General features: G+C 43.8%; 2 protein-coding genes across 3 annotated transcripts; both read left to right on the forward strand.

Moving 5' to 3' along the window:
• Positions 1 to 19,040: 19,040 nt before the first annotated feature.
• On the forward strand, positions 19,041 to 42,997 carry BCL6 (B-cell CLL/lymphoma 6). 2 transcript variants are annotated; one of them, XM_008058480.1, is made up of 10 exons: positions 19,041 to 19,098; positions 29,368 to 29,406; positions 30,147 to 30,318; positions 31,927 to 32,148; positions 34,130 to 35,044; positions 35,588 to 35,772; positions 37,215 to 37,382; positions 39,099 to 39,229; positions 39,343 to 39,480; positions 41,783 to 42,997. In XM_008058480.1, exons 3-10 carry the CDS (start codon positions 30,158 to 30,160, stop codon positions 41,924 to 41,926), a joined length of 2,064 nt encoding a protein of 687 aa, XP_008056671.1. In that variant the 5' UTR covers positions 19,041 to 19,098; positions 29,368 to 29,406; positions 30,147 to 30,157; the 3' UTR covers positions 41,927 to 42,997. The 2 variants fall into 2 exon arrangements, with proteins under 2 accessions (XP_008056671.1, XP_008056670.1); XM_008058479.1 differs by lacking the exon at positions 19,041 to 19,098 and adding an exon at positions 27,933 to 28,221.
• A 20,010-nt stretch (positions 42,998 to 63,007) lies between these two features.
• Positions 63,008 to 66,923, forward strand: RTP2 (receptor transporter protein 2). The gene is made up of 2 exons (XM_008058481.2): positions 63,008 to 63,271; positions 66,407 to 66,923. The coding sequence occupies exons 1-2, from the start codon at positions 63,108 to 63,110 to the stop codon at positions 66,921 to 66,923; spliced, it is 681 nt and encodes a 226-aa protein (XP_008056672.1). The 5' UTR covers positions 63,008 to 63,107.
• Positions 66,924 to 71,371: the final 4,448 nt, after the last annotated feature.

Genomic DNA, 71,371 nt, shown 5'->3' on the forward strand with positions numbered 1-71,371 from the left:
TCTATCTTCAGTTGCATCTTTCCTTTCACATATTCCCCATCCCTCTTCCTTGCCTTTTTCCCCAGCATTTATTACCATCAAAAATATCATACATGGGCTGGGTATGGCAACTCATGCCTGTAATCCCAGCACTGTGGAAGGCTGAGGTGGGAGGATCACTTTGAGCCCAGGAGTTTGATACCAGCCTGAGCAACATAGCGAGACCATATCTCTACAAAAGCAACAGCAGCAACAAAAACCCAATGGCTGGGTGTTGTGGTGTGTGCCTGTAGTTCCAGCTACTTGGTAGACTGAGGAGAAAGGATCGCCTGAGTTCAAGAGGTCAAGGCTCCAGTGAGCCATAATCATTCACTGCACTCCAGCCTGGGCAACAGAGTGAGACTCTGACTAAAAGAAATTACATATTTACTATTGAGGTTATTGTTTATTTCTTCCTGCTAGAAGGAGACTTCATAAGTACAAGTGGAGCACAGTGCAGGGCGTTCAGTAAATATTAGTTGAAGAAATGGGTGGGGGGAGAGAGCTGGCCAGCAGCTTCCTGGAGGAACCTGAGTTTGAACTATGCTCTGGGACACAGAGAGAATCTGAGCAAACAGAGAAGCTGAGAAAGGAGAGCTCTGGAGAAAGGGACACTGAGCAAAGACCTGAGTGGGACCCCGTGGGGACAGGTAGGGCTGGACTAACTGATTTACTCTTCATCAGCCTTTGTTGTCCTGGTTTTATTTCTTCCAGAATACCTATTGTCTGTCTCTTAGTATGTGACAAAAATCTTATGGCTGCTGGGTATAACAGAAAGCTCATGAATGAAATTCAGAGCCACAGACCTGAATCTAGAAGAGTAATCCCAGACAAGCCATTTAACCTCTCTAACACTCTGCTTGCTCATCTGTCAAAGAAGGGTAACACCACTGGCTTGTGTTTCTTATAGGGCTGTTGTGAAGCTCAGATGAGTTGACACATGGGAAAGTGCTTCACACTCTGAAAGTTGGACGGTGGTAGTAGTGATTAGTAAATTGCTTGAAGTTATGGCTGAAATAATTACTCAGAATCATGTACAGATTATCCACTTGAGTGGAAAGGAAAGGGAGAGGGGGTCACAGATCAGTGACTGACTCAAAAATCCTTCATTATTCACCCGTCTTTCAAATGAAAAGAACATGGGAGGAGAGATCGAAAGATGTACCTTCCTAAGGATGTACTAGTGTCCAAATGAGAGGTTGTTTTTCCCTGTGCACCAGGTTCTGGGGATCATTTCTTCTCTTTTCACCCTCATATACATTGATGAGTTAGATATTAGTATCTCCTTTTTTAGAGGCAGAAAAACCAAGGCTCAGAGAGATTAAGTGGCTTGCTTGTGGTCACATAGATATTTGGTGTCAGAGTCAGAAGAGACCATCTTTGTCTTGAGAGCTGGGCTTTTTCAATAAGCTGCCTTTTCAGACACCTTGATACAAACAATTAAACAGCAAGATTGCTACCTCAGTCACCTGCATTTGGCCAAGTGAATAATATACAAGTCCAACATTGAGGGTCCAGGCAGGTAACAAACTGAACTGTTAAACATAATTCTAAATGTGAAAAGTGCATCTAAAAGTGTCTAGTCCTTTTTTTTTTACCAGAAGGCTGAGATAACTAAGCAGTATATAAAAATCTGCTTTCTACATATTTATCCTTGTCTAAACTACTGCCTTGTGCTATGATGCTTTCTCTCGGCAGTACTTGGGAGCAATTTAGAAGAAACCAGGATTTTGAGTTAAAGTATTAGTAAGAATATAAGAATAATAAAGCTGGGAGCAATAGCCGCTGGTCTTTCTAAGCATTAGGATTTTTTCTAAAGTAGTGGTATGAGAAATAACCTTTTTTTAATGATTAGCAATCCCAGTCTAGATGTTAACTGGTGATCTCTAAGATTCCATTAAATGAGTCTAACTTTCTAGTCCTTTGTTTGTTTGTTTTTTACCAGAAGGCTTAGATAACTAAGCAGTATATAAAAATTTGCTTTCTACACATTTATGCTTAGAAGTCATTACTATGCTTTACTAAATTGAATCCTCAAAAGAATACCTGCAAGGTGGCAATTGCTTTCACCTTTTACAAATGAGGAAACAAAAGTAAGAGGTAGAGAAAGAAATAATCCCCTACCTATGGTTAGCAACCAGCAGGGAAGACTTTTGAAAAGGCTTGGCAGCAGCATTCAAAAATAAGGCCCTTCATTACACCCCCAGCCTTGAAAATCAAGTGTAACCTTTCCAATTTTTACTCTCTCCAGTCTCCCTCCTGTTGCACTAAAAGCTTTAAACATCTTATCTTTCTTTTTCATTGTCTCTTTTAAATGTTGTCATTGCAGGCTGAGGTCATGACTCTCCTAAGAGCCCTAATCAAATCTAGAAGACAACAGAATTGAAAACAGAGTCTTCCGTACCTGGTTCCCAGATTGAACATGCACAAACAAAGCCAGTGTTTGGGAATCCAGCCCTGGATGCCTGAGGCTGAGAGGCTGGCTGTGAATCTTTACCCAGCCTTTACCCAATTGTCCTTCTTTAGCATTTGACATACTTACCACTGGATCGATGAGAGAGCCAGGCTCTCTAGACAATGATTTATACAACCCCTCGAATTGTGCCCTACACGATGGATACTCACTGAGTTGGCAACGGTATTGCTGCCAGTTAAGTCCAAGACTACATTACGTATTTTAGCAACTGCACCAAACTGTAGGCCAGCCTTGAGCCTATGGTCAGCCTTACTCCTAGTCTTTCTCACGTGGACTCACAAAGTCCACTTCAATGAATTCCTAACAATGTAATTAGCTTTTTGGAAACTGAAGCTGGATTTCATATTTAGATGTTGAACTTCACCACGCGGGACAGGTTAGCCATGTGCAGGACTGACTGGAAGATTTTGGCAAAGATATTAATTGGGATTTTCCATTTTTTGAGGAGTGACACGTGTTAGTACACAGGTAGTCCATCCTTGGGGTTCTCAGGGACCAAAGAGTGAGCAAACATGAAACTGAAATTAATATGCCTCACAGGGAATCACTAACATTCTCAAGAAAATATCAAGTAGAGGCAGAATCAAACTGTTTCCCCTTTGAAATATAACAACGTCTACCTCTCAGAGCTCTTGTGGGAATGAAATTAGAATATATACCAAAAGGCTAGCACAGGGCTTTGCTCACAGGAGTGAGCAACGCATGCATTTACTTGCTAGCACTACTCTTGTCTGAAGTTCAACAACCAAGTTTTGAACCTAACTCTGCCCATGTCTTCCCCATCCTGGGGCCCAATTTCCTTATCTTATTAATTGAAATAATAACCACCACATACTTCACGGGGTCATCACGAAAGACAAATTAAAGAATGTCTGAGAAAATTATTTGCAAACTAAATAGCTTTCTAAACAAAATAAAGTATTATTAGGTATATGCCCAATCTCTGTACCAAGGTCTCAGCGCTTCTTTTTGTCTGAAAAGACCTCCATCCCTAGAGTTCTTCTCTTTAACCAGCCTGTTGGAGCTTTACCCTTCATTCATAAGGCAGTAGAGAATAATGGCTAAGAGAAAAGACCTCAGACTGCTGGGGTTCAAATCCCAGCTCCCCTCTGTTAGCTGTTTGACCTTGGGGAAGCTACTGAACCTTTCTATACTTCAGTTTTTTAGTCTATAAAATGGGGATACAGCAACACCCATTTTATAAGTTTGTTGTAAGGATTAAATAAATTAATGAGTGTAAAGCACTTAGAACAGTATATACTAAGTACCATATAAAATGTTAGTGATTATTATTTCAAGGCTAGGTTTATTGTTTTGATGTCTATTATTTCAAAGATATGTTCATTATTTTACATTATTCTATTATTAGGTTCAAACTCCACCCCTCCAAGAAGCTTTCCCAGATCTCTAAAGTATTCGTGTTTTCCTATTCGACCAAAGTATATTGGTTGTAGCTCAGTGATAGCCCTTGTCATTGTTTCTGTGTTTGTTCATACCTCTCTCCACACTAGCTTTGGATCCCTTAGTGACAGTGGCATTCTCTTTTACCTTGGTACATATGGTCAGTGCACATTAAATATTTGTTGGGTTGGTTGGAATCTACGTAAGTGTATGCACATGAATAAACCTAAATATATTGGGCAATAGCTAGTTACGCTCTCTACATAATAACTATATTTTAAAGACTGGACAAAATTACAACCTTTTGTACTCTACTTGACACATAGTATGTGCTCAGTAAATGTGTTAAGGTAGAAAGATGAAAAAATAAATAAAAATGCATAAAGTCCAGTAAAGGTCTCGGTCTACTGGGTCCCTCTCATTCAAAACATGTATTAGATTGGTAAATTGCTCTTGGATGTCAGATCCGGATTAAGATATCAAGGAAAAGAAAAAAAAAATATCTCCTTACCTTCAGGCACTCACATTCAAGAGGAGAGACAATGCAATTGCCAAATAATTACAAAGGAATGTAGGTGCTAAGCAGTGTAGGATGGAGCTGCACAGAATGTGCCTTCAACAGCTTGGTTATCTCTCCAAGATTGAGACTTTCTCAATATCAAATTGCCCATTTGGAATGAGTGCACCTTCTTTTTCAATAAGTGAGAAACTTATTGAATTTAGCCAACTTAAGTTGACTAATGAAAGAGAGGAACAAGTCAGCTCTAAGAGTGTGGTGGTTCACATACAGCAAGTGAAAATAAAATAAGGAGGTGCCATCATAAGCCATATCTATAAGACTACATCTCATGCTGAGGGCTTACCAGTCTCAACCACTTTGTTGTCAAATAAGAAAACATTGTGAAACAATAAAAAACATACTCCCCAGGAAAAGGGAGAATTTGCTTCCCATGAATCCCATTTTCACCAGTGACTTCACTTCTTTACCAATTTTGCCAACAATTGAGAAATGAATTTGAACTCAGGTATGTCTAAGGACCATTCACTTTTATTGTTTTATTTTTGTTGTTGTTCTATTTTTTTTAATAGTCTGGTATGAAAGCCCATTATTTCTCCTAGTTTCAAATACTACCTCAACTTTGATGAATCCCAAATTTATATCTTCAAGCCAGACATCTGTTTTGAATTCAGGTCTTGAATATCCAACTTCCTACTTTGACATCTATCTCAGCAATATCTCAGACACACCCTGTTCAAAACAGAGTTTTTAACAATTTTAAACCCACCACCTCACCCATCCCCGGCAACCCAAAGACTTTCTTTTTCAGTGTTTCCAATTTGGCAACTAGAAACACATTCACTCAGCTGCCCAATCCAGAAACTTGGGTTTCCTTTTTGGTACCTCTCTTTTCTTTACTACATACTTCTGCTCAATCTGATATACTGCTAAGTCCTATTGGTTCTAACTTCCAAGTATGTCTCAAATCTTTTTCTAAGTCACCACTTACACTTAAACATAAAACACACCATGTCACCACCCTGCATAAAAAATCTTACATTTCTTGATGCACTTAGAATTAAACTATAAACTCCTGACCATGGTCTATGAAGGCCTACACGATCTAGCTTCTGATTCTTTCTCCAACTTCATCTTCCTCCATGCTGGCCTCTTTCAGATCTCTGAACATGCCACACTTTTACCCACTTTAGTGTTGTTTGACCTCTGTTGGAACAGTTTTCTCCTCACTCTTGATCTGACTAACCCATTCTCCTTTTTCAAATTTCAGTTTAAAATTTACTTTACTAGAGAGCCCTGTGCATGTAGGCAAATTATAACCTTCCTCCATCTCATAGCACCTTATTTCCTGTATCTCAGGTATCATACTTTATTATAAAATATTCACCTGTAGATTGACTTGTGTAATGTTTGTCTATCAAGCCAGACTATAAGCTACCTTAGAACTGGGCCTGCCTTGGCCAGGCTTGGTGGCTCCTGTAATCCCACGCCTTGGGAAGCTGAGGTGAGTGGATTACCTGAACCCGCGGGTTCGAGACCCGCCTGGGCAGCTTGGTGAGACCTCATCTCTACAATAAATAAATTAAAAATTAGCTGGGCATGGCAGCACGTGCCTGTAATTCTGGCTACCTGCAAGGCTGAGCCGGGAAGGATCGCCAGAGCCCAGCGGCTTGAGACTGCGGTGGCCGGGAGCGGCCACTGTACTCCAGTCTGGGCAACAGAGTGAGAGAGACTCCAACTCAAAAAAAAACAGAAACGGGCCTGCTTTGTTCTTTGTCCAAAGTTCAGCCCAGTGCTTAGCATATAGCAGATGCTTAGTTCTTAATTGGTTGCTGAGTTTATAACTTTTGTGACTGATTATTAGTAAGACCTGATGATATGAAACATGTGTATTCCATGCTAAAAAGGTACAACCAAATGGGTGATTATGTGGGAAAATATACTTGAATATGTCCTGTTTCTCCAACTTTTTCAGTTCCTAACTCCCAGAATCTTATAGCATTCCTCCATTCTTTTACTAATTTTCCCAATTTTCAGGGTTGAATGGGGGAGTTTGGTATGCTTTGCTCCTCCCAGATATATTTAACTTTGTGCAGGAATGTGGCTTCCATAGGTATGGTTGGGTGGGAGGTATCAGGAGCAGGATGGGTGGGAAGGGGAGAAAACAGGAAACACGTGGAGGAGGTGACTGCCCTTGCTTGGTGTGAACTTTGCTAGGATCCCTGATGTTGTCTCAGCTCACCAACTTTTGAGAGTTTATATTTATTTCCTTTTTTTATGTTTAAAACTGCGGTTTTTATGTTATATATGTCGGTGTTCTCTCCATCTCACCTCTAGGAATTGGAAAATAAATGAGCCGTTGATAATGGGCTTGGTGTTGGTAAAACTAGCAAGTATGGACAGACAGCTCTCAATTCTACGGGTTTTTTCATGCCACTACTTACCGGACACACATGGTCCCTTTGGAAGTTGTTGTGCTCCTGTTCCTGTTGAGTCCAATAGGGTTTTTTCCCAGGTAGGGACCTACTATTGTAGACTACAGGATGTAGAATATTTTCTTAGTCGTTTTGCTTTTTCTACTTAACTCTGACAAATATCAGTTCCTGCATGTGCTTGGTTGTTACCTTGTTTGGTTACTAGAGTGAAGCTTTTACTCTTTCTCTCCAGCCCCCATGCTCATATTTTCTTTTCTCCATATCAAGACTAACTTGCTCCTAATCCTTTCTTATATCCACCTTGACATTCGTGGGATTCATTCTGCATTCGTTGCAGAGATAGGAGGAATAGATTTAGGGATTCTCTTAGCAGTACCAAGTTGGACCAGGTTTTTTCCTGTCATTTGGGTCTTGTCAAAAAGTGCTCTTAATTCCTTGTTTTGATAATTCACCCATCAACTCAATTTTTTAAACAATTTATAATTATCACTTTGATGGTCCTAGAAATCAGTCCTGATAAACTTGGATTTTTGTTTATACCTTTTTCTGAGACTGGAGATAGTTCAAAACATTGATTTTTTTTCTTCCATATGGGTCAGAGAGGGGTGGGGAGGAGCTAAGGTAAAAAGAGGAGGAAGAAAGAGGAAGAAGGTACCAAAAAGGAGGATCTAATACTGGATTTCGGTTCCCACTACTGGGAAATGGTTCATTTCCAATTCTGCATTTCAAGAACAAAAAGACTTTCTGATGGTCTTTTTTATTCTCTTTGGATCAGTATGAATCCTTGGCAGCAATATATCTTTGTGTATTTAAAGGGTTAAAATATTTTGGGAAGTGAAATAATCATATTTGAGGATGGTTACGAAGTCAAGACAGGGCACTTTAAATACATTGTTCCCCAGATATAATCTGAGTCTCAGAATCTGTTACTGAATAACCTGATGACTTTACTTAACTGTGATAGTTCACCCATTAGTCGGTCCATTTATTCATTCAACAATCACTTTGAACTGTGCATTATAATTTTGAAGGTATTTTTCCCTCCATTGTACTTGATTCTCATGAAAATCCTAAGATGTACTCCCTTAACCAAAATTATCATTTTAGAGAACAAGAAACTGAGACCCACGGACATTAGTCAGTTGTGGAGATGTAACTGGAACCCAGATCCTCAGATTTCACGCTGAATTCTCTTTCAGTTCTACATACTTTAATTAAATCAGTATTTTCTAAGTGAGCACCAAGTACTGGACACAACTTTAAGAAAACAAAAATGAAGTGCCCTGTCGTTGAGGAGCTTAGAGTTAATCAGGGAAAGGCAGAGGGGAGGCATAGATGTGGAGTGGAGGAAAGCACCTGAATCCTTGGAAAATGCTGAGAAGTCTGGTGTAGAAAGTGGGGTGGAGGGGGTGCAGAGGAAATAAGACCGGGAAGAAGTGAGAGGGTCTGAAGTGCTTCGCAATTTTTTGATTCACTACCTAGCATCAAGTCTTCTTCACATGCCCTCCCAAATTATGGCCCTTATGAACACCATTATTAATCTTTTTCTGTCTCATTTTCTATTGAGCGTTTTGCTGGCATTTTAGTGCCAGTACTAAAGGGCAAGTTTGGTCTTAGCAACTTGATGTTTAGGCAGTGAAAGCTGCTGGACTTCAACTAATTGTGAAATTGCTGAAATCTTATCTGGTGACATTATACATGTGCCATTATATAAACTTGCCCTTGCCTGGCCATAGAAAATAAACAATTATAACTCCTGGCAGACAGACCTAACCCTGAGGCAAGCTGGTCTGTGATTACTAGGGTGCTGGGCTAGGTACAGGTTTGGCACCTGGAGATATCATCTATCAGTATATTAACCAAAGTTCTGGAATGCCCACTAGATTGAGAAGAACCTAGTCTTTGTTGAATAGGCATCAGGATCTACGAGGTGTCCAGTTCCTGCTAGGGAAGGCGTTGGGCTCTGGACTCCAGACTGTGGACATTACTAGAGGCTGTGTACTTTGAAGTAGCATGATGAGAGGTGATCTGTCTGTTCATGGTAGAACCTGGCAAGTACTAAACACAAGACGATATATAACACAGGATCCACGCTTTCCAAGGAGAGAACTGACAAGAGTTAAGCAATAGCCTAAGCCTGGAGTTCAAGGCGGGGTTGTAATCTCACTGGATGAATGGATATTCTTGGAGCAGTGCTCTGACCTGCAGGTTGAAAACATGGTGATGGCGGTGGTGGAGAAAGCTGAGGATCTGTGTGTATTACTGGTTCTTATACCTTCCTCACTGGGTATCAGGTACTATTGGATGGTACGTTGAAGTGACTGGGTTATACTTTATTCCAATCGATACTGAGTGAAACACTCAAAGAGTCTGGACCTGCCCAGGGAGGGAGTAAATGCCTCACAGTGATGGGGGTGAGGGTCCAGAAAATATCCTCTGAGAAAAAGTCATAGGGTTTTACTCTGCACAGATTCAGGACATTTGAGGGGCAGTTCCGGCTCAAGGACTATCTTTGACATAGCCTAAAGTAAGTTTAAGAACTTTTCTGGACCTTTGTTCCCTCAGTGTGTCCCATGAGGTCAGAGTCTTACATTTTATTCACATTTGTTTCACTAGCAACTAGCGCTAGCATCTAGCATAGTGTCTGCCCCACAGAAGACAGTCAATTAAAGATGTGCTGTTAAAATGAGTGAATGTGTGAATGAACAGAATGAGGTGAACATAAGGAATCACATCAGTAGTTGATGGTGAAAGGACTTATCAGAACCATGGTTCTTACCCTCACCCTCTAGACTCTGATGTCCACCCTCATGCCCTTCTTTGACACCAGTGACCCATATAATGGGTCTCCTTTTAACAGTTTTGTGATTCTCTCATGAAAAATCATTGAGATCGTTTATTTAATTTTTTTCCTCAGCATTCACTAGCCAAAAACATTACAGTAATTTTAAAAAATCACCTGCAGCCTCCCCTGCCCCCAAATCCCAAAAAAAATATATCTTTTTGGGGAGCACTTAGGAGTGACCTCACAGAAATAGTATAGTAACCAGGAAATTCTTTGAAGTTTGCAAATGCTTTGAAACACCAACAAACAAGATAATCACAGTAAGATCAGGGGGCTTGACCTACAGAATATATTTCATTTCATTATGGTCAATGTACTCAGAAAGGGTGATATTTTGTTGATGTGGAGACAAATGCCTCCCAGAGTGAAAGAGCTTCTCCAAGAGTGTGTAGACACTTTTCACTTTCACTACAGTCACTAAAGGTGTAGGTGGCTTCAACTTTAAGTCAAATATTCAAGACTGTGAACTAGGGACTAACTGTTTGCATTTAAAAGACTTCACCTAGGGCTTTTTGTGTCTTGAATGTGTGCTTGCGGGATGGATGGGTGGATGAATTGACAGATAGATATTAAACATATTGAAAGATAAAGAAAAGAATAAAGCAGGAAAAAATGCATAATTCTACTACTCTAAGACAGCCACTGCAAATATTTTTGTTAATTGTGTACTCTTGTTTACATCCAGTCTATTTTTATGAAGACTATTTTTAAAATAATTGTGAATATACTATATACATATAATATGCATAGTTGTATATATTACATATTCTACATCTTTCTCTTCCATATTACCATAAGCATTTTTCAATTCTAATTTTTTAGAACCAGTTGTTCTGTAATTTACTTATTCATTCTCCACCCAACACTCTTTCTCCCTCCCAACCTAGTCAAGATAGGGCATATAAGTTTTTCAGGGTTTTTTTTGTTAGATATAAAGCTAAGAAGCATATATTTACTCAAAGATTTTTTTAATTATGACTTGAGGATAGATTCCTAGAAGTATAATTACTGGGACAAAGGGTATGACTACATTTATGATCCTTGTTATATGTGACCAAGTGTATCCTAGTGTCACTGCATTTTACCAAAAGTTATTAAAACATCAGCTTCCATAGTGAATATAAGCGGTGGCTTGAAAATCTTACAACTACCTGGCAGAGATGCCGATAAAGGTGGAAAAAGTTGAAGGGAAGAAGGCAAGAGATACAAAACTCAAGTGCAGCATTAGAACTAGGATCCATTGATAACTGACAATTATTAGAAATAAATGAGTATTTTTGAAGTCATAGCATACATCAACATAATAGCAGTCCTTGGTTTACTAAGGTGGATGCTGCAACAAAATAAATGATTCAGGATGGACTGGCTAATGGAAATCAACTCTACCACTAATTTGCCAAGTGGTCTCTGTAAATTATTTTCCTCTCTAGACATTTCTCAAATGTAGAACTGATAAGTTGAAAGATGAGGACAGAGACTTCTAGAATTCAGAGTGTGGGACTGTACCCAGATAATGGAGACAAGCTCATAGAGTTATGGTGTTTGGTTCATGATTCTTCCCTAGATACCCAGATCTCTGATGAGATCCACAGTTCAATTGGAGTTGTGCAACAAAATAGCAGATGCTCTAGGAATCTCTTGGGGCTCCATGACCTTCAGCTGTAAATTCCCAAGTTCCCTACATCTCATATGAATGAATGGCAAGATTTTCGAGAGTATTGTTTCCATGGGTGGTATCCACGGAGAAATGTTGAATATGTGGATTGATAAAGTGGCTTGAGTCATCTACACCAATAACAATATTTGGCCTTTGGTACCTCCCTAGTGTTCTCCTGACAGTTCTTTTTCCAGATGGTGACACATAGAAATTGACGAAATTAGGAAATGGCCCTATTTCCCTGATTCTATTCTAGGAAAATGAATAGGTTTACCTTACGACTTTTTTTGTTTTTTGATTCCATCCAAGGTTGGAACCTCTCAGATTTCAAGAGAGGCCTAGGTCGCTTTTTAAGAGTTCTAATATTAGGGAGAAAAAAAAAGAGAAGACATGCTATATGTATGTATGTATATGTTCTTCTGCAGGTAATAGACTTTATTTTTAAGAACAATTTTAGATTAACAGAAGAATTGAGAGGATGGTACAGAGAATAATCCTGTAATGAGTTTTCCCTATTATTAACATTGTACATAAATATGGTAATGTGTAACAATGAAATAATATTAATACATTATCATTAACTAATATCCATCATTGATTCAGATTTGTTTAGGTTTACCTTATGTCTTTTCTGTTTTTTGATTCCATCCAAGATTCTGCAGTGCATTAAACTGTCATGTCTCCTTAGGCTACCCTTGGCTGTGGCACTTTCTCAGACTTTCCTTGTTTCTAATGACCTTGATGGTTTTGGGGATTACTGGTTAAATATTTTGTAGGATGCCTCTCTACTGGTATTTGTCTAATGTTTTTCTTATGATTAGATTAGTGTTATGAGAGTAAGAATGCAGAGATAAAGAACCATCTTCATCACATCATATCAAGAATACATGCTATCAACATGATTTATCATTGTTGATGTTGGCCTACATCATCTGGCTGACATAGTGCTTGCCAAGTTTCTCCATGTTAAGTTAGTCTCCCCCACCCCTTTCCAGACTGTACTTTTTGGAAGGAAGTAACTAAATGTAGCCTACAATTAAAGAAAGGGGAATTATGCTTTCCCTCTTTGAGGGCATTGTATGTATATAAAATATTTGGAATTCTTCTGCATGGAATATTTATCCCTCCTCTCCCATTTATTAGTCTATTCAACAGTTCATATCACTATGGGCTTCTAAATATTTATTTTATACTTTGGGTCATAATGCAAAATGCTATTAGATTGTCCTGCTCAAATTGTTGCAGCTCAAGTTGTTCCTATATCCTTTTGAAACATCCTCCATCATGTAGTTTTGTTTTTGTTTTTGAACAATTCTTTAAGTACTACAAGATGTTCTGTTCTCATTTGCATATTTCTTGCTCGTTTCCCAAGGAGTCTTGGTTCTGGTTCCTGGGAAATGGTATTAGAAACTGATTCTGGGCACTAGGTGTGCTTGCTGCTTGTCATTGCTTCTAGGAAAAATACATGCAAAACTTGTACATGATGGTCTCCTTCCAATCTTGTCAGGGTACTGCTGAGATTGATGTCAGGGTACTGCTGAGATTGATCTTAGCGGAGGTCAGGTCAGAAGTATAAATTTGAGGACTTTTCTGAATGTGTAGCCATAGCAAATAGCTCATACGTTTGGCCTTTGGTGCCTCTCTAGTGTTCTCCTGACAGTTCTTTTTCCAGATGGTGGCATACAGAAATGGACTAAATTAGTAAACTAAAAGAATAAATGAAATGCCCCTATTTCCCTGATTCTATTCTAGAAAAATGAGTGAGAAGCAAAGCCTAAACCTCCTTTCCCCTTCCCCTTCCCCTTCTCCCTGCCTTTCCCTTCCCTTCCCTCCCCTCCCCCCCCCTCCCCTCCACTTCCCTTCCCTTCTCTTCCCTTCCCCTGACTTTGCATGTGTGTGTGCATGTGTATGTATGTGTCTGTCTGTCTATAAATGCTATGACATATTTTTCACATTCACATGGAGCCTAGTGGCTTAAAGACTACGCAGTGCGCAAGTGTCATTTCCTTCCTATCACTAACTGGGACAGTTTCCAAAAACAAACAGAAGAGGGGGGGAAAAAGAACTATAAGGCAGAAAAGAAACTTGGGAACTATCACATCTGATTATGAATGCTGAAGATCAAAGGTACAAGGTCTTAGAACCTGCCTCCTCCAACTCTTAACGTTTAAAATCTTCAATTGGCTTTTGGACCTACTCAGCATAATCCCAGACTTTGGTCTACAATTGGTTAAAAATTGATAGAAGTGAGGATTCTGGGATTGCCTTCTTTACTTAGTTTATATTTTAACTCCCTCTCTCACCCCATGTATACATATACACACAGTTCCTTTCTCTCCCTCCCACCTTAAATTTATGCAAATATGTGTTTAGATATAAAGGTATAGAAACTAGAGCAGATAGGCATCCTGCAAATTATTTGGGGTATATCTTCACACAGTTGAGGAAGCGAAGTCCTCACAAGTAGCTTTCCTCAATGTCCCATGAGGAGTTCCAGGCAGAGCTGTAATTAGAAACCAAAGTTTTTTTGGCAACAAATTCAGTTTTTTTTTCCTTCTCCCTACACGGTGCCCCTGAGGAGTTACATTTTTGCATGTATGTCTCTGTATGTACATAGGTTATACAGACACTGACATGTAGAAAACATGCACCAAACGTCTGTAGTCTGACCTCAGGGAACAGTTTAATGACTCGAATTTCAGGCAGCTGAAAGGTTTCTGCGGGTGGAGTTTGAAATAAACAAGAAAAGCCACTGTGGAAATGTGAATGGAAAAGTACCGAGCCCTCCCTTCCTCTGCACATTCTTCCGCTCTCCATCTCTCCCTGCCATCAAGCCAGCTTCAGATAGGCTTCTACATGGTCAGGTGTACAGAAGGCGGTGTGGAGAAGAAGAAGAAGACAAAGAGAAAAAAAACACAGGCACAACACACAAATCAAGTTTTTCCACTGCTAGCCTTAGGTAGTAGAGACAGCTAAATACAGCAACCGCAGTCCGGCAGGAGGGTTGGCCAGCCACTCTGAGTTTACAAACACTCAAGTGCTTTCCTCCCCTCATCCCTCTCACAGTCCAGCTGCTGCTTTCCCTCATGCTAAGGTTTCATAGGAAGTGAAAACCCTGTTATTCAAAACAGTGATCGAATGCAATAAACAAATGATTACACCCCCCCACCACCAATCACTTCTCTATTTTAAGCTCCTTATATTTATTTACATTTTATATAAGTGAGAAAAGTGTGGAAAAATCAGGGTTTTGAGGAAAACTATGAGCTAGGCTGAAAAGTTTCTAAAGGGAAAAAAATCTCAGAATAATAAAGGCTAAAAGCAGGCAGCATACAGGTCAAAATTAAATGTCGATACTTCCTTTTCAGAAGGCAGTGGCTGCAAATCATCTTCCAACTTTTAAAAAATATCTCAAAACTTTCTGTTCAATTTTGTTAAACCTATCAAACTCCTTTCTTTCTCTGAAGATAATATAGGGAGCTTGTTTACAATAGTTATAAATAAAGAATTTTATATAAATACAAATATACAAATAAAATGGGGAGGCACAATTTAACAAGCCAGATAGATAACATCTCCCATACCCATCAAAAGTAGTGCCAAGTACTGCAGCTTAGGTGACAAGCATAAACAAACCCAAATGACCATCAAAACTCCGATACTCATCAGGACTTGGAGCTGGTTCTGAGAACCAGTTTACGATTTACATGGAGCTCCAAAGCACACTTGCTTTCCTCGGTCCTGCAAGAAAACAAGATACTCGCCTCCATAGTTGTCAGGTTACCCTGATCCTTTAAAATGACTGAGGACCAACAAACTATGCAGACCCATTTTCATTTGTGGTCCTGAGGTCACACACACTTCTAGTGAGGGGAGAGCCTGATTCTCTTGAAAGAAGAGTCGGGATGAGTTGAGTGACTGATCTGCAAAATTCCTTCCAGTTCTAAAATCTATAATTCTGAGACGTGCTAGCTTAAAGACCTACCACGATTCCAGAGGTTCCTGACAGGTGAAACCAACTTCCTCTTTTGAGCTCCCTTAGGGAGAAGACAAGGCAGTATTTATTCCAAAGATAGGTTATTTTTCAGCTATGACTGAACTGTGGGGAAGGTTTTGAGAGGGGAACTGGATGTGAAATCTGTTCCTTTCCTCAATAGATGTAATATTAAGACGGGACTATTTCATTTTGTAATAAAGCTTATGTTTACCCAGCAGCTGAGAACAGGGACCTTGTTTTGTGCCCAATCCATGAAGCAAAGATCCTTTATCTTAGTATTAATAGCCAGTAACCATTATGTCATGGACACATAGTACCCCCAAGTCTGCAAGAATTATTCATAAGACCTCAGAAATGGACTCATTCTTTAGAGCTTCTTAAGGCTGATTTAAAATAATCTGAATATATTCAAGCCAGCCCTTTCTTTAATCCTATAACACAGTACTGCAGGAGTGAGGGAGGCCCACATAGTGATGCCAACTGGCTACTGATGGGGGGAGATCAAGAATAAGAAAAGGAAGGACACTCTGGAAGAAATTCAATTGGTATAAAATGCGATAAAGTTACTTTCCTAGGAATTGAAAACAGATTGAGAGGTGGGTGCACAATTTTCCTTGCCATTCATTCAGTTGAGAGAAAAAACAGGCTTACCTAAAAGTATCTATCTTTAGAATATTTTCAAAAATTCTTTTTCTTTTCTCTGTCTCTTTCTAAGGGTCTCCTTCTGTTCTGGTCCATTTCTTTCAATGTAAACACACTAATTTGGCAAAAAGCAGTAGTAGAAATGTGGTATTCTGGCACTTGCTCCCAGAAATAATGTGTGGAGGTTTGAGGTCCCTGGTGATGGAGTTAATTATCTATAAAACTGGCCTGGTGGGTTCTCCCTCTAGGGGCTCTGAGAAGAGAATTAAAGAGGGATAAGGTATAGCAGGGTACATTCCTTCCCAACCCCCACTCTGGCTGGTGGTACAGCCTGAGGGAGATTTCCCTTTGCTCTGCAGCGCCCCCATGGGGCTAAGAGTGGAGTGGCAAAGGGAACACAGGAGGGACATGCTGTGCGGATTTGAGGTGAGGAGGGTGGGGAGAGGAGGCAGGATGGCAGCTTTAACAAAATAAAAAGTGATCAAAAATCATAAAAGTAATCCCATTATAGGTCCACTAATAGGGAAAAGCCATACAATTCACCTTCAAGATCATATAGATACATCTGAGGAATCCTAAAGTGCTAATTGTTCATAAAAGGTAGAAAAAAAAAATCACACATATAAACACAGTCAGTTCAGCAAAATCAGAGTGTTATTTTGAATCCATCGGGATTCACTTAATACTTTTTGAAAATGAGGGGAAAGGGGACTCAAAGAAGGAGATAGTCTGCATTCTGACAGAATAAATCTGAACTTAACAATATCATGTGTCTTTGGGGGTAAAATGTTCATTTCAACAACAGTGACAGGATTAGGCCTATGTATATTTTTCAAAAATCCTTCACAAGACAGGCTTTTCTGCAGAGGCTGCAGTAATCCATCTGTCAATAAGTATTAAAATATTCAGATTTCACAGGGACAGACACGCATATTTCCTAAGCTCCAGCCCTTGTGGAAATAATCAATCCCTTTGCACCTTTCCTGGTTCTAAAAACAAAGCATTTTAAAAGAGTGTGTGTGTGTGTGTGTGTGTGTGTGTGTGTGTGTGGAGAAGGGTGCATCAACAACAGCATTTTCAGCAATGGATGAAACTTTTTATGGGACTGTCAGTGAAAGAGATCCCAAATAGCCCAGCAAACAGCCAGCAATCTTTCATATCTCTGCTCACTTCTCCATTATAAATCCAAATCTGGGGTTGGCTTAGGTAGATTATTTGGGGAAATATCTTTATTAGAAATTAACATGTGAAGAGATTTTGTGGAACCTTTAAGAATTCATCTGTAATTCAATGAGTCACTTGAAGGACTCTCATAGCCAAGGCTCAAAACAGCCTGACCTTTGAAAGCTGCTTCTAGTCCAAACATTTTGGGTTAATTCTTAAGGAATCTGAAATATTATTTTCCCCTCACACCCTTCTTTTAAGAGAGAGACATAAAAGAAACAAGAGTCTCCCTCATTCAGGGATGAGTAGGAGGGAAAAAAACCCCAACCAACATTTAAATAGGGAAATTGGCTGCTCTGAACAAACAAACTAGGGCCCACAATGAAATGATTCTGCACTGTAATTGCCTTTAAAAGGAAAGAAAAAGAAAAAGAGAAAGATTTCCTCTTCTTCTCTTTCCCCCAACTCATCTCAAAGCTAAGAGGACTGTTCTGCGTACGGTGCTTGTAGTTGTAGCACAGTCTGTTCTAAATACACGCAGTATCTGTGATGCTGGCACGGCAGGCCTTTAGAATTCCCTCCGGCTGATCTCTTCACAGACTAAAGAGATTTTTTACAACGACCTTGAAACAAGCCTTGGGGGGGGGTGCGGAATCAAGACCTTAAGAAAAAGCAAAACACAAACATGTATTTGGCTCACAGAATTTTGTAGAACACACACATACGCATACACAAACACACACGCACGTTTTTGTAACAAGAAATTTCCCAAGAGTCAACAATAACAGAAAGAGTAAACCCACCACTTGCTGTCCTGGAAAGAAACAAACCAAAACAAAACCAATCCTTTGAATATTTCTCCCAAGTGCGGGAGAGCCTCACTTCAGTAAAAGTCCAAGAAGAGAAAGAAAATTGCACCAAAGAAAAAAAAAAGTGGGGGTTGGGATTGTTACATATGGCCAAAAATGTAAGCTTCTTTCAAAAGTATCAGTATGAAAATAATACATCTTCTTTAAAGCCCTTGAGAGATTAGCAAGGGAAAGAAAAAGCACGTACAAAAAAAAATCCAACCGATGCCGAATCCCACGATTTACGTAACACCACAAACTTGCAAAAGGCAAAAATCAGCAGCAAAAATTCAAAAATCATCAAAATACAGCAACCCCAAATCCCAAGCCACACCAAAAAGAAAAAGAAAAAAACCCCCAAAACCCAAACGACAACAAAAAACCTTGTCCCAAATAAAAATAATGCAAATGAACCCACCGAAAACAGCTTGGCAAATATTTTTCTCGTGGTGCCTAATATTCTAGCTGGAAAGAGCTGTGGTGTTTATTGTTTGTTTTTTTTTTTTTCCTCTTACTCGCCTCTCTAAACCTACTATATATAACATACTTTTTTCCAACGGTTCAAATCTCTCGCTCCCTTTTGTGTATTTAGCTCGAGGAGCTGAGTTTATGGGCAAGAGAGGAAGAATTAGCCCCAGACCCCGGGAAAGCAAAGCGCACTCCCCCTCTTATGTCACCGAATAGCAAATTAGTTCTCAGAATTCCAGAGGCCGAGCTTTGCTACAGCGAAGACGCCGACGTCACAGAGGAGGTGCCCACGTGACGGTGGCGGAGCGGACCATACCATCCATCCGGGGTCGGGGAGGGAGGGACACCTTCAGGCCCCTCGAGCCTCGAGCCGAAACTTCCAAATTCTAGACGCCTAGTCCGTGAGGACCTTGAAATATACAGGCTAGTGAAAAAATATTGTGACTTTGAGGGTTATCCATGGGCCATCGGAGGTAAAAATCTAGGCGAGCTGACACTAGGTCCTCCCCTGCCACGTAGCAGTGGTAAAGTCCGCAGCTCAAATTCCGAGAATTGAGCTCTGTTGATTCTTAGAACTGGGGTTCTTAGAAGTGGTGATGCAAGAAGTTTCTAGGAAAGGCCGGACACCAGGTGATTATTGCTGTTGCTGCCGCCGCTGCTGCTGCTGCTGCCGCCGCCGCCGCTGTTGCCGCTGGTGCCGCTGCCGCCGCCGCTGCTCATGATCATTATTTTATCTTTTAATTCTTTTTTTTTCCGCTCTTGCCAAATGCTTTGGCTCCAAGTTTTCTATGTGTATCTATTGATATAAATGTATATATTTATTTATTCTAGCTGTCAGGTGTTAAAATAAATGCCGAAGATTAGTCCCACGTCTCTCCCAATCTAGGATATAGATTTTTTATATATTTATTATGATTATTTTTGTTGTCTTTGAGTGAATCGGCCGGTTTGGGGAGGCTTTTGCCACCCTCCCTTGTGTTGTTTTGGTTTTGGAAAAGGAGGTGGAGGAGAGGAAGGAGGGGAATTAGGGGGCGGCCGGAGCAGAGAGGACGAGACAGTGTTTGGGGGATGATTCGGGCAAGTCTGGGGGCTGTCTGGCCCCAGACGGCGGAGAGGACGCGCGCTCGCGCTCTCGCTCTCGCTCTCGCTCTTTCTGCTGCTGCTTGCGTACGGCTTGTGATCTCTCTGGATTCGTGCGGCTGTGTTTTTCCTTCTTTTCTCGCTTGCAAACTGCTTTCCTTGCTCCCTGGCTCCCTTCCCTCCCTTATCTTTATCCTCCCCTCTTCTTCTTTCCGTTCTCCGGTCCTTCTCGGTAACTCTGGGAGGCGAAAAAGGAGGCTGCCTGCCCGCTCGCTCGCCCCGCTGGCTCTCGTCCACGGGCCTCGGTCCTTTAGACTCCCTGCCTTCCAGCCGAGCCGAGATTTGGGAGGAAAAAATGCAAGCGAACTCCTCGGTTTTTTGTTTGTGTGTGTGTGCGTGTGTGTGTGTTTGTATTTTTTTTTTTTTTTTGGTCATAAACCCAGATGAGATGAAGTATCGTGTCTACTATTTCCTTATAGTTCTGTGATTCTCCTAACGAGAGAGGAGTGTTTTGGTGTCCCTTTGCCCTGTGTTTTGGGGAGCATGGGGGCGGGGATGTTGAACACTTTGAAAATTAATCTTTCTTGGCTGTAGTCGAGGGAGTCGGGATCCCCAGAGCGCTCTCTCTGCTCATCCCGAGAGAGGCAGGCTCATGGTGGGACAGCGATTCTTGGGGTGGCTGAGAAAGGGGTGCGCATTTGCACCTGCGGTGCCTTTCAGCGTGCGGGGACTCAGGGAACCTTGACAGGACAGCTCAAGAGAGCGAGGTGGCGGGATTTCTGGCGGCCGTTGTGTTTGTATTTTGGGCGCTGCGTGACTCTGTGTTGGCTCCCAATGGCTGTTCCCTCCCTTTCCTAAATTTTATTTTATTTTTCCCATGGTGCAAGCTCTGTAGAAAGGCAACTGCGGACCAGGCTTCAGGTTCCCGAGGTCCTTGCATTGGGCCAGAGGAAAGACAAACAGCGACCCAGCCCCATGCTCCTTACGGGCGAGACAGATCCAGGAGCAGAGAAGGGCACTTTGTGGCTCTAGCTGGGGGACCCGGCGCGGGAGGAGCGGGCGCGGGCGCGAAAGGGAGACCTTTGTGAGTGATTTTGCAAAAATAGATCGCGAGGTTGGTTGGATTTGCAACCTGTGGCTCTCCTCGAGGGAGTAAGAATGGGGGAAGGCGGCGGCGGCGGCGGCGGCGGCGGCGGCGGCCCGGGGCGGGAGTGGGTAAGGAGTTGGAGCCTCGGAAACTGGCTGCGCTGGGGCAGAGGTAGGGGGCAGCAGGAGCTAGGGGCCACCCCGCTGCCGAATGCAGTAACCGTGGTAAATGTCTTGAGAACTGTGGGTTGCGTTGCCTTTATGATGCGTTATGGGAACCCTGGCGAAAAATGGAACTAGTGTTGCAATAATGAGTTTTAAAGCTCCCCCATGGAAAACAAAAACATAACCCAACCGATTGAAAAAAAGAAGAGGAATGGAAAAAGACCGTTTGTGTTGTGCCCCCTCCCACAATGGTTGAGTTGGTGGCAAAAGTGGTGGAGGTCCTGACAGTTGAGTAGGGGAGATGACCTCAAACCAGGTACTGAAAGTCCAAAGCTGTTACAGGGTCCCCGACCACCTTCGAGAGCCAATCACCGTCCCTCCAGACTGATTTACTCTTTTATGGGTTTTCTTTTTCAATCAGTTTATAGTTTCCAGTAGGAAAATCTTGTAACTTTTTTTTTTTAAGTAAAGTGAGTGTCAGTAGATGCATTTTTTACAGTGGGGGGGGGGCAGTGGGGCAGGAGAGAGGGAACCAGGGAAAGGGCTGTTTAGAAATACTGTTTGTGGCTCTGAGCGATGCCACCGGCTTCCTCTACAGAGACTGCCAGTTTCCCTTTTTTTTTTTGCAAGGTGTGTGTGGTTTTAATAAATAACTTTAAAGGAGGGGGGCGGCAAGATCCATCAGGAGACAGGTATCTATTTTGCTCACTATTTACTACCAAGAGCCTTTGGCACTGGAACAGGACCTCATAAATCTGCAGCCCAAGTTGAAGTTCGTCTGGCCGTAGTCCACACGCTATTCCTGGAGGTAGCAAACATGAGCTCAAAGGAGAGAGGTGAAATCACATTCTCGCTTTAAAATATATACTTTTTTTTTTTTTTAAAGAGAAGAACAGATATGTGTCTTTGAGGGAGGAGGAAATGGAGAAAAAATACCAGGGGATGGGCATTCCCTTACTATAATGATAGCAGTTGAGGTTTCAGGCCAAAACAGAAACCTGTAGATGGGAAATATCTCCCTCCGCCCCCCACCAAGTTTATAAATAGAAGTTTCCAGTATCCTATTTGAAAGACTTTCCAATACTGCAGACTCAACCATTGGTTGAGTTTTAAGGGTCTATTGATAGTGACAATACGGCTAGATGCTGTTCATATAAACTGGGCATCTTGAAGGAGACAGCGGGGAAAGTGGGAATTCTCCCATTTTCTTTTTTGTCTTCTGTTCAGATTCGAAGGGTTTTTACCCCGATGCTTTCTTGAAAAGACTGTCTAATTATTCTGGGTTTGGTATTCAGGGATGGGACTCTAAATTATTACGTTGTCATTTGCTGAGCCCTTTGAGAGTTCCAGTTATTGGTTGAGTAAATGGTAGCCATGGCTAGATGTCAAAACCTTTCCTTCCTTCTACTCCTGCAGGGTGGCCACGCTCACAACCCACTTTGTTGTGAAAAACTTAAAATATCAGAGGAGGTGGTGCGGCAGCGCCACCCGTCGGTGGGTGAAACTGTTGGCAAAAGGCAAATATTTGAAAAATATTGTGAAATGACCTTATGAGCTTAAAAAAATTTTTTTTCGGAGAGCCTTACAAAATTAGGAGAGATAAAACTAACTTTTTTGCAAAGCACTTTGCAGTTTATCTGTCAAATAGGAAAGAAAAATATTGCCTTCCAGCTAGGATGGTGTCATAATAGGCAACGTAGTTCCAGTAATTTTTTTGCGGGGTGTGGGGTGTGCCTGATTGACTTTAAGTGGAAGAGTTCTCCAGACGGAGGTAGCCTGGCTTTCTCCTTGGATTGACTTCTCAGGGCTTCCGAATCCTGCTGCCTGTCTGACGTTGAGATAAGGAGAAATGTTTGGTGTAAAAAACCACAGGGGCTGGAAGTACTATGGTTTTTTTGGGGGGGGGGCGTCGTGGTTGTCGGAGAACCGTTTGTGAATGGCGTGGAGCAGTGGTGGGCTGGTCTGTAGCCCTCGGGGAGTAGGGTAGAATGGCGCGTGTCGATTTCCAGCACTGCGCAACAAGTGGGACCGCCGCCGCAGTGATCCGAGGGAGGGTGCTGTGTGGTGGCAGAATGCGCCGGTTTCTCTTCCCTTCAGTGGAAGCCAGAAACGGCTCCTCCCAACCTTCCTGGTATCCCAGTCGGAGACCAGCCCCATCAAAAAAGACCATACCCAGTCTCCCCGCCCCCTTCCCTTTGATAGTCGCAGTAAGCCTGAAGTGGGACCCAGCACTTGGGCCCCGGGGTCCCTCTCCTCCGTGGGGAATCAGAAGTTTATTCCTGACTGTGAGAGTCGACCGGTGTTTGGTAGGACTCTGCTAATGCCGTCGACTGCCATTCTGCCTTTTGAAGACAAGTGCACCCTTTCTTTCCCTTCCCACCAAACAGAAGAAAAGCGGATGGGGGGGACCGGGCGTGGAAGGCTGTGGCCGCACGCTGATTCTCGAAAGGACTGAGTCCGCCACCTAGTGGTGGGTCGTGATCGAGTTCCCTGCCTTGGGCAGTGGGCCGACCGATTCGATTCACCTTAGGGTCTCCCAGTATCCTGACCAGATATTCGATCGAACAAAGGGAGAGCACCCTCCAATAGTGATAGCATACGACCTTCAAAGTTTTGACAAGACGGATGACAATTAGAAAGGCCCCAGATGCTTGTCCCGTTCACTATCGCTCAGCGATGGACATCTACTTCCATTAAGAGAAACCATAAAAATAACCTGCTTTGAGCTCTACATCTTCCTGTCACTGTCGCCCTTCTCCAGGGTGAGTCAGTAGTGGAAAGATGCCATTTAAGAGCTCAGGGGCTTCAGGACTTAGGACTCTTTTTCACAGTTGAGGAAACAGGCCTGATGAGGGGGCCTGTTAGTGACCTAACCAGGACCAGATTTGTAAACTTCTGAATTTCATGTTAGTGACTTAAAGTCAAAGGCGAGTGTATCCCAGCTCCTTTGAAGTATCTAAGAGAAAGCGGCGGCAGTCAGAACTATGATTTTAACCACTTAGGTCACCTTAGTTGGCAGCGCACGTTGGAAACCTTTCCCCAGCAGTCTTGGAGGAATTTGGTTAGAAAGTATGTCCTAAAATGTTCGATAACAGACAGGAAAAGCCTACATTGGTGCTGAGGGATGAGGTGGGGGTTTCAAAGCACGAGGGTATGCATATGCTGGGGAGGTGGTTCAGGTCTAGTCTGGGGACTTGTAGAGAAGTGTCTCCCTGTGCCCAAGGCTCACTTTTGCATCCTGAAGTCACTCTCTCCCCTCCCTCCCTCCCTCCCTCTCTTCCTTCCCTTAGTGGCCTGTTGAGAAACCAGGTGTAGGTGCGGAGGTGTGTGTGGGGGGGTCATGTGGACAGGCAGAGTGAAAACCTCTTAGAATTTGTGTCACAACAGCTCCTTAGTCAAGTTTTCTTTCTCAGAGCTCGTGACTAAAGATGTCAAGCGCGCGTCCGCCTGCGAGCGGCCCCTAGCGACGGCTGAAGCGCTCCTCCGCGGGAGACGCCGCCGTCTCCCCCGCCCAGGTCTGCGGGATCGAGTTTAGCCTCTCCCACTGCGGGAGCCGTCAGAGGCCGCGTCGGAGAAACGCGCCTCTGTTCGGGCTGGAAACGAATCTGGGAACGTGTTTGAAGTGCGGTCAAGTTTGACTCATCGCTTTCCAAGGACAGTTAGTGCCTTCCATCTTCATTAACGTGAATAAAGACCTTGGCTGACTTCTGCCCAGATCGGATTTTTAAAGGCATTGTTTGCTTGGGGAGATCATGCCTCTCCCCTCCCCCACCAGCCTTTTTTGCAAAGGCTGCGCCCAGTCCAGCCAGGATTGCCGAAAGATCTCTGCCCAGGGACGTGGTTTGTTGGCATTGTCTACGAGCCCTTTTGAAAGGCTGTCTCGAATCGGCCGTATGGAGAGTGTCCCTTTTGCAGCTTCCCTTCTGATCTTGATGATAAAACACATCCCTCTATTTTATTGCATTTCCTAGAAGCTTGCAGGTTTGCAAGAGTGTGTTGGCAGGAAACGTGATAAAAATGAAAGTCAGGACATAATGTCCCCGAACACACCTCGGTTACCCAAAGCGGCTGCCGAGGCCATCGCTTTATCAAATTCGCTTTTATCTATTGTCGCTTCGCCTATCCTTTCGTCCCACTCCCTCCTCCCCCAGCTAAAAGCGCAAAAAGCCCCCCCCCCACAAATACAACTCCGAGGTTTGACCTCGCCCCCTGCCGCCGCCCCGCGGCGACTAGACCCGTGCAGCGAGTTGGCTGAGACGCTGCGGGGACAGGGAGCCCTCAGGAGTCTTGATGCGGGCTTCACTGCGGCAACTTCAGCCTTATTAAAATTCCTCGTCCCAGTCCCTAAACAGTGCTTCGCACTTTAAAAATTCCCCTTTGGATTTTTCAGCGGGTTATTGAAGTTATTAGATTACCAGTAATCCAACGGCCGGCCTGGATAGAGAGGAGGGGGAAGGGCGGAGGGCTTTCTCCAAATCGGAAGGCTCTGGCCAAACTAGGTCAATGGGAAGGAGGGGCGGGGCGAGAAAGGTGGTGTTGGTTTCAAGCCTTGCTGGAGGGCTCTCTCTAGTGTTAAGCAGCGGTAAAAACACCACTAGGTTTGAGCTCCCGGAACCGCAGATTTCTTTAATTTCCATTAAGTGCACTTACTTAATTTTAACTTCTCAGATTCTCACCCCCCCACACACACACCCCATATTAAATTCCAGCCTTTCTCAAAGTTGGATTTTGAGGCCACAGAGGCCCAGTCTTTGCTGACCGACTCTAGCCCCTCTCCGCCGCAGAAGAGATGCGCAGCGCAGTGTGACGCTAGTTTTAGGACGAGACTGAGGTCGTTGAGGCTGAGGCTTTCGCTGACTCCTGCCCGCCTAAAGTCCCTCCCAGAGCCCGCTCCCGAGACGAAGTAGGAGATGATGCCCCGGGGTTACGAGTCCCCGGAAGGCCACAGGAAGGAGAGACAGCTTTGGAGTGTGCTAGTGCGCTCCCAGGGGTCCATGCCCGGCTCTCTGCGAGACCATAACCGAGTCTCTACGGTTTCGGGGAAATCGGATTCCGGACTCCCAAAACCCGGCCAGGTTCGGCCTGGCAACTCCGAACCTAAAAACTTGGGGCGGAAACCAAGTCGAGCCGGGTTCCTGTCCTTGCCAACGTAGGCGGAAGGGGCTTTCGGTTTAGTTTTCCTCTAACTAGCCCGAGGCGCGCAGGATGGAGACCCTCAGCCCTAGGGGCTCCATCTTTTTGACCTTGGCGTCTCACCTACTCATCCCCTTTAAAAGGGGTTGGAAGCGGCAGGGGGAAAAAAAAGAGAAAAAGAAACCGCGCACCAGGCAAAACAAACGCCGGAATTGGGCAACTTGTTACAAAAGGAGCCTCGGATTGGATCCGAACTCCTGGGTTCTAGAGCCGGCTCTGGTGTTAACTTGTCTGACTTTCCCCATTTAATAATGGTTGTGGGGGAGGAGTTGGACTAAGGTGAACCCTGAGAGTCCTGGACCCGGCGCGGACTAGGGATTTAGGGGAAAGTGCGCCGTATTCCCCGCGAGCCTTCCCTGGCGCCCCGCCCCCCCCTCCCCGGGTGAATCCCCGGCTGCCCGGGCAGCGCCGGCAGCGATCCTGGCGGCTGTCGGGGGCCCGCAGCTTCCTGGAAAGTTACTTCTCGTTGGAGCCGGCGACGGGCAGAGAGTGTTCTGTGAAATCCGCAGAGCCGAGATTGACTATGTTCCGGGAATGAGAGGGCTGTGCCATTCCCCTCACTGCCCCCTGCCTTGACGGCGTAACAGGAAAAAAAAAAAAAAAAGGCATACACATAATGTTAGCTACCGAGGTGCACGAAAAGTTTTATTTGAATGTAACTAAATTAAGGGCCGCCACGGCCGTACTGCGGCGGCTCCGCTGCGCCTTGCGGGGGCTTCGAGGTGAATGGACAGCGGCGCCCGCCGATCGCCCAGGGGTGGGCAGTCCCTGGAAGACAGGTACGGTGCCGTTGGGTAGGCGGGTCTGCCTCGCTTGCCGTGGCGCGCAGGGCTCGTGTTTGGGCTCCCATGTGTGAGCGAGAAAATGGGCTGCCCAGTGCCAGCCCAGTGGAGGAGGGAGGAAAAGGATGGGGTCTTTCGTATTGGCTAGCTCTCTCACTCTTAACCTCGCCTCTCGCTCTGCTTTTCTTTCCCCTCTTCTCTGTCTCCCTCCCTCTTGTTTCTGCTGTCTTCCCTGCTCTCTTTGCTTTTGTTGTTATTCCCCTGTATTTTCCTCCAACGGGAAACTCTTTTAGAGGATCTGCCTTCTCAAGGTGCCTAGTTGGCTACACACCAGGAAAGCATCAAAGGAGAGAAAGGATGTAAGGATGGAGAAAACGTTCAACGCTCCTTTGGTGGTTACTGAGACAGCAGGAGTGGGGTGGGTGGAGGTTGGGAGTCGGGGAGTCCAGATCTGGGGCCATATAGTTGTCAGTTTCTTCTTGACCACGCTGGTCTCTTGGCGATTGTTTTTGTGGGATGAGTCTTGTGTGTGTGGCATTGGTGGTGTGCCTGAATGCAGTAGAGGGGTTTGTTCAGACTTTACTAGAAATTGTGTTTGAGATCTTGGGCAAGGCTCACCTTCTGAAACCTCAGGTTCCTCCCTAATAAAGCAAGGCTATGGGTGAGCAAAGGACTAAAAGCTCTGTAAAACAAATAATCAAACAAAAAATTACTGATGGTGCTTCCACACCTACAGCATGGGGTGGGGGGGCTACATTGCCCACACCCACCTTTACCCACACACACAGTAGTTGTGGGTCCTCCTAAGATAGAGTTAACTTAATAAGGACCTGGGCCTCAATGTATGTATGTGCATGTATTTTTTTTTTTTTTTTTGCCAGACAGATGCTTAAGTGAAAAGCCCAGGGCCTAGCTGACAGTGGACACAGGGGAATTGTTTTATTTGTTTGTTTCAGTTCACATCTGGAGGGAGTCATTGCCACTTGTCATGATGAAATGGCAAATCTGGGCTTTCTGTGGTTCCAGAAGTCTGTGCCTGGAAATCCACAACCAAGCTGGTGGTTGAAGCTGGTTAGACAGCCTAGGTATTCCAGAAGTATTTGAGGATCTCTTCCCCGAGGGAAGAGGAGAAAGTTTATAAATAAAACTCATATGTGTCTTCAGCATTATTTTTGCAAGGAGACACTCTTTGAACTTGGGTTAGGATCAAGTTAGTATATCTCTCTTTGCACATCTTGAGTTGGGATGGGGAGAGGAGGAGGTTTTTTCTTTTGTCTTTTCTGTCCTCTCCCTTCCCCTACTCCCTTCCCCAGTCACCACTTGCTCACATGCACACACTAACCTTGGAGCCGATGGGATTGAGTGACTGGCACTTGGGACCACAGAGAAATGTCAGAGTGTTTGGTTACAGACTCAAGGAAACCTCTCATTTTAGAGTGCTCATTTGGTAAGACTCAGCAGCCTGGAATGGGGCAAAGTGTTTGTGTGGGGGAAGGAACTTAAAAATGAGATTCACCCACATCAGGGTGCTGTCTTGCATGTTCTACAGCACGTAGGCTGATTTGGAAAGGGGACAGGAATTTGAGCCAGAAGACCTAGGGCCAGGCCACCAACCATCTACATGGCCTAACATGACCTTGCTGGCCTCAGGCCCCTTTACCCGGAAAGTAGCTCTAGAGGACTCTGCTTTAAAAAAAAAAAAATAGGGGGAAAAAGATGGTTCCAATATTGTTTTGTTTTGCAGCCTGCGTTTGATCATAAATGAGAATCTTACACCTGTGCTTTTAATGGTTTTGTTTTAGAGAGAGCAATTTAGAGGGGGCACATAATTCATTAAATCTCTTTAAGGTTTGGGGCACCCTGGCCAGTCCTCAGCTGAACCACACAGTTAAGTCTTTCACCAGCAGGAGAAGCTCAAACTTGGAAGCTGTAGTGCTCTGTCTGATCTGAGACCCAGTAGGGAAGGGAAAGGAAACTTTGAAAAAGAGGGCAAAGGTTCTCAAGGAATGTGTAGACATGCCATTTCAGATCGTATCCTGCAGATTCTGTTCAGTCCTCAATGTTTCACAGTCAGGAATTACTGCCTCGCTGTTTGTCCTGAGCAAGCCACTTGAACCCTGTGAAATAGGGATAAAGATATTGACCTTATCAGCCTTGTGGGATTTATTCTGACTTGAAAGATACTATTTTAGCAGGTTCAGATAGTGCCCAGTGTTTTTGGGCCCCTGAAGTATCATGATGATTAATGTTGAAAGAACAACTTTTCTTATTTTTTTTTTTAATTCAAGTGGCCTTTTGGATGGTATAAATTATTTTTTCTTTGAGGAAGAAAATATATGTGTATGTGATTAATATATGCAGTTGTATTCCCAGTACTCAGGGTAAAAACATGATTATTGCATAGCTTCGGGTGCCTGTTGTTTCTGTAAGAGCAGAACTGGAAAATGTTTGCTAGCTTGTGGTAAAGCCTCACCAGCTGGCAGGCTGCAACTATCAAAGCAAAACTAAATGCATGTGTCCTAAAATAAGACTATAGTGGACAATCTTACATTCACCAAATCAATTTCTGTTTGCTTTCTTCTCTTTTCTACAGATTTTAGGCAAAATTTTGGACTGTGAAGCAAGGCCTTGGGTAAGTAAATAAAATTATATGCTTTAAAGTGTTGGGGACAAACTGTTTCTTTTGAATTTGCCAATGCATGTGTTTCTGTGAACTTTGCCACCATTCATTACATGAGACAAGGAAAACCAATTCACTCTATATCTCTCCCAGCCCTCACCCCTTCACCTCTGCATTAGATTGTCTTAACACTGTTGTATGGTCAATCATTCGCTTACTTGTTTCTTAGTGGCTGGAATGACTGATAAGAATAGCTGTGACTTTTGAGCACCTACTACATACTAGGCACCTATTTCTAATTTTTTTTTAACCATATAGGTATCACTACTCCCGTCTTGAGAAACCAAAGCCCCAAAACAATAAACAACCTACTCCACATTCCACAGCTAGCATAAGGCAAGGCTAGTCTGATACCTCCAAAACGTGGTTTCTCTCCATTGCAACATACTCACTGCTTCTCAATGCTTGGCAGAATATTTGGTATGTGGGAAACACACTCAACATATATTCATTTCGTTTCCTTTTCCCCTAAAGGGCTTTCTATCCCAACTTGTTGAATAGAGATTATTCTCACCCATTTTACAACTGTGAAGAGTAATGCCCAAAGTTGGACTATGAATTGTTCAAAAATCAAACACAAGGGATCCGAGTTGCATTCTGTGCTTTAGTAGACTGAGCTACCTACCCTGGTATCCCTGGTAAGCAGGAAACAAATTCTAGAGAACTAACAGGATTTTGGCCTCTTTGATCAGGTGAAGACAAAATGGCCTCACCAACTGACAGCTGTATCCAGTTCACCCGCCATGCCAGTGATGTTCTTCTCAACCTTAATCGCCTCCGAAGTCGAGACATCTTGACTGATGTTGTCATTGTCGTGAGCCGTGAGCAGTTTAGAGCCCATAAGACAGTTCTCATGGCCTGCAGGTGAGGGGTTTGGAAGAAAAGGGTGGGGGAATAAAAGCAGGATTGTGGTGCTGACAGCCAGCAAGGCAGAACACGTAGACCTTTTGCTGCATCTGGGATGATGACATCTCACTCTGTCTCCAGATCTCAGCATATATGGTCTGACAGAGTAGGTCCCCAGGAAGTGAATGAACGATGGTCTTTTAGAAAAGGTAGAATTTCTGTTTTGTGGACATAGTGGAAGAAGAAACCACATAATGCCACAAGAAAGGATGTGTTTTGGACAAGCATGGAGAATAACTTTAGCTAACCAGTGAAAAAGTGACCAAAGACTTCAAATTAACTTGCTCTGTCTCTAAGTAATTTAAGCAAGTTAATTTGAAATATTTTGCTCTTTTATGCTGTAACTGCCTTTATTTTATACGGCAATTATATTTCCATGGGTGTTCAGAATATATGTAAGAGTTAGTGAGAGTGAGCCAGCTGATTCTTGTTTGTCAAATATTTCAAGTTTTCAAAGCAATTTTATATTACATCATCTCCCTGGATCTTCCTAGCAGCCTTTTTGTGTTATGGATGGCACTATTACCACTATTTTATAAACGATAAAAGGAAGGCACTGGTAGGTGAAATGAATCATGGATCTCTACTGCTTTTAGAGAACTTATCCAACATCTACTATATCCAACATCTACTATATACTATTTTTTAATAGTGGAGAGAACAGAGGTTTATAGAATTACAAAAATAATAGATAATGTTTAGTGAGTGCTTACTGCACCAGGCATCGTTCTATACCCTTTACATTTTCACTCTTTCCACAATCGTATAAGGCAGTCACTACTGTTCCTCCTACTTTGAAGATTAGTAAACATGATGCAGAGAAGCTAAGTATCTTATCTTATCCCAGGTTGCATAGCTACTTACTGGTGGAAGTCTGGCTCACTCTGACAACCACTTAGAAAGAGTAGACTCAAGAATCAAAATGATAGTCAAAAATTCTAATTTTTAACTGAGTACTCTTTCTACCATCACATAGCATAGTGCTCAGAGGCATGGCTTGAGGTTTGACTTGGATCTTCTGGGAATAATTGACCTGATAATCTATGAACTTTGGGTAAAGAAGTAGCATATAGATGTAGGCATATTTTTATTTAATCATTCATATCCAACTTACTTCTAAAAAATAACAATAGCATTCTTAAAATAAGAATAATACAATAGAACAAGAGGAGAAATTCTTAAATTATTATCCTAAAGACACAGACTAAGAAAAGCAAATGAATGCTAAATTTAAGTCTGGTAATCCAAGTAACTAAAACTAAAAGGAAAACAGGCTCTGTGACTTGAAGATTACCACTTAACCTCTCTGATCTTAGTTCTTATGTTTGTAAAGGTGGAGAATAATAGTACCTAACTAGCAAGGCTGTGAGGAACACAGGATAATATATATAAAGTGCTTAGAGACTCTGTAACATTTGGTAAGCTCTCCATAAATAGCAGCGATTACTAATTGCCACAGTCATTCTGGAGCTAGGCCCAGGGGGCAGGGCTGGAGCCTCAACCCTGATTGTAATCAATCACAGGTTCTACCTGTCTACTACAGTGGAGTATTTGTCTGTTTTACAGTGGCCTGTTCTACAGCATCTTCACAGACCAGTTGAAATGCAACCTTAGTGTGATCAATCTGGATCCTGAGATCAACCCTGAGGGGTTCTGCATCCTCCTGGACTTTATGTACACATCTCGGCTCAATCTGCGGGAAGGCAATATCATGGCTGTGATGGCCACAGCTATGTACCTGCAGATGGAACATGTTGTGGACACTTGCCGGAAGTTTATCAAGGCCAGGTGAGCCTTGGAGATGGAAGAGATCCTCCCCAATCAGAAACTCGATATTTCACGCAGACAGAAAAATTGGTCCTCTATGACATGCCGCAGCCTACATTTCTGCTATTTTTGCCCACTTCTGCACTTCTTAACCCTTGTGCTCCGCAGTCTTCACTCCTTGCTGCCGTAGAGATATGTCCTGTGCATTACTACTTCTTGCTCTCCTCCAGTCACTTAACATGCCCTCTCCTCCCACCCATTTTGGAGGCCAGCTCCTCCATGGAAGTTTTTCTTATTACCACACTTCCCCCTGCAAATCTTGCTCCATGTTCTGAAGCATTTTTGCCTGTCGTTTGGACCTTCCGTCTTGTTCAATATTTGCATATGTATTTTAGTTCTCTTTTAGACATCTATTATAACTATTTACATATATGCCTTAGTTCCCTACCAGACTGTGGGCTGCTCAAGGTTACTCGTCTTTTATGTCACCCTGCTCCTATTAGGGAGGAAAATTATTGTATTGAATGGAATTGAGTTCACTGGGTTTAACTCCTGTCCAAAGGCTGGTAAGATATGACCACCTTTCAAAAGGTGAGAAATCTGAGACTCAAGGAAGTGAAGGGCTTTTGCCAATTGAATCTCATGGAACAGAGACTCAAGGCGTAACTTCTTTAGAATCACTTGATCCAGCCATGCTATGGTGGTTGCTTCCCTATTCAAACAGAAGGGATTTCAAACCTGTATTTGAACACCTCTAGGAGCCAGGAACTCAGTGTTCCCAGAACCACACAGTCTACCTTAGACAATTAGAGAGCCTGTTTTTACAGCAGGTTGAAATCTGGCTCCTTGAACCTTCACTCGTTGGTTATAGCTCTGTTAACTGTGATCATGATGAGCTGGCCTATTTATTTCGCCCACATAATATCTCTTCAAGTATATACAACTAGATCTCTTTGTCTCCAGTGAGTGATAATGGTGGCAAGATCATCATTGGTACTGTTTACAGGTACTTTCAGTGGGTCAGACCTTGTGCTAAGAATGGTTTTGTAACGTTCTCCAGGTCACATAGCTGCTAAGTGCCACAGTTGGGTTTGCAAACCAGGTCTGGCTGCTCTAGAGCCAGAGACTCTTGCATTGGCATTTGCTGCTGCTTCTCTGTGGTAGCCCTTCAGTCAGTGTATGGGATAAGTCCTTTTTTTCTTTCTTTTTTTTTTGAGTAGGAGTCTCACTCTGTCACCCAGACTGGAGTTCAGTGGCCGCTTCCAGCCGCTCCAGCCTCGACCTGCTGGGCTCTGGCAATCCTTCCGCCTCAGCCTTCTGAGTAGCTGGAATTACTCAGCACGCACTACCACGCCCTGCTGATTTTTTATTTTATTTTATTGTAGAGATGAGGTCTCGCCAAGTTGCCCAGGCATGTCTCAAACCCGCGGGCTCAGACACTCCACTCACCTCAGCCTGCCAAAGCATGGGATTACAGGCTGAGCCACCGAGCCCGGCTGTGGGCAAGTCCTTTCTTCAGTAGGGCACTAGTTTGTCTATGACCTTCCAAAAGTGTGGTGCCAGCATTGTATAAATTCTCCCCTCCCTGTTTCCTCATGTATAAAATGGAGACAATAATACCTGCCTTTCCTTCCTTGAAGGATTTTGCCTGGGTGAAATCAGATAAGGGCTTCAGGAATATCACTTTAAGAATATCACTGTAGCACAGAAGCATTATACATTCACACACATGCATAGATATGTGCCTTAAATGTACAAGATGATATCTAATCAGGCACAGATTGTACAGGTGACTGAATTCCCTTTTCTGTGCCTCAGTTTTCCCAACTGTAGGCTAGATCACCAGACTTCTAGCATAAATGCTTTGTAATTATATTTCCTTACTCCTGAGCCACATCTGTATGTGAAGCACAGATGTAGTTATATAACAGATCACCGGAAGGTCATCTGTTGAACAGTTCTGATTTTGGAGCCAATGTCTTTTCTCTTTTGTCTCCCGTAGTGAAGCAGAGATGGTTCCTGCCATCAAGCCTCCTCGCGAAGAGTTCCTGAACAACCGGATGCTGATGACCCAAGACATCATGGCTTATCGGGGTCGTGAGGTGGTGGAGAACAGCCTGCCACTGAGGAACGCCCCTGGGTGTGAGAGCAGAGCCTTTGCCCCCAGCCTATATAGTGGCCTGTCCACACCACCAGCCTCCTATCCCATGTACAGCCACCTTCCGGTCAGCAGCCTGTGGCCAACCCCTTCCCCAAGTGATAGTACCAGGCCAGTCCCCAGTGAGTACAGCCGGCCGGCCATGGAGGTGTCCCCCAGTGTGTGCCACAGCAACATCTATTCACCCAAGGAGACCATCCCAGAGGAGGCACGAAGTGACATGCACTACAGTGTGGCTGAGGGTCCCAAGCCTGCTGCTCCTTCAGCCCGAAATGTCTCATATTTTCCTTGTGACAAGGCCAGCAAAGAAGAAGAGAGACCTTCCTCTGAGGATGAGATTGCTCTCCATTTTGAGTCCCCCAATGCATCCCTGAACCGGAAAGGCCTGGTTAGTCCCCAGAGTCCCCAGAAATCCGACTGCCAGCCCAACTCACCCACAGAGTCCTGCAGCAGCAAGAATGCCTGTATCCTCCAGACCTCTGGCTCCCCTCCAGCCAAGAGTCCCACTGACCCCAAAGCCTGCAACTGGAAGAAATACAAGTTCATCGTGCTCAACAGCCTCAACCAGAATGCCAAACCAGAGGGGCCTGAGCAGGCTGAACTGGGCCGCCTTTCCCCGCGAGCCTACACTGTTCCACCTGCCTGCCAGCCACCCATGGAGCCTGAGAACCTTGACCTCCAGTCTCCAACCAAGCTCAGTGCCAGCGGAGAAGACTCCACCATCCCACAAGCCAGCCGGCTCAATAACATCATTAACAGGTGACTTCAGAGACAGTCCTGGTCAGAGGCCAGGGATTACCTGGGCAGGGTTCCGGGCTCATTTCTTCTGATGGATGCAGGGGCTGTGCTCTTTTCTTGCCTGAATTACTGAGCCTATTTGAAGTGTGGCATCAGAGCCTATTGATTAAAGTAGCCTAAGTAAAGAAGTATAATACACTTAAGTACTGTATATTTTTTCATGCTACCAAGAGAGAGACTTTCCTTCTGTGGTAGAAGATCATTCCAGAAATCCAACAGGTGCTTCCTGTGTTCTTGATGTGTCAGGGAACCCTCATACTACCCTTAGACTGAGAGAGGCTATAGGCTACAGTTGTGAGGGGAAGACACTAGAATAGGATTTTGGTTCCATTGAACCTTGGTCAGTGATCTTTCCACAGATGTTGCAGGTAGGCTTCAGAAAAGCTCTGAGGCCCCAGAGCAGGCAGCCTAGCACTGGCCTCTGGGCTTGCCAAAGCATAGGGAGGAAAGTATGGCCTTGAGGCCCTGCCCCTCAGCACTGATCCTCTTTTCTCCCACCCACAGGTCCCTGACAGGCTCCCCCCGCAGCAGCAGTGAGAGCCACTCGCCATTGTACATGCACCCGCCCAAGTGCACATCCTGCGGCTCTCAGTCCCCACAGCACGCGGAGATGTGCCTCCACACCGCCGGCCCCACGTTCCCTGAGGAGATGGGAGAGACCCAGTCTGAATACTCGGATTCCAGCTGTGGTGAGTCCCTTTCCCTCCCTCCCCTTGCCAGGGAGAGAGAACACCCCTCCGCTCCATGAATTTTATGTTTCCATATTGTTTACACTGCCGTCTCTGATTGAGAGAAGTCCCCAGTTGGAAGTCCTCTGGCACTTTAGGTCCCTAGTCCATCACTTCACACTTGACCTTTTAGGGAACTGGACTGACCCCAAAGCAAGGGATGGGTTATAAGTGTTAATGTGGGATAACGGAGATTGACCAAACTGTCTGTTCGGCTTCATTCCAGCAAAGGTAGCTTGTGGGACTGGCTTTAACTCCCAGAGCTTTCTCCATCCCTCTGTGCCAAACCCACTGGTATGGATCTGTATGCATGTTGGTTCTCCCTGCTAGGCTGTAGATCCTATAAGGAGAAGCATCTGACCTTATTCGTTCCTACATCTCCCATAGGTCCTAGTAAGTCCCTATTAGCTACTGAGCAGATACTCAGTAATGTTAGCTGAGTTAAAATAGTTGAACTGGGAATGACTCAATAGAAATTTCTGGATAGTTGGTGATTGGCATTCTGATGTTTTCCCAGATAAAAAAGTCTAACTCCTCACCCCACCCCAGCTATAGTACAACAGCACAGTAGCACCCAATCAGGGTCAAATCATCATGCCTTGTCATTTTCAAATTGCTGTAACAAATGAAAAAATCAGTTGCTTACACCAAGAGGTCTGGCACAGGATCATGGACTTACAGCTGGGAGGTCAGGGACTCTCCCCTTCCATCCCCCTGCCTGTTTGCCCTGGCTCTGCACTCCAGTTCCCTTTCTCTGGGCCTCTGTTTCCACTTCCAGCATCAGCTTGGCTCGGGAGACATGAAATCCAGATAAGGTGCCAGGTTGACCATGGAATATCTATCATTCATTCCTCCTTTAGTGAACTCAGAGTATAATCAAATTTTATCTGTATCTTACATTCCTGTATTGCTTTGTGTTTTATTTTGTGTAATGTAATGTGCTCCTGTGAGGTAGGTAGGATAGGCATTTACTATCCTGGTTTTGGAGATAAGAGATACAGAAAGAGACTCAGAGAGGTCAGGGGTCTTGTCTAGGGCCTTCTGTGTATAAATGTAAAGAAAGCTAAGAATTGATTTTTTTTAAGTCAGTTCTCAGACCTCCTGGGGAAAGAAAAACTCTGCTGAGCCTTCCTCAAACTAGTGCCAGCTGTATGAGGGCCTACTGTTTAGAGCTTCTGTACCTCAGTATTCAGTCTGTCTCCTTTTCTCCCTCCTCTGTGGCTAAGACTCTAAATGCTAAGGAAGACGAAATCCCCACAGGTCCTTTACTCTTGAGTCCGATGAATGTTGGGTGGGTGAGGGGTTGAGGGGCTCATTTTTGCACAGGGGAGAGTTCCAGAAGAGGGTGGCCTTAGAGCCCAAACTCCCTTCCTTGTGCTGACTTTGGTGTCCCCCTCCAACAGAGAATGGGGCCTTCTTCTGCAATGAGTGTGACTGCCGCTTCTCTGAGGAGGCCTCACTCAAGAGGCACACGCTGCAGACCCACAGTGACAAACCCTACAAGTGTGACCGCTGCCAGGCCTCCTTCCGCTACAAGGGCAACCTCGCCAGCCACAAGACCGTTCATACCGGTATGGTCCTGCCTCACACTACCTGAGCTCTCCAAAATTATTGTGGGCAGGGCAGGGAGAAGGTCCCAGAGAAAGCAGTGTGGGACCTGGGGACCTCGTGGAGTGAGGCAGGGACAAGGGTCCGTCCTGGCCTGAAAGAAGGGCTTAATCCTGTCTTGTCTTTGCTTGGTTACTTATCTACTTCCTATGTTCCTTGTCTTTCCTCTGAGACATTCTGTCTTGCCTTTGCTGGGGTCAGAAGTGTTAATCCCACTGTACAGGTGAAGAAACTAAGGCTGACGGAGTCAAAGTAGACTAGGTCTGTGTAAAGCCGGCAAAAAAAGTAAAGGCCTCTTGATTTCAAGGACATGTGCCTTATCAACTAACCTTCCTTTATGGTATGCTTTTCATAGCCTGATTGTTCTTTAAAATCTACTCTCTTAGTACTTTTTTTATTTTTAAGTCAAGAATCTTACTCCAACACTCAGGCTAGAGTGCAGTGGCACAATCATGGCTCAATGCGTCCTCAAACTCCAGGACTCAGGCGATCCTCCCACCTCAGCCTCCCAAGTAGCTGGGACTACAGGCACGTGCCACCATGCCTAACTAATTATTTGTTAGTAGAGATGAGATCACACTATGTTGCCTGGGCTGGTCTTGAACTCCTGGGCTCAAGTGATTCTCATACCTTGGCCTCCCAAAATCCCTAGCTGGGATCACAGGTGTGAGCCACCATGCTCAGCCTACAAAATCTACTCTCTTGGTATTTTAAGTGACTCTATTATCCCAGAAACTTTCCATGAAGCTCAGCCCTTCTGTTGGTTTTCTCTACCTGAGTATCTACTCAAACCCAATCCCCATACCTCTTGCAAAATGGAGTCCAGCTGGAGCTGCCACAGGCAGAAAAGTGTGTTTGTTCTAAAAGAGAGAAACTAGAGCAGCCTGATTGTATCTCCTTGGTGAGTGAGTTGATGACTGAATCAGTCTTATCCAAGAAAATAGCTAGAAGAGTCTTCACAGGTCATCTAAAGTAACCCCTCAGGTTCCAGAGATAGAAACTGAGGCCCAGAGAAGGAGAGTGACTTTTCCAGGTTTCACAGATAATCCTAATTACGAAGCTGGTTCTAATGCCCAGGCTTCCTGGGACTGCCCCCTATACAAAAAAAAAAAAAAAAAAGCCACCCTGGTTTTGTTTTGTTTTTTTGTTTTGTTTTTTTTTTTTGAGTTGGAGTCTTACTCTGTCGCCCAGACTGGAGTGCAGTGGCTGCTCCCGGCCACCGCAGCCTCGACCTGCTGGGCTCTGGAGATCCTTCAGCCTCAGCCTTCCAAGTAGCTGGGACTACAGGCACACGCTACCACGCCCGGCTAATTTATTTATTTATTTATTGTAGAGATGAGGTCTTGCCAAGTTGCCCTGGCGGGTCTCGAACCTGCGGGCTCAGGCAATCCCAAAGTGCGGGATTACAGGCTGAGCCACCGAGCCCAGCTGGTTTTGTTTTCACTCCATGCTATCACTTGTCTCTTGACCTAGTCCCCTGCAAGGTGCACTGGTCTGTGTGTGTGAGAGGGTTGGCAGGCTGGGGCAGGCCCCTGGATTCTCTCTGACACCCATCAAGGAAAACGAAAGCACAAATGACCTCATGGAGGGGCAGTTTGCTTTGAAATCTGGGAGCTAGAAACTGTGGAGAATTTCTCCATTGAATGTGGCTTTCCTTTGCCCCTTTCTCTTGATAATAGGTGAGAAACCCTATCGTTGTAACATCTGTGGGGCCCAGTTCAACCGGCCAGCCAACCTGAAAACCCATACTCGAATTCACTCTGGAGAGAAGCCCTACAAATGCGAAACCTGCGGAGCCAGATTTGTACAGGTAAGCAGGACAGTATGGAGAAAGAACCCCTCAGCCTCAGCGTGCTGGTAAGGGGCTGCCTGGAGGTCTGCAGCCCACCTGGAAGATGCCTCACACTTTGCTCCTCTGTTCAGGTGGCCCACCTCCGTGCCCACGTGCTTATCCACACTGGTGAGAAGCCCTATCCCTGTGAAATCTGTGGCACCCGTTTCCGGCACCTTCAGACTCTGAAGAGCCACCTGCGAATCCACACGGGAGAGAAACCTTACCATGTACGTAAGCCTCTTGGGGCTGCTGTAGCTGGCCTGCTGGGGAATGGAGGTGGTGAGGTGGAGTGGGGTGGGGCGGGGTGGGGCAGCAGAACTGTCTGCTCCAATCTCAAGCACACAGTGGACGGCCACTGAGCTAAAGGTCAGAAGACCTGGAACTGAGCCTGATGGTCAGATATCCTGCTTGACCTTGGTCTGAGTCTCAGGGGGCTCATTTATGAAATAGGAGTATTGTTCATAAATATAGAATTAAAGGCATACAAAATACAAAATAAAAGAGGGGTATTGGACTAGGAGTTCAGACTATGAATGCATAGATTTGGGGGTCACTCACTCATTCTACAAATACTTATTGAGTGCCTCTATAGCACGCCCCACGCTGGGCTAGATGTGCATTTAAGAGCTGCTAAGATATTTGAGAACGAGCAGTCTTAGGAGTAGGAAGAGACCAGAATAATGTTTCTAAGAACTAATAATGCTATAAGAAAAAAAAAGAAAGCAGAGGGAAGGCCGTTTTAAGAAAGAGATGCTGGCCAGCTGTGCAGCACAATGCCCTGGACAAGCCACTGGGATGGGAGTGTTCGGGAGCAGGGTTCCAGCAACCACAGCCTCTACACTAATGGGTGGACATTTTGTGACCTAAGAATGGCCTTTACATTTAAATATAAAGAAAGATTATTTTGCAAAATATGAAAATTATATACAATTTAAACTTCAGTGTTCGTAGTAAAGTGTTATCGGAACACAGCCTGCTCATTTGTTCAGATATTGTTTGAGGGGTTTATGGCCTCATTCTATGTGGTGATGGATACAAGAACCATCCAATGAATGATTAACCCACATTCCTGATGATAACCTGCAAAACATGGTTATTTTTGTTCACTGGTTTATTAAGCCTAGAGTGACTATCTTCTTACTTGCTGTGGGTTCTTGGGCAAATTACTTGTCCTCTTAGTTCCTTAATTTCCTTATCTGTAAAATGAGCTTAATAAGAGTACCTACCTCATAGAGTTGCAGTATTAAGTTAACTGATTCATTAAAGTATTCAGGATGTATATAGTAAAAGTACAATGAAGATCTGCTATTATAATGAATAGCCAGAATTTTAGATGCATAGGCTATCGGGGTTGAACATGACCTTCAGTGTGTCTTGACCCAGTCCCTTCAGAAGGGAGCTCCAAGGCCCAGAGAGAGAAAGGACGTGCTTGAGACATGCAGCCATGGGTGGCCTTGCTACAGTAGACCCAATGTCTTTCAAGACCAGGGCTTTTTTACACACTGCCCTGCTCATTTAATTAATATTTATTTTTATAAACTGATTTCCATTTTCACTTAGAAACATTCTCTATCTGAACACTTTTTGTTTTAGAATAATTTGAGATTTGTAGAAAAGTTGAAAAGATTTTATAGAGGGTTCCCATATGCACCCCTTCCCCCTATTGTTAACATCTTGCATTAGTTTCATAACTTGTCACAACTAATGTGCCGTTACTGATATGTAATTATAAAGTTTATACTTTATTTGGATTTTCTTATGTTTGACCTTAAAAAAAATCCTTTTTCTGTTCTAAGATCTCATCTAGTTTACCCCATTCATTGTCATCCATTTTACTTTTAAGTAACTTTTATCTAAAGTAACTATTATCACCCATTAAGTGAATCAAATCAAGAAATAGTTTTACTTGCTAATGCTTTGTTAGCTTATCTAATATATACACCCTAGAAAGGAACATAACTGACTGCATCCTATACTCCAGAAGTTCCATGAATTTAGACTAGTCTAGTCCTCTTGTCCGAGTTTGTTTAGATTCATTGCGTAATCTGCTGCGAGGTACTAGGAAGATAATATAGTTTAGTAAAAAGTGGTCACTGCCCTCGAAGTGTTATCCACTTAAAAAGGATCCATGCACAAGGATGGCTATGTGGCAAGGCTGGGAATCTTATGGAAGTTTAAAGGAAACAGGAATTATTTCATCCTCAAGAGAATGCCTTAATAATTACGGAAGTTTACATCTGAACTGCGTTTTTGGGTAAGACTTGAACTTGTGGAGTTAAAACAGGAAAGGACATCTCAAGCAAGGGAAATACACAGTGACACATTGGAAAGCAGGGAAGGGACATTTGCACAAAGCTTACTTATCTCTTGGCAGAAGCCAGGGTTCACATGGGTTCTTCATTTGGCCCTTGCAAGGGAAGTGCAGCCCCAATCCCTTGCAGGGAGAATCTCCTTCTCTGGGTCTTTGAGCAGTGTGACACGTTTCTAGGACTGATGACAGCTAACAGTTTGCCTCTGGTATCCCTGCAGTGTGAGAAGTGTAACCTGCATTTCCGTCACAAAAGCCAGCTGCGACTTCACTTGCGTCAGAAGCATGGCGCCATCACCAACACCAAGGTGCAATACCGCGTGTCAGCCACTGACCTGCCTCCGGAGCTCCCCAAAGCCTGCTGAAGCATGGAGTGTTGATGCTTTCCAACCCCTTCTCAGAATCTACCCAAAGGATACTGTAACACTTTATGATGTTCATCCCATGATGTAGTGCCTCTTTCATCCACTAGTGCAAATCATAGCTGGGCGTGGGAGGGTGGTGGGGGCCGGGGCCTGGGGGACTGGGAGCCGCGGCAGCTCTCCTTCCCCCACTGCCATAAAACATTAAGAAAATAATATTGCTTCTTCTCCTACGTGTAAGGCGAACCATGTCAGCAAAAAGCAAAACCATTTTATAGATCAAAGTGGAGGAGTATGCAAAAGTTCTGACTTGACTCAGTCTGCAAAATGAGGAATGTATATGTTTTGTGGGAACAGATGTTTCTTTTGTATGTAAATGTGCATTCTTTTAAAAGACAAGACTTCGGTATGTTATCAAAGAGAGGGCTTTAATTTTTTTAACCAAAGGTGAAGGAATATATGGCAGAGTTGTAAATATATAAATATATATATATATAAAATAAATATATATAAACTTAAAAAAGATATATTAAAAATATAAAACTGCGTTAAAGGCTCGATTTTGTATCTGCAGGCAGACACGGATCTGAGAATCTTTATTGAGAAAGAGCACTTAAGAGAATATTTTAAGTATTGCATCTGTATAAGTAAGAAAATATTTTGTCTAAAATGCCTCAGTGTATTTGTATTTTTTTGCAAGTGAAGGTTTACAATTTACAAAGTGTGTATTAAAAAACAACAAAAAGAACAAAAAAAAGCTGCAGAAGGAAAAATGTGTAATTTTGTTCAAGTTTTCAGTTTGTATATATGTGTACAACGTGTCTTCACGGTGCCTTTTTTCACGGAAGTTTTCGATGATGGACAAGCGTGCCATCCCTTTTTGAAGTATAGGCAGACACAGGGACTTGAAGTTGTCACTAACTAAACTCTCTTTGGGAATGTTTGTCTCATCCCATTCTGCGTCATGCTTGTGTTATAACTACTCCGGAGACAGGGTTTGGCTGTGTCTAAACTGCATTATCGCGTTGTAAAATATAGCTGTACAAATATAAGAATAAAATGTTGAAAAGTCGAGCTGGCTTGTTCTTGAGGTCTTTCCTTGTGTTGAAATGGGGACTTGAATGGGTCTGGCTTCCTCAGCTCCTGTCTGGTGGGAAATGCTCTTGGAGGGAAGGGGCTGCTGCCCGGTGCCAGGTCAGAAAGGAATTTCTTTGAGATGAAGTCAGGACTTGTTCCTGGTAGTGTGGCATGAACTTGTATTTGGCTCCCACCAGGGTGGATTGCAGACTCCAGACCTTGGTCATGAAGAGCTCAGATGGGGGATTTTGGAGGGACCACTCACTCAGTTCTGGACAGGGCTTTGAATGACTTCAGTTCTAGCTCTTCTAAACAGATATGCAACTCTTATTCCTCTGGGCCTCAGTTTCCCCATTCTGTGAAGAGAGAAGACTCATCTTGCTCCCTGGCTTCATAAACAATTTCTCCCCACTCGGCAACAGGGGGTGGCAGGTTGAAGGCATCTGGCCCCAGTCATACACTGCCTCAGTGCTGAGTTTTTGGTGTCTGCTGGGCGATGGACAGACACCTGTAGACTCAGAAGCTTTATGAGTGACCAGCAACTAAGTAAAGCTCCATCCCTGCAGAAGGGTTCTTTGTCCGAAGGGCTCTGTGGTGGAACTCAGCCACCTGATCCCTGGTGACTTGATAAAACCATTTCCCCTCTGGGTCCCCTTCCCAGCCTGCCCATGAAAGGATTGGATTAACTAGATCATTTATGATTCCATGATTCAGACATAAGTTCACACTAGCTTGCTTTGGCACCCAGTTTTCTCTTACCTCAAAAACCCCAAGGATCAAATTTGATTGACAGGGCCTAAGAACAGGGGGGACAAGTGCGGTTCTGGTCATTGGCCCAGAGGAGAAGCCTGCGCTGCAGCCACCCCCCTTCCTGTTCCTGGGTGGCAGTGGGGAGGGGAGGTGAAGTGGAGCCTCGCCTTGGGGCCGTGGGCTTACTGGTTGGAAAGCAGTGTCCCTTGGCAGGCTCCGAGCACGTGCTGGGAAGCCTATGGGAGCTGACCACCCAAAGCCCCAGAGAGCCTCAGAAAGGCACACCACCCTCTGCCAGCTGCATGGCCTTTCAGCTCAGGTTTCCTTTGAAAGTGACTTTAAAGGACTTGCCAGCCCAAGGCCTCAACTCACCCTGCTCTTTGAAAAGGGAGAAAATGATCCCTCTGCTCCCATAGAAACTTGGCAGAAGAACTTACAAAACAGACGGCTTCAGGAATGACAATTCACAGGCCTGGGGGAGGCTGGCCCCAGGGTCCCTTTGCCCCCAAAGTACCTCCAAGTTTGTTTGCATATCGTTACTGCTTAGTAGAAAGACTAGGGGGCTGAGGGCAGATAGTGTGGGTGGCCATTTAAATAAAAGGGACGATCAAAGCGTAACTGCAGCCAATTGACAATCAATAATAAAAAGAAAATCTCCTCAAGACAGATAAGCCAGAGCAAAGGGAATACAAATTTTTTTTATTGCAAAGGCATGACGTGAGCACGTGCTGGGAAGCCTATGGGAGCTGGCCACCCAAAGCCCCAGGGAGCCTCAGAAAGGCACACCACCCTCTGCCAGCTGCTTGGCCTTTCAGCTCAGGTTTTTCACCAATTTGTGTCTTTTAAAACAGAGTATGCTTGATGCTATCCTCTACAGTGTGGGGTTTTTAGAGGAAAGGTTTCTGAGGACTGGGATCCTAAGGGCATGTAGTATAAGGGGCAGAGAGGCAGAGCGGTTAGAATCAAGCAGCCCTCTAGGAGCTGGAAGGGATGGATCGGAACATCACCTGGTTTGTATCTCCCATCTGACCCACCAAGGAACGGAGGCAAGAGAGGTGAAGAATCCTGCCTCTTACCTGTAACCCAGAGACTGGGGCAGAGAGCAGACAGCAGGTTCCTGCTCCTTGCCCAGCCTTGAGGGAAGGAAAACCAGATTCAAAGGGTGGAGGCAGGGACTTGCTCAGGGTCACACTGCTGAAAAGTGTTCAGCTTGTCTAAGATGACACAACTGATTGTGTGTTGGTAGAACTTTAACCAGTTTGATTCCACTATTAGGCCTCAGGATTCTTGGAGAAATGGGCTGCTGCCCTCAGAATCCGAGTCTCTGTTTCTCTATCTCACTCATAGTAATAATTGATAATACATTTTCTTGTGTTCTACCAGAGACAGGCTTTGGAAAAAAACTAAGAGAATTAGAATAGGGAAGTGCAACTGAGAGAAGCTGAGGGAAGCTGACTTCTGGGGAGTAGCTGGGTGGTATTAATGAGAGTGCCAGAGTGAGGTCTGCAGGACTAGGATAATCTTTCAGAATCAGGTTCTCTGAAATTTGTCATTGTTTGGTAGTCTCTAGTCTTAGATAACCACTTTATAATAAGATCTCAACCTCCACTCCTACATTATTCCACAGTCATTACTTGAACTGGTCTCTGTAAATCTATTTCCTAGAACCAAAAAAGCAATATTTACGTTATCCATGTCTCTGGGGTGTTTACTATTAGAAAAATCTTTAAATATTATTTGGCTAGATTCATGCTTCTTAATAGCAGAGTTGAGGCAGGTTGTGGTCCCTCCAAGGTAAGACACAAAAAGTGGTTTGCCCAAAATACCATAGCCAATTGGAAAGATGATGTTCCTCCAACCCCCAGAGCAGAGATAGGAGTCTTCTAAAAGGTATGCAGGAGCCCAACCCTGCCATGGGCATGCTGCCCAACACATGCAACAGAGCACCCAGGGCTACAAACCTTCATCAAAAGAAGAGAAAGCTCTAGCAGTCTCTAAGAGAGTGGCCTTCCAGAAAGGCAGATGCCAAAGCAGGAGCATGTTGGCGTCTTGAAAGGGAGTCCAGTGGAGCTTGGAGCCCCCAGAGTCCTATTAATACATTGCTCCCCAAGCATTTTGAGGTCTAGAGCCCATAAGAAATGCTTAATCTCAGATGACTGTGTGCTCAGCACATCGAAGAGATGAGTTTCCTAGGCCTTTCCTTCCCTTCTGCACTCCAAGGAGGCAATATATGCTTTTGGGTTATATAAGAAGCATATGTGGAATCAGAATCAAAGGATATCATAACTGGAGGGAGTTTGGGGATGGTAATTCTCCTCTACAGGCAAGGAAAGCAAGCCCAGAAAGGAAAGGCAGCCTGCCTAAGGTCACACCAAGACTTTTCATCAGACACCACCTGACTCCCAGGTGGGTTTGTAACATGGTCCCAGCCCTAAAAGAGTTTGACAGTCAAGCTGGCAAAACAGATTATGGACACATGTGGAAGGAAAAATCACAAAGAAACAACACATGATATAAAATGATGGCAAATGAATGATGTTTCTAAGAATCCAGAGACTGTGAATAGGGCTGTGTTCAAAATGTTCTTTTTCAGGATAGTTCAAGGTAGACAGCCTCGCCAAACTGGTGGCCTTTTCAGAGTTTTCACATGTCTCCCACCCTTCCTGTATAACTATACTGCCCCCTTTCATCTGGACAGAGATGTCCTCTTTGGCACCAGGAGGAGCTATCTCTGGAGATGTATCAGTTTGCTAGTGCTGCTGTGTCCAAGTACCACACTGAGTGGCTTAAGTATTGCCTCAAGGTTCTGGAGGCTGGGCGTCTGAAATCAGGGTGTTGGCACAGTTGGTGTCTCCTGAGGGATGCAGGGAAGAATCTGTCCCAGGCTTCTCCCCTCGCTTCTGGTGGTTTCCTGGCAGTCTGGCACTCCTTGACTTGTATAAGCATCACCTCAATCTTGCCATCTTCACATGACATTCTGTGTGTGTGTGTGTGTGTGTGTGTGTGTGTCCAAAGTTCTTTCTTTTTATGAAGTCTGACATCCTAGAAAAAGTTCTACATACCTCATTGCTGAATATTACTATGGTCACCTTCAATGTACTCCCCCTTGGGAAGCTATGCACCTATGCCAGTACTTAGTCCACTCAACAAAACAATTTTGGAACTCTTTTTTTCTGGAATGGCCATCAGAGTTGTCATCATATTACCCTTGGTATCCTGAATGCCATCAAAATGCCAAACTTTCAATATTTCCTTTAATGTCAGGTAAAGAAAAAAGTCATTGGGGATCAGATCAGGTGAGTAGGGGGGGTGTTTCAATACAGTTATTTGTTTGCTGGCTAAAAGCTCCCTCACAGACAGTGTGGTGTGAGTTGGTGCATTGTCGTGATACAAGAGCTCCTTCAGGACCATTTTTGTGTCCACATTTCTCATGCCAAGATTTTCAGTTAAGACTTTCCTCTTTTTCTGTTGATGTTTATGTGGTCCGTTATGCTTCTCACAGTCATCCGATGATTTTGATGCACAATTTGTCAAATTTTTGCATTATTTTTTCATTTCTTGTTCCTGGACATCCTTACTCTTCTCTTCATCAGTGATGTTTTCTCTCGCCTTTGAAAAATGTTTAATCCTTTTGTACACTGCCGTTTTTTTCATGGCATTATCCCTATAAACTTGGACTAACATGTCCCCGATTTCACTTCCAGTCTTGCCAAGTTTAACAAGAAATTTAATGTTTGTTCTTTGTTCTCATTCAAACACTGCTATTCTCGTGACGGCAGCTCTGATGGCCATTTCAGAAAGAGTTCCAAAATTGTTTTAACAGGTAGACTAGGCACCGGCAGTGGGGCATAGCTTCCCAAGGGGAGTACTTTGAAGGTGACCATAGTAATATTCAGCAGTGAGGTATGTAGCACTTTTTTTAGGATGAGTTCTCAAACTTAATTGTCATACTTTATAAATAAGAATATCAGTTATATTCAATTAAGACCCACCTTCATGTCTTCAACTAATTATACCTGCAATTACCCTATTTCCAAACAAGATCACATTCTAACGTACTTCAACGTGTGGATTTTTGGGCGGAGGGGACACGATACAACTCACAACAGGAGCTTTTATGGGAAGAGGGATGGTGAAACGCTCTTGGAAACAACGCTGCCCTCATTTTCTTTTTGTACTCTCTCCTTGCTGCCAAAGACTCGGGGAATGGCAATGTGGATGGCCTTCTCATTGCAATTGGGGTCTCCTCGGTCACCCTTACACAACTCACTGTGGTGGGTTTGCTTTACCTCTGCAAGTGTGGAGAAGGAGATGCAAAGAGGCCACAGTGCTTGGCCAGGGGTGGGCACCGTTTCTCTTTTTCCCTCTCTGACTGGTTTTGACTTTCAAGTTACTGGTGGGTCTCAATCCAAAAGAGCCCTTGATGACCACATCACTGTGCTTAGTGAGTAAACACACTTAGTTTACACAGAGGGAAGAAAGTTGCAGGTAGGCGTCTATGAAATAGGAAGCAACAAGATGTGGACCCCAGACCACCACAGGCTTGACGAAAGAACTGGAGACTAATTACTGTTCATTGTATCTTGAAAAATCGTGAAGTGTTTGACTTTACCCCACTGGTGAGTTAATCTAGCAGGTCTCTACCACAGGGAGCTTTCAGGCATCCTGCTGCCTGCTTCCCAGGGGATTCCAGTGTGCAGCCAGGGGTGAGCATCTCTAATTTAATCCATCTCCCTCATCAGAAAGGAAAAGGAGCTGAGGACACAGCTTTCCAAGTGCCAATGCCAGTGTTATCTCCACTAAAATCGCTGCCTTAAGCTATCATGATCCCCTGTTTCCAGGAACCTTAGTGCAGCCCCCAAATGACTGTCTTCTTCATGGACCTTCTTATACCTGAGTGCTTCTTTGCTGTGACCCTAGTGGGTAAGAGCTTGGGCCAGGGAGCAGAAATTCTAAACAGGAAGAACTCAGTTTGATAGAATAAATGATTTCACAACAGATGTCTAAAGGTGGAATGGGCGTTGTGTGAGCCCCTGAGCTCATCACTGAAGGGGATAAGCAGAGGATGCACGGTGAGTCAGCAGTGATGTGCACTTGGGGGAAGGGCTGGACTAAATGACTGGACATCCCTTTCAAGCTGGAAATTCTATAAGATCCTATCCTGGGCCGGGCACGATGGCTCAAGCCTATAATCCCAGCACTTTGGGAGACCGAGGCGAGAGGATTGCCTGAGCCCACAGATTCGAGACCAACCTGGGCAACATGGTGAGACTTTGTCTCCACAATAAATAAAAAAATTAGCTGGGCATGGTAGCGCACGCCTGTAGTTCTGGCAACTTGAAAGGCTGCGATGGAAGGATTGCCTGAGCCCAGCAGGTTGAGGCTGTGGTAGCCAGGAGCATGCCACTACACTCCAGCCTGGGCGACAGGGTGAGACTCCAACTAAAAAAAAAAAAGAGAGAGAGAGAGATCCTATCCTGCTTAGAAACTGGATTTAATGATGGAAAGAAATTAGGAGTACAGATCCCTTGTTATATGAGTTCAGGAAAGAAGGACATGAGTATGGGAGTTGGGAGCTGTTTTCATAGGTTTGGATAGCTTCTGTAACCCGAACGGAGCTGCAGTCCAGGGGCCAAAGTATGTCTACCTCTGTTTTTTATCAGCACATCCTGACATGGGGTTTACAACATACCATTTCCTGATAGTGAGACTATAACTCACCCCCCATTATTTCTACCTGGTTCACACTGTTCTTCCATTATTTTCTAAACCTAAGAGGCTTTAGTGTCTTTGTACACACCATGCCCTCTGCCTAGCATGTCTCTTCTATCCATTTACTTTTCCCGCTCACCCCATTTTTACCAAGTCTGTTAATTTCTTCAGCCTTAACAATTGTAAGCATCTGTTCAGGTTTGCTGAACCATGGAGTGAAGGAGTGAGTGTGTTATTCAGGGTTCCAGTTGGTCCTGGCATTTGCATGCTGAGGTAGTTCTGCTGGTGCAGTCTAGAAAATAGCCACAAGGTGGCAGTGTAGACCAAGCAGTGAAGGCTGCAGGTGCCACTTAGGCTCCAAGGAAGTATGAAGGTGTAATTGGGACCAGTGCTATTATTTCAAGTTAGTCTCAATGCCTTTACACCTGTTCCCTTTCTAAAATCTGCTTCATCTCAGCAGAGCCATCCAGCAAAATTGACTGGTAGCCTATTGGGTGTGACTTGGGATTTTCTGGCTCCCAAATCTCTCCCTTGGAGACTTAATTTGGACACTTCTTGGACAAAAGAGGCCAAGTCCAATAGAACCCCTGAGAGAGTCAGGGAATTTATGATATGACACTAATAACCTATTACCTAGTATAATTAACTTTATAGATCACAAAAGACTTTCATATCCAAGGGTTCACTTAATCCTCACGACAATCTTACCAGTTATGGAAGAAAAAAAAAAAAAACTCATTTGGCAGGTGAAAAATCTGAAGCTCAGACAGGAGAGTCTAAGAACACTGGCTAGTAAGTGGCAGGACCAGGCATGGACCACTTGCCTTCTGGCTTGCAGTCAGGGACTCAGCAAGCACAGATAGTACTTTGGTGTGTCTGTGAATGAGTTAACAAAAGGGTTTGCCGATGTTAGTGCAGCCTGTGCTCAGCTTTTTCAACTACACAAGTCAAAGAATAAAACATAGGCTTTCAGAGTTGATATTCACTTAGGGTCAAAATTGTAAATTCTACGTGTGGACAGAGAGGAAGCCATCAGGGCCTGTCATGGAGCACACCACCTGTACCACAGTGTGGCCCTGTGCTCTGGAAGGCATGGGCCTCGGCTATGGACTGGGTATACCCCAAGCCCCTCACCACTCCCCTTCAATGAGGAGGTCCCCCTTAAGCACTATTCTCCTGATCACACTCAGTAATCCTGGGTTGTTGTAGGTAGGAGGTAGAATCAAATCCCTGCTGCCCGGGCCGTCACAGTAAGATCTAGGGCAAACAGCTTTTGCCTTGATTCAAAACAAGCTACTGGTCTTGTGAGGAAATATTCTTCCTAGCCTCAGTTTCTGACCATAAATGAAAAGCCTGCAGAGGAAAATCTTCATGGCCCTTGACAAGGACTTCTCCTGTCTGAGTAACTGGGTAATGGAGGTAAGAGACTGCTTTCCCCAGGGGTGTTCTAGGAATAGAAACCATTCTCCGGAGCACAGAGTTCGAATCCTGGGGCAGCCCTTTCTCACCTGCTGCTCCTAGTGTTTTCTACATCCAGGAGACCAACAGTCACAGACCCAGGATTTAGGTCCTTATTTACATCTCCTGATATTTTCACAATGCAAAGAGGCTTATGAACCGACACTAGTTATCAAAAACTCTAATTCATTTTTCAGTGCACAAAGGGCTTAAAGTTTTATATATGCAACAATATGGAACTTTGCTAAGATACATTTTTTTCTTTTTTAAAGTAGCATATATTGGCCAGGCGTGGTGGCTCACACTTGTAATCCCAGCACTTTGGGAGCCTGAGGCGGAAGGTTTGCTTGAATCCAGGAGTTTTTGACCAACCTAGGTAACATAGCAAGACCTCAACTCTACAAAAAACAAACAAACAAAAACTTAGCTGACCATGGTGGTGCACAACTGTAGTCCCAGTTACTGGGGAGGCTGGATAGGAGGATCACTTGAGCCCAGGAGTTTGAGGCTGCAGTGAGCTGAGATTGCTCCACTGTACTCTAACCTGGGCAACAGCGTGAGACCCTGTTTCTGAAAAAAACTTGGCATATATTGTTCTCTGATTTCAAAATTAATCTGTGCTAAGTTCAGAAAAATCTTGAAAAACAACTATGGCAAAAATACTAAATAACATTTTTTGAGCATTCACAATATGCCAGGAACATTTGACAGTTTTAAAAAATTTTTTCAATAATTATATATTCATAGAAAGTTACAAAAACAGTGGACATGTTCTGTATATCCTTCTCTTGGTTTCCCTCAATGTTCAGGCCTTGGATTACAATAGCACAGTTTCAGAACCTAAAGGTGACCCAGGCGCTATAATTCACAGACTTTATTTGGATCTCACCAGTTCGACAGGCACATGTGTGTGTTATGTGTGTGAGGGTGTGTGTGTGAGGGTGTGTGTGTGCGTGGTATTCCTATGCAATTTTATTTCGTATGTGAATCCATATAGCCACCCCCATGATCAAAACACTCGACAGTTCCATCATGATGAAGACCTTTTGTGCCACCTCTTTATTGTCATTCTCTTCCTCTCCCTTCATCCTTGGCAATCACTAATCTGTTCTCTGCCTCTATCATTTTGCCTTTTTGAGAATGTTCTATGAATGGACTATGCAATATAATATAGTGGAATAATAATATTAAATAATACCTATTGAGCACTCACTATGTGCCAGGAAATGTTTTTAGTTCTGCACCAGCATGAGCTTATTTGATCCCCTCCATACCCCACTGAAACAGGCTCTATTATTATTCATGCATTACAGATGTGGAGAATGAGATCATTGCCCGATTTCATGCAATCAGTAACTGGCAGACCTGTCATTACAAAGCCGATCTGGCTCTAGAGTCTGAGGTTTTAGTTATAATAGTATACTATCTACCTAGATTGATTCAACATACATTTTTAAAAATTAAATACAGAAAAGCATAATTAAGAAAGACCAGCTTCAGAAAATGTCAATGGGTTGGTACCAGACAGAACACATTCTCTAAGAAGAGTGCAATTAAGTTGAAAATCAATAGCAAAAAGGGAACTGGAGAAATTCCACTTGTTCGTAAATAAAAAATAATTACCTCTAAACAACTCAAGAGTCAGAGAAGAAGGAAGGAAAGTTTACCTCAAGCAGTAGAGCTGTAGGTTCACTGATGGCATGGTGCACAATGCAGGTGTCGATTATTTCAAGGATGAAACAAATAAAGGTAATACTATCTCTGCCCTGGATGAATCCAAGAGGGCAGGGTGTTTCTGTCATCCCCATATCCTCAGACCTTTACTAGAATTCAACTCTAACAAAGAGTCAATAAATGCTTACTTGATGCATTTGAAAATAGACCCCCAGTGGACACTGCCTACAGGGTTGAGGACCCTCCGAAAAACAGAATTCATTTATTAAAAATTGTGTATTAGTTCTTACATGTTAAGCTTCAGTCACCTTTAAAGCACCCTCCGTTTGATGCAAGATACCTATTGAGATACTTTTTCCACTGCTTAAAACAGTTTTTGAACTTGTCAATTTTGATGCCTTTAGTGCATCTGCCATTTTTTTATTCACCTCTTCCACATTGGCAAAATGTTTCCTTTTGAGAACATTTTTCACTGAGGAAAACAATCCCCCCCCCAAATAAAAGGCGTTCAGGATGAGATCAAGTAGGGCACAGGGATTGTGCCATTTTTGACCCCAAACTACTGAACACTTAATGCGGTATGGGCAGATGAGATGTTATGGTGGAAGAACCAGTCACCTGTTTGCCACAAGTCAGGATGTTTCTTCTACAAATCATGATGCAACCTTCTCAAAACTTCCAGATAAAAATTTTAGTTGACCATTTGACCATAGAGGAACAAATTTCGAGTATACTACAATGGGCCCACCCTCCAAAAGATAATTCTGGATTTTTGGAGGGTCTCTCCTCATATATCCCCTTGGATCCTTAGGTGCAAACAAAGCTGGATGACTCTACTTTCCACTGGAAGCCAAAGCACACTGAAACCAGGATGAAGATGTATATAAATGGTAAAAAGGATGGATATCTGTATTAGGATTATAAGAGCACTTTGCTTTCGTGGTGTCTTTAGACAGTCAATATCTTCATAGTGAACAGGGTTTTGGAGTTCAGCATCTTTGAAATTTCTAGACCAGCACCTAGTAAATTGTTATCAGGGAATTAAAGTGACTTATCCAGGATTACTACAAGTTTGAGATAAGAACCTAGTCTCCTGGCTCTCCATAGAGAACTTTATGCCAACAGAGTAGACCCTTGACATCGCCAGAGAATTTTTGCCTAAACATCCAGGAATCCCCCAAGTCAAAAACATAAAAATGTTTGCAAAGACTTTCCAGGTTTTATTGAAATCACTTTTAGAAAGTATCATGATGTATTCATCAGGGTTCTCCAGTAAAAACAGAATCAATTTTGTGTGTGTGTGTGTGTGTGTGTGTGTGTGTGTGTGTGTATTTATAAGATATACATGATTCTCTATATATTTAGGTTAACATATGATTCTCAGGGCTCTCCAGAGAAACAAAGCCAGTAGGATATCTATGGGTGTGTGTGTGTGTGTGTGTGTGTGTGCGCATATGTACAGAATATATATGTGAACATGTGTATACACACACATATACAGAAAGACATTTGTTATAAGGAAATGACTCATGTGATTATGGACAATGAGAAGTTCCACAATCTTGCCATCTGCAAGTTGAGGACCCAGGAAAGCCCATGATGTCATTGGAAGGCCTCTCAAGAGTCAGAGATATGATTGTGTTGATTCTAGTCTAAGTCTTGAGGCCTCAGAACCAGAAGCTAAGGACAGGAGAAGATCAATGTCCCAGCTCAAAAGTCAGGCAGAGGGCAAATTCAATATTCCTCCGTTGCCTTTTAATTCTATTCAGGCCCCCAGTGGATTGGTGATTATCGTCCACACTGGGGAGGGCATCAGCTTTATTCAGTTGCCTAATTCAAACACAAATATCTTCCAAAAACATCTTCACAGGCACGCCCAGAAATAGTGTTTAATCAGATATTTGGGCAAATATAAAATCAGCCAGCATGCATGGGTCGCCAATGCATTCCCCATATCACAAGTTTTTCTCAACTTTTAATGACATTTCCTTCCACTTCTGATAATCATTTTTCACACAGAGACAGTATTTTTAATGACTTCCCAAGGTACTGCCTGTGCAGTTGAACACGCAGGCCACAATGAGACACTGAAGCTGAGGTGCTGATGCTGCTTTCAGATAGAAGCACTCATTAGCTAACACAGGCCCATAGACAAGGCTCAGATCTGAGTTAATAAATCATTATGTACCAAACTGGAAAGATATCAACACTATATGACATTTTAAAACATCAAAGATACCAAAAAAATTATGATACTTTTAAAAATCAAGAACATGCTTTAATCAAATAAATTCTAGATTTCAAACAATAATAACTTGAAAAATATGAAGGGTGAGGAGAGATGAAGCGAAGAGAATATGGAACTTTTATTTAGTAGTTAGCATATTTTTGTATTTTTTGAAATTTTACAATGAGTTCATTACATCAAAAACTGGACCCAGAGAAGTGCTTAGTAGATAAAAGTACATAGTCAGTGAGTCAGATTGCATGGGTACGAATCCTGCAACTGTCACTTATTCATGATACGATATCCAGTAAATTACCTAGCCTTTCTGAGTCTCAATTTCTTTTAAGTAAAATGGTGAAATGTAAAATAAGTATAATATCTTTCTCATAAGGTTCTTGTGTGTGCTGAAATGAATTAGTATACATGAGGTACTTAGAAAAACTCATGGTGCATAGTAAGTACTCTATCACTACTAACTGTTATTATAATTCAGTTATATTAAGATTCTATCCCCCATCCCTCCAACTAGAATTCAAGATGAGGGAGTGGTCTGTTGTTTCCTTGACTCTTCTTGGTGCCTCAAGCACCAGGTTAAAGCTTCTGCTGTTTCTTGCATCACACAAAGTGTCTTGGAAGAGTGACCTGGACTCCCACAAAGGAACTGCAGCATGAGTTTTGTGCTTTGTACCCTGACCAGTTTCTATTGGTAGGTCCCTGTGGATATTGGAACCACTCTGAACCGAGTTTTCTCACTCACATGTGCTTTGTTTAATTGCCTTTAAGGGCATAAAATAGATTAAGTGACTGTAGGCTCTTGCACCTGCAGTTTCTACTTTATTATCACAGAATATACTCTCCACTGTAAGTTACTTTCAAATTCCCTCTTTCCCCAGTCTACCAGCATAAACGCATACTCAGATTTTCCTGCCTAATATATCATTTAAAAAAAACTAGGTAGGAGATTTAAGGCAATTTAGTAGATATCTTGTATGGGTGTCTATGTTCACTTGACCAATGCTAATGTGCCAATGCAGATGTGTACACATTAATGTATCAATTTCTTGTTCATGGATACCACCATTGGGGAAAATGGTCCATACAAACTTTATGGACAACATAAATTTATTTTTAAAATTTAGTGTTCCAACTCTGAGCGTTAAATGATTTCCAATAAATGTTGTAAACTATTTCTCAATTTTCTCATGATACTTAATCCAGTAGGTCTCAATTGAGAGTATGCGAAAGAATACTCAATGGAATGTTCGTCATAGAGAACACTTGCGGATAACAGAGTGAAAGTTCGTCCCATGCCTCCTGCAGGGGGTCTAGATTTGCAAGGAGTTAGGCAAATCAGAACCCAGGGCTAGTGTGTCATGGGAACAGCATTTTTAGGAACTAGCCAATGGGGAAAGGGAGAGAGAGCAATGCACCTAAATGTCCCATTATCAATATGCAAAGCTGATCACGTAGTTCAGGCAAGAAAACAATTTAGTGATTTCATATCTCTTCCAAGACAAAATTTTAACTTTTAGATGACACTTAAAATATCCTTCAACTGGCTGACCACATGCAGAAGATTAAAACAAGATCCCTACCTATTACCGTACACAAAAATTAACTCTAATTGGATCAAAGACCTAAAGGTAAAACTCAAACTATAAGAACCTTTGAAAATACAGGAGACACTCTTATGGAAATTGGAACTGGCAACCAAGTGGGGAGACAGCCCATAAACTGAGAAAAAATATTTGCCAACTATATGTCTGACAAAAGCCTAACATTTAGGATTTACAAGGAACTCAAATATGCCGAAAAGAAAAACAATCATCCCCATTACAAAGTGGGCAAAAGATATGAATAGACAGTTCTCAAAAGAAGACATACGAGCAGCCAACAGATACATGAAAAAATGTTCAGCCCCACTAGTCATCAAAGAAATGCAAATTAAAATTACACTGAGATACCACCTAAATACAGTCAAGATGGGTATCATCAATAACTCCAAAAACAACAGACGCTGGAGAGGATGTGGTGAAAAGGGAACACTTCTATACTGTTGGTGGGAGTGTGAACTAGTACAGTTTCTGTGGAAAACAGCGTGGCAATTCCTAAAAGATCTAAAAACCAAACTTCCATACGACCCTACAATCCCTTTACTGGGAATATACCCAGAAGAACTCAAATCACTTTATAAAAAAGATACCTGTACTCATATGTTTATTGCAGCATTGTTCACAGTAGCAAGAACATGGAACCAACCAAGCTGCTCATCAAAAAAGGGCTGATTTTAAAAATGTGGTGCATATACATAATGGAATATTACACAGCCATAAAGAAGAAAAAAAGTATGAACTTCACAGCAACCTGTTTGGACTTACACTCTATAATACTGAGTGATCTTTCACAGAAACAAAGAACAGAGTATCACATGTTCTTACTCATAAGCGGACCTTGAACAATTACTATAATACTATAAGAAAAGGATTGACAGTAGTGGGAAACTGCCAGGAGGGGAGCAGGAAAGTGGAATCGGCAGTAGTGGGAATCTACCTGGGGAAGGGGGGTACACACCTCATCAACAAGGGTACCTGCATAATGAACATTTGTATACCTAACCCTGAACTGCATCCCACATCTTTAAAATTAAAAAAAAGTTAAAAGAAAAAAATCTTTCATCATCCAGTTTTCACATATCTCTCAGGCCTCACTTTTATCACTCTTTTGTGTGATCCAAACATACTCAATAAAATGGAGTTTCAAGAATGTTTCATCTTCTGAGTCTTTGCCTATGCTTTCCCCAGCTTGGAATACATTTATTCTCCCTTTTTTGTTTACTTGTCAGTTGCTCAACCTTTGAAGATTTATCCACGTACCACATCTTCTGGAAGATTTTTTGACTTTTTTGACCTTCCTCCTATCAAAATATAGGGTCTCCATTTCCTTTACCTTGAACCCAGACAGCAGTGAACATGTTGCTTTGTGACTTTTGAGGCTAGGTCATAAAAGGAGACACAGCTTCTGCCTGATTTTCTTGGGACACCAGCTCTTGGAACCCAGGCATCATCTGTGAGGTAGCCCAGGCTACATGGGAAGGCCACAAGTAGGTGTTTTGGCCCATTGCCCTAGTTGAGATCCTAACTGACACACAGCATCTACCTCCAGACATGTGAATGCATGAAGCTTCAGATACTTTTCTCAAAATGACCTCACTTTTACTGACTGGAGAATGGTATTAGAAAACCCAGAAGTGTTCATTGCCATTGGAGTATGTTCATGTTTAAAGAAATACTCACTCTGCCTAAGATGAAGTGAGACATGCATTTATGTCCTCCTACTACATATCCAAATTTATCTATAATTGTTAGATGTCCTGGCTTGCAGCTGTGGACATTTCCTTGTTTCACTAACAAGGTTTCATGATTAATTTTATTCTTGTCAGTGGGATTTCTTGTAGAATTCTCTTTTCTCAAGCTTCATCTATGTGAAACTTGGGACACTGTAAGAAATGTAGCCTTTTAACTGCAGTATGTGTATGAATATATCAAGAAACCTCAAATTTAATGAGAAATATAGAGAAAAGTTGGAATGTCTGTATCTCATATGCTTCGTTTTACTACAAAAATCTACCTGCCTTATCTTTGGAATGAGAAAGCATTTTTATAGTACATGAATCCCCTCCTAACAATTGTTTGATGACTGGTGAAATAAATGAAAAGTTTTCTAGAATATATAACTTAACCCTAAGTAAGGCTTGGTCATTTGGGGGATCAATCTCCTACTGATTGTGCATGTTCTGGTTCCAAACTCAGCGCCAAATGGTCTAAGTCTTTACTGCAGGCTTTTAATGAGGATCTATCTGCTTATTTATATAAATTTAGGCATAGAGTCAATTCTGGGTATGTGAAGGCCCCAAGGATATAAATTGAACTATGTGGGCCAAAGAGCATTTCTGACTGCTCATCAAAGAATATAAATTGAACTATGTGGGCCAAAGAGCATTTCTGACTGCTCATCAAGGAATCCCCTTCAGGCTTTGGAGGATATCCTGGTTCCTAAAGATAGATACTCAAGGTAAGGGTTTGTTCTATTCATAGTGAAAGACTTGCCTCAGGGACGAACTCAGCTTAACTAGGCCCTTCCCTTGTATGAATTGGTGTCTCTTGAAAAGCCCTGAAGTTAGAAAGTTCCGCTAGGTAAATGGGAGTATAGAGGGAAAGATACTTAAAAATGAAAGTCTGCCCAGGATATTGACCCCGGCATTGTCATTTTAGATTGGATGCTTTAAGAGTTGGCATAAGCATCTCTGTGCTTCTGTTTTGCTCTTCCACGATGACTGAGATTGTCCACAGAGGAGTCGTGTGTGTGTGTGTGTGTGTGTGTGTGTGTGTGTGTGTGTGTGTGTGTGTGTGTGTGTTGAGTTTCAGCTCATGAGAAACATGTAGGTACTCTGAGTATAGCTAAGGAACCTTAATAAAGGCCTTCAACTCTTGAAGAGAAGTCATAACAGCCTGTACCTACTGAAATCTCCACACACTCTGAATTTGACTGTATCTTTACAGAGTGCAGTTCTATATTCTTCCTTCCTGAATCACTAATTCACCAATTCAACCCTCATCTTTTTTTTTTTCTCCTTGCATGGAATACTTTCTACTTCCACCTCAATCTTTTTATTTATTTACCTCCCATAAATAGTGTGACAATTCTTCACCAAAGCTCTGCCTCGGAGGCCCTGAAAAAAGTGTAAGTAGATATGGTCACTCTTAATACAGATGCCAAAGCTTTTTAATACAACTCATCTGTGAGCATGGCACACAGAATTTGGGTCATTGGACACCAGAAGGAATAGAATGTTGCCTGCCTGCTGCTGCTCTGGTTGTTGCTGACTGACAAAGAGCAGGGCGAAATCTTCCCTGAAGTTGTCTCTCCATGATGCACCACTATTAGAGAGCCATGGACTATTCTAGCTGTGGGAATGCCTATGATATTCAGAGGTCACCCTCCACTCAGAGTGCAGTTTGGGCCCTGCTACCTCCAAGTGTTGCATCCTGGGAAAGGAGATGGCTTCCTAACATCTCTTGAAAAAGACTCCCCAGGCAACCTTGGATTTGCCCTATTACACCTTCTATTGTTCTTGAAATTGAGGAGTTAGGAGAAGAAAGGACATAGCTTGTATTTTCCCTGGATTTATTTCTTGGTAAAGACATTATACATATGAATCACTAACTCAGTTTACTCAACTTTTTGTTGTTGTTGTTTCCAGTAGCCTGTGGGACACTATATTAAAATATTTCTATCAGTAGCAATGGCAGGGAATCTTTTCCAGACTGAAATGGGTAGAGGGCAAATAGGGCTCTCCTCAAGAATATCTATTAAGTTTTCTTTCATTTTTTTTTCTTTTTTGAGTCAGAGGTCTCACTCTGTCATCCAGACTAGAGTACAGTGGCATGATCACAGCTCACCACAGCCTCAACTCCTTGGGATTGGGTGATCCTTTCATCTCAGCCTCCCAAGTAGCTGGGACTACAGGCGTGCACCACCATGCTTGTTTTTTTAAAAAATTTTGTAGAGATGAAGTCTTGCTATGTTGCCCAGCCTGGTCTTGAACTCCTGGGCTCAAGTTTCCTTCCTTGGCCTCCCAAAGTGCTGGGATTACAGGCATGAGCCATTGAGCCCAGTCTCATCTATTAAAATTTCTGAAGTAGGCCAGGCACACTGGCTCACGCCTGTGTGATTCCAGCACTTTGGGAGGTGGAGGCAAGAGGACTGCCTGAGCTCATAGGTTTGAGACCAGCCTGGGCAATTTGGCAAGCTCTTGTCTCTACATTAAACGAAAAAATTAGTCAGGCATAGTGGCTCATGCCTGTAGTTCCAGCTACTTGGAAGGCTGAGGTGGAAGGATCACCTGAGCCTGGGAGGTTGAGGCTGTGGTGACTATGCACATGCCACTGCACTCCAGCCTGGGTGACAGAGTGAGACTCTGACTCAAAAAATAAAATAAAAAGTAAAAATTCTGAAGTAGAGGTAGGCATAGTTTTCAAAATCCCCAGGTGATTTTGATGTGCACACTTTCCCAGCTCTTCATTGTCATTTTAGGCTCACTTTGACATTTCTTGTATTACTCTAATGAGTAAAATTAGAATAACGAGTATTTTACAAAAGTTTTTTTAACCTGCATTCCAATTTGGAGGGGAGGAGTAGTTATTTGACCTATCCCCCATCCCTTGCCAATTTTGTTTTTGAATAAACATGCACATATTTTATTTTGTAAAGAATACAAATTCAGTTATTTTTAAAAGTACTACCTACAAAAAATATATAATGAAGATACCAGTGTGTGATGTGGCCACAACTATACACATTTATACATTAGTGAGCTATTAAATTGTAGGTTCCTAAACAACACAGTGCAATTTGCAAAAACTGTAGTAGTAATTATGCTCATTGATTGTATTACAAGAAAGATTTTTGAGTAAAAGCAGCACTGTTATAGAGAAAGACGAATTACATTGTTCTCTGCTTAGAAGGCTTCCATGCTACATTAAACCTGATACCAGGCTTAAGGGAATTGCATCATTTGAGAGAAAAAACAAAATAGGTAAACCCTGAAAATTACCACCTTCTTTTTGTTTTTCCTTCATTGCCATTTTTTTCTGGGAACAATGATAGAGTATTTCTCAGAGTTTCATTTCTGGTATATGACTCTAGGCCAGGCCATAAGCTCCTCTTAGCTTCATCCAATGCCTGGAAATCCATGGGTCCCTTTATCATACCTGGTCTGGTAGTTGACTTCTTAGAGAGTCTCTAATGAGGTGTGAAGTTACTTGGGAAAGTAACTTCCCATTTCTAGGTCTCAGTTGTCTAAATTCAATGCCAAGAGGTTTGGGTTAGAAAATGGAGAGCTCAAAAAATATTTTTAAAAATAAAAGGTCTCTTCAAGAGCAATTAGTCAGTGGCTCTTGGACTTTTATCCTTTCTGAGATCTTTAGCACAAAACTAGGGGAGGAACACATCTTCATTCCAAGAGAGAATCCAGTGATGGTGTCTTTGATGTCACCACACATGAAAACTACCTGGTGGCCAGTGCTGAGCCTGAAACTCAACACCAAAAACTTCTAGTACATAGCAACCTGTTTCACTTGGTCATGCTCTTCACTTGCATACCTCCACATGTCTAGGGATCCAGATTTCCAGGTTAAAGAACCATAAGATGATGACACCTGGATGCTACAGCAGAGCTGGCATGAATAGCCACAGGGTCTTTGACGTGCTCAAGGCTGCCTCCCTTCAGGTGACCGAGTCTTCATGTGGGTAATGCAAATTTGAAGTCACATTTCCCTCTAGTCTCTAAAGAACTTAAATTGGGCATCAAGGAGCCGTGAATGTCCTATTTCTCCTCCTCTGCATCAGCAGCTCTGAACAAACTCTCTCCCCTAGCAGCCACCTTAGTATGGCTTGGGACCCGGGACTGAATATGAGCTCAAGCAATTCTATGACTCTATGGATCTGAAATGTTATGACTGTACTTTCTGCAGTATATTAAATTACATTCTAGCTCACCTACTGATCTGAGATCTCCCTGAGCAAAGGGACCACATGCTACTCTTCTCTCAATCCCCCAACATTACGAGCTCAATAAGATTGCAATAAATGCACAAACAGTCTTGTTTTAGAAGGCCTGGATCTGAATGTTGGAGGAGCTACTTAACAGTTTGTGGAAATCTCAGTTTCCTGATCTGAACTAATTCGCCGTGGCCAGCACATAGGTCAAGCGGTTTGGCATATAATAAATGATGATCGCAGCAATCAGAGACTGTGGGAGCAGCAGGATCTGCCTTTCCCTGTCCCTTGTTTCTCCTCTACTCCCTAGGGTGTCATGGTTACCATAGCACATGAGTGGAAAATGTTAGAAGAGTAGTTGTGTGAAGAGGCTCACCAAGTAGATCTTGCCTCCTGGAAACCTCTGGAGATTTGGTAAGTGTGGTCTGGGGTTGGGTTTCCCACCCTGATGGCTCCAGTTAGTCAGTGTCACTACCCAACTCTGTCTCTGAAGCCTTACTCAGGGCCCCAAAATGCCCCTTGGGACTTCCCTTGTCTCCTTGGTGCCCTGCCCGGCTACCACGGTAACAGGCTCCAAGGTAACAAAGGAAGCAACCAGGTCCTGTTTCCTCCTAGCCCTATTGGTGTGGATTTTCAGACCATAGAGACTGAATTGCCCTGCACCTCTCCAGGTGCTTTCTGTGTTCTCACTTAAGTTGAGCTCAAACTTTCACCTCTGCCAGCAAAACCATGTGTACAAGTTTGACCACTTGTGAGTGGAAGAAAGTCTTCTATGAGAAGATGGAGGTGGCAAAGCCTGCTGATAGCTGGGAACTCATCATAGACCCCAACCTGAAGCCCAACGAGTTGGCCCCTGGCTGGAAGCAGTACCTGGAGCAGCATGCCTCAGGCAGGTGAGAAGCCCAGTGGGGAAGGCCCTGGCAGGTCATAGCCCTGGGCACTTTCTGAGAAGAGACCGGGTTGGTCCTGGGGTCAGTCTCATTTTGGTGTCGGCTCAGGTGGGGAGAGAGGTAAGGCAGAGAAAGAACTGCCAAGCGGGTCATGGAGTTCTTGGTCCTAATCCTAGTTGCACCCCTAACTCCCTGGATGACCCTGGACAAGGTATGTTCTATCATTGGATCTCAGTTTTCTATATTAAATGAAGACCTATAATCTCTTCAGTGCCCCTGCAATCTCTGACATTTGAAGAGTGGTTGAAACTAAAGAAAGAAGGCAATAAGGTCTACTGGGAAAAGTCTTAATCTAAGGTTGTGGAGTTAGAGGTGGCTATGCTCTATCCTGGACCTGTTTAGTTAATTAATTCTATTTGATTTGAATGCAAAAACATGTATAACCACCTGCCATGTACTAGAAAGTAGCTCTACTCCAAACTAGCTCTGTGAACTTGGGAAAATTTCTTTTCCTATCTTTCAATTTTTATGCTTACAGAATGAAAGGGCTGACCTTAGATGATCACTCAAGTCCATTCCAGCTCTATTATCCATGAGTCTATGATAACAAGATTTAACTTTGAGCAGAACTTCTCTTAGGTCTTTGGGACCCAAGGTTCCATGATTTATAAGAGCTGCACATCTACCACAGGGCAGGGAGTTCTTGAGGCAAAGGGGACAAGATCATCTAAAACCCACATGCCTCTTCTCCTTCTAGACCATGATTTGGGACTGGGGCCACAGAAATCCCTGCCCAAACTGTCTCAAGTCCATCTGCAGGAGCTATGCAGTCCTCTTCCTGGGCCCTTGAATTCAGGGAGGCCATTAGGTAGCTGTATTCTAGAGGTGTGATGAGAACTTGGACACAAGGACTGAGTTGTTCACGTGTGCCTGCATGTGACAGTTCTTGTGGTGCAGGATGGTGCTGAGGGTGGAAATTAGAAGGCACGCTGTGGGTAGGGAGCTTACATTTGCAATTTTATTCCAAGACCTGCAAGTATTAGAGCGAATGTGTCTTGTAACAAAAGAGGTGGAGAGAGGCAGAGTCTGGCTGGGTCATGTCAATTCAATCAACTCAAGAAGCACTTTTGGGAACCTGTTGTGTGCTAAGCACAGGCTCTGCCTCCAACTAGCTGTGTGTACATGAATGTCTCTCTTAGTCTTTGTGCCTCAGTCTCCTCTCAGTATAATGAAGGGCTAACTAGCTACTTCTTAAGTTCCCCAGTCCCCAGCTCTAATGTTTCTGAATTTAAGATTTGGGGCTTGACTTGATGGTAGGGAAGCAACCCTGGACTGTCTTGAGTGTAAAAGGTATAGGAGAAGGCTGAAGACATAAAACACTTGAGCTGGCCAGGCTCAATGGCTCAAGCCTGTCATCACAGCTCTTTGGAAGGCTGAGGTGCCTGAGCTCACTGGTTCAAGAACAGCCTGGGCAACTTGGCTAGACCTTATTTCTACAATAAACTGGGCATGGTAGCGTGTGCCTGTAGTTCTTGCTACTTGGAAGGTTGAGGTGGAAGGATCGCCTGAGCCCAGCAGGTAGACACTGGGGTGGCTGTGAGCATGCTACTGCACTCCAGCCCAGGCGATAGAGTAAGACTCCAACTCAAAAAACAAACAAACAAACAAACAAAACACTTGAGCTGGCTGGTGGGAGGACTGGAAACTTAAGTGCTGGGGCTCAGGGGTTCAGGGGTTGAGCTTGGGGGTACTGTCTCCTCTTGCCTTGGGGATCAGCCTGTCTGATCCCTAGCTGGTGACCCATGGTTTCCTGCTGGCCTCAGGCAGGGCTGCAGAACTGCTGCTCTTGAGCTCATTTTGTACACAGCTATTTCGAAGCTGTCAGACCTGGTCCAGTTCTTCTGGCTCAAGAGATGTCAGGCTCCTCTACCCTGCCAACCCTGTCTTGGGCTATTTGGGGTATTGTTCTGTGCTCATTTGAAATGGCTCCAGGGTAGGGGCTGGCCTGACTTCATCTCTATCCCACAGCCTGAGCTGATTGGTGCTTGGCATACAGTAGGTGCTGAGTGGTGTCTGTTAGATTGAATTAAGCTCCTCATGAGGGTCCTTCAAGGCCATTATACAATGATCCAGAAAGGACCAGTGATGAGGGCGGACTCAGCCCAGTAGACACTTGAGTGCCTTTGAAGCCTCTATAACAGAGGCCTTAAAGAGGTTCATCTCAGGGATGGAAGGAACTTCCCTGGAGGTACTCCATCACTAAAAGTATGCAAGCGCTGGTGGGGGTGGGGGTAGTGAGGCTTTGCTAGATGGCCCCAGGCACCTCCCTCCGTGCTACCTGAGGCTAGGGCTCTAGGGGGACCAGGTTAGACCAAATGGCCTGTGTGTGTGTGTGTGTGTGTGTGTGTGTGTGTGTGTAGGAGTGGTGGGAACAGGGACCACTATCCACTTTTCCTGCCCCCACCGCAGGGCTGAAGTAAGATCTAGAGACGACTTGCCAAAAGATCAGAGAGTGTTCTTTGTGAAGGCTTAGAGACTGAATTTGGTAGTTCCTCCTAGGGCCAGTCCACCACCCACCCACCTGTCCATCTATCCAATCATTATGGGTAGTTTACTGAGGGCTCACTGTGTGCCAGGGCCTGTGCTTGGCACAGTTACAGGTATCTCTTCTCTCCAAAACAAGCAAGACACATGAGTTAGATGGTGCAGGTCATTCCCTTATCAGGGTCACAGAGGAAGGACCCTTACTGGACACCATCACACTGCATTTCTCAGGTGAGAAATTAAGCCCAGAGAGGAGGGAAGCGACGCTGCACAGCATCCAGGCTCAAGCCCAGAGTGCACTAGGCTTGGGACCAGTAGAGATTGCAGGAGTGTGTGCAGGATGCGGGCTCCAGAGCACTGCTGGATGCCAGATGGCTCCAGCACCGGCTCCTGGGGATGCGGTTTAGGTCCCGGTGACCTCACCAGCAGGAGGAAGAGGCGGGCTGATCTTGGAGCGCTAATGATCACACAGGGTGGTAAACACTCTGCCTCCACATCCAGGCACAGGCACACGGGGTTTTTCTTTCCCAGCTCCTCAGGGCGGGCTGTCGCTGGGAGGCCCACCTTCGCCATCCCTCCTTCCCCTCGCGGCAGGTTCCACTGCTCCTGGTGCTGGCACACTTGGCAGTCTTCCCACGTGGTCATCCTCTTCCACATGTACCTGGACCGCGCCCAGCGGGCGGGATCGGTGCGCATGCGCGTCTTCAAGCAGCTGTGCTACGAGTGCGGCACGGCGCGGCTGGACGAGTCGAGCATGCTGGAGGAGAACATCGAGAGCCTGGTGGACAACCTCATCACCAGCCTCCGCGAGCAGTGCTATGACGAGGACGGCGGCCAGTACCGCATCCACGTGGCCTGCCGCCCAGACATCGGGCCGCATCGGGCCGAGTTCTGCGAGGCCTGCCAGGAGGGCATCGTGCACTGGAAGCCCAGCCAGAAGCTGCTGGAGGAGGAGGCGGCCACCCACGGCTTCTCAGAGGCTTCCAAGTCGAGGGCCCAGGCGGGTCTGGGCTACAACTTCTTCTCTCTTCGCTGGTGCCTCTTCTGGGCCTCCCTCTGCCTGCTCATCGTCTACCTGCAGTTCTCCTTCCGCGGCTCTGCCTCCCTTTAGTGGAGCTGTTTGGGGTGGGGGGAGGGCATCTGGGGTTGAGAGTGGGGAAGACACCGTCTGGTCCTGGTCCTGCTACAGATTCCGTGTACGTCTGTGGACAACCCAGTCGCCCCTCTGGGCCTATTCCGCTGCAAAATGAAGGATTTGCATGAGGAGATGTGTAATGGTCCCTCCATGAAATATAACAATAATGAAGGGTAGAGGAGAAGGATGGAATGGAGGTTTTAGAGCTCTCCAGCTTTGGTCTTAGCACTAAGTCCACTAGGAGATATCTTCTTCTTTTTCCTCCTCCACCTCCATCTTTACATCTCCCTTTCTTTCATTTCCTTATCTCATACCTTATTAGGTTAGGACCCCATTAGGCTCTTGACCCTGCCTCATTTTCAAGTTCATTGAATAGCTGCCTCTGCCCATCCTGTTAAGGTTCTCCTTGGAGAGAGCAGTGGCCCCACCCAGGGCATGGGGACTAGGTTACCTGGTCCTTCTCATGGAGGTCCTGCTCCCACCATTCTAAAACTCTCAGTTTTTAACTCTGGTGCTGGCATCTGCTTGACTGGAGCTGTCTGGGGTTGTGCTGTCCAATATGTTAGCCACTAGCCTTTTGTGGCTTTATCAATATACATTACGATGAAATAAAATTTAAAATTCAGCTCCTCAGTCACACTAGCCACATACCAAGTGCACGGTAGCCACATGTGGCTAGTGGCTAACATATTGCACCATACAGATTTAAAACATCGTTACAGAAATTTCTGTTGGATGGCTCTTGTCTAGAGCTTGACATTTCCACTTAAATGTATGTGGACTTATAATAAGAGGTGGACACATATTTAAAAGTGTAGCATGAAGCCTCTTGCAGGTAGGATGAGGTGTGGTAAAGGCAGATAAATACTGCAAATGTTACCTCTGTCCTCTTGGCTCTCAGTTGATGAGAGTCTACGGGTCCTGGTGTCATCTTTTTTCCTTGGAGTACATAGAAAGTGGGTCTGGTCAAATAAGTCTGGGAAAGAAAGCAGATCACAGTGGTAAGATGTCAATTTCTTATAGATGCAGTGTAGGGTTCAGATACCATACATTCCACAGTTGTGTCTTGAGGGCAGCACCAATTTGAGACAGAAAAATACGTCTAAAAATAGGTTGTCAAGGGAAAGGAAGGTTGAGGCAAGTGTTGGAACCCAAGGTGGATTGCCAGACAGGAGTTGGAGAACCAGGAAACGGGAAAACAGGATACAGAATAATGACTGCATAAACACTATGCCCTCAAATGTCTGCCTTACTTTTAGAGTACTAAGCTGGACCTGAATTTGTTGAGATGCACAAGGTCATAATATATTTTAGTTTAGGATGTTCCTCAGGTGGGTTTCCAAGACTATTTTTCTTTGTTAGTGTTTTCACAGGGAGTCGGTCCTAGACTTGGTTTTGACCTCACTAGTACTTTCTCTGTAAACTTTCTTGGTATCCTGTAGTGTGTGTTCAAGACTCTGGAGTGTACTAGGGATGGTAGGATACTTCTAGAAGGTCCTATGTTAGCCATCCACCTTCCTGATCTGAACATAGAGGTCCATGCCCTGGTAAGCTTGGCTTCATGATGCCTTGATCTCAGAGATGAGCCCCAGTCAGACAAGAACTTAGTGCATAGAGGCTCCAAGAATCACAGCAGAGACACAATTCTTGGCTTTTTTTTTTCTTAGAGAGCAGCAGTGCCCCCCAAAAGGCAGCTGGAAGACCTGTTGAAAATCACTGTAAGATGATAGCTCTGTGTGCATGTCTTTTTGGGACTCGGAGAGGGGATAGAAAATGGGTCTTGTCAACTGGATCTGGGACAGGAAGCAAGTCATAAGGGTGGATTACACAACATTTTAAAGCATGTACAGTAAGTCCTCTTCCTAAAAGCAGACCTTCAGATTGTGAACTTTCAAAGATGTGAACATGCATTCGCATGCCCAATCATGTAAGTTAGTTCACATGTCTGGCGTACATTGTCACATGCATGCATTCTCTACAAGTGGTTGTGCTTTTGTGTACTTTACTGTATAGAGTACAGTAGTATAGAATATTTATTTTAAGTCCATAATGTCCAGAAACAAGTGTAAAAGCAGCAGTGATGTAGCTGGTACTGTATAGCTAATTGTGTTAGTTGAATACATAGGCTAACTTTGTTAGATTTATGAACAAATTGGACTTACAAATGCTATCTCAGAATGGAACCCATTTGTATGTAAGGGACTTACTTTACATGCATTTCTGTGCTCTACAAAAATGTGTGTAGTACATGACACCATTACTTGCCAACAATGCAGGGAGTTGTTCTTCTGCCACCCTGTATGGAAATACCTCATGGCAAATTTGATAGCTGTTGTAATTCCTGAGTATGGTGAGGGAAGGGGAAGATGAGACATATCTATGGATGGGGATTTTCCAGATGAGAGTATGGCTATTTGTCTCCATTCAGAAGAGGTGATGCCAAAAGAAAGTATGAGCAGTGGACACAGACATCACCTGTCTCCCAGCACTTTCCCCCTTGGCCAGTTCGTGAGATTATCCCATTAGGGGAAATGCATTTGCTGTGCCTACTTCCTTAGACATAGCAGTGACTTGGGAAGTTTGACTTATGGGCTGGGCTCAGATGACCCTGTGTTGATTATTGTCTGGAACAGGAAACAGAAACTCACCTATTCTCACTCCTAATTGTTCCCTGACACTCACACCTTTCTATAGCCTGCGTTCAGAACCTCTGCCCCAAGCAAAGCCCGAGAACAGAAGCTGAGATTCAGGGTCAGAGTGTCTGGTTAGATGTGTTCTCAGAAAGGAGCTGCTGCTCTGGGCACTGTACCCCGCCTGCACACTGTCTATGCTGGTTGGCTTTACTCTTCTCCAGTTGGCAAGGGTTCCTGGTGGCTTGTCCAGATTCCTCTGTGGACCTGCATGAGCAAAGAACAAGACAACCTGGAATAATCTCTGTCTTTATTCAGTTGGGTGTAGCAGAAGAGGTACAGGAAGACCACCAAACTGCAACAGTTGTGAACTAGCAGACATGTGAGATTCTGCGTTCACTCCTGTCAGCTACAGAAGGTGCTCAGCTGGGCTTGTGCACAGTGTGTTTCCCCTCCAGGCCATTGCTCAACTGCAGATGCTTGGTGGCTTCTGGGAAGATGAATATCTAGAAGCCTGGGAAACAAGGTTCTCCAGAGGACTGTTTTGCCCCCTGCCTTGGTCAACCCTGGAAATCTCAAGGGACATGAAGAGACAGGATTGGGATGAAGTGGCGTCAGCAGTGTCTTTTACTGAAATATGTGGTCTGTGGGGCTAGGGATAGACTGCCAAGATTGTGTCAAGGAGGAGGTCATGTCTCAGATGATCAACAAAGCTGGGGTATCTGAGGTGAGGACTGCACATAAAGGGATGAAGAATCACTGAAAATGGAAGGGAGGGCAAGGGAGCTAGAACAGTTGAGGAGAGATGGGGTCTGGGAAGAATTCCAGAGGAGAAGCATATTCTGCTTCTCCTCTATTGGCTCATTTTCTTTTTTTTATTTCAATGGGTTTAGGGGTACAAATGATTTTTGGTTACATGGATGCATTGTATAGTGGCAAGGAAGTCTGGGTTTTAAGTATTCCCACCACCCCCACTTGTGCATATTGTACCCCACAGGTGATTTTTTAAATCTCTCCCTGCTTCTTGCCCGCCTCCTTCTGAGTCGCTAATGTCCATTATATCATTCTCTATGCCCTTGAAGATCCTTAGTTTAGTTCCCAATTATAAGTGAGAACATGTGGTGTTTGGTTTTCTGTTCCTGCATTACTTCACTTAGGATGATGGTCTCCAATTCCATCCAAGTTGCTGCAAAATTCATTATTTTATTCTTTTTTTCTGGCTGAATAGTATTCCATGGTATATACGTACTACATTTTTATTATCCACTGATCCATTGACGGGCATTTAGATTGATTCCTAATTCCCATTTCCACATCTTTGCAGTGGTGAATTGTTCTATCAGTTCATTTTCTCAGTCTATAAATAAATCTGAGATAGTATATTTCATAGTTAGCTAGACAGATTCTTCTCTGATTCCACATTCCCCTCTGACTATTGCCAGACAATTTTTTGTTTTGTGTTTTCAAAGTCGTGTTTCTCAAAGGAATAGATTGTATCTATGTCACCTCTTTATTTACTCGTTAATCTATATAAGTATCATTTTGTGACCCAACACCCATTGCCAAACCATTGGCCACTTTTCTGCCTTTATCTTACTTGATGTATCTGCTGCATCTTATCCTCCCTTCTTGAAGATTCCCCCAGTCCTTACACCTCTATCTCTTACTTCTCTTTTCTTTCCACTGCAATATTCTTTGTGGGTGCCTTTCCCTCACCCATCATGCAAGTGCTGGTGTTCCCAAGGATTCTCTTCCCATTCTGCTAATTTTCGCTTAGCCACATACCTGCTCATG

Source organism: Carlito syrichta, unplaced genomic scaffold, assembly GCF_000164805.1.
Source record: "Carlito syrichta isolate Samal-C Ts95f unplaced genomic scaffold, Tarsius_syrichta-2.0.1 Scaffold303360, whole genome shotgun sequence".
Lineage (NCBI taxonomy): Eukaryota > Metazoa > Chordata > Mammalia > Primates > Tarsiidae > Carlito > Carlito syrichta.

What these genes read in the sequence shown, in the direction of transcription:
- RTP2 (XM_008058481.2), top strand. Translation starts at nt 63,108, where the DNA reads ATGTGTACAAGTTTGACCACTTGTGAGTGGAAGAAAGTCTTCTATGAG. An exon ending in GAGCAGCATGCCTCAGGCAG is followed by an intron (nt 63,272 to 66,406) that starts GTGAGAAGCCCA and finishes CCCTCGCGGCAG; the next exon opens with GTTCCACTGCTCCTGGTGCT.
- BCL6 (XM_008058480.1), top strand. Translation starts at nt 30,158, where the DNA reads ATGGCCTCACCAACTGACAGCTGTATCCAGTTCACCCGCCATGCCAGT. An exon ending in ATACTCGGATTCCAGCTGTG is followed by an intron (nt 35,773 to 37,214) that starts GTGAGTCCCTTT and finishes CCCCTCCAACAG; the next exon opens with AGAATGGGGCCTTCTTCTGC. An exon ending in CCACAAGACCGTTCATACCG is followed by an intron (nt 37,383 to 39,098) that starts GTATGGTCCTGC and finishes TCTTGATAATAG; the next exon opens with GTGAGAAACCCTATCGTTGT.